At 48.4% G+C, this 71,080-nt stretch overlaps 1 protein-coding gene and 1 pseudogene across 1 annotated transcript; one reads left to right on the top strand and one right to left on the bottom strand.

Annotated features, from left to right (window-relative positions):
• The first annotated feature begins 16,683 nt into the window (after window positions 1–16,683).
• On the top strand, window positions 16,684–48,190 carry FAM174B (family with sequence similarity 174 member B). The gene is made up of 3 exons (XM_032624657.1): window positions 16,684–17,237; window positions 34,986–35,117; window positions 46,342–48,190. Exons 1-3 carry the CDS (start codon window positions 16,867–16,869, stop codon window positions 46,343–46,345), a joined length of 507 nt encoding a protein of 168 aa, XP_032480548.1. The 5' UTR covers window positions 16,684–16,866; the 3' UTR covers window positions 46,346–48,190.
• LOC116749804 lies at window positions 38,089–41,228 on the bottom strand (annotated as a pseudogene).
• Window positions 48,191–71,080: the final 22,890 nt, after the last annotated feature.

Genomic DNA, 71,080 nt, shown 5'->3' with positions numbered 1-71,080 from the left:
GCTCCCAATGCAGGGGGCACAGGTTTGATCCCTGGTTGAGGAACTAAGATCCCATATGTTGCATGGCACAGCCAAAAAAAAAAAAAAAAAATTCAGTACAAGTACTATACCACTGACAGTGTCAACAAATATCTAGATATTGGCATATCTAAAAATATACACAATCTTTCTGGAAAAAAAACCTCTGAGAATCAGAGGATCATCTGTGGAGATGTAGTCCATGCTCTTGTTGGGATAATTTAATATTGTTAAATTTCTCTTAATTAATTTGTAAACTCAGTGTAACACCAATAAAAATTCCAGTTGTATATATATATTTTTTTGCGGTACACGGGCCTCTCACTGTTGTGGCCTCTCCCGTTGCGGAGCACAGGCTCTGGACGCGCAGGCTCAGAGGCCATGGCTCACAGGCCCTGCTGCTCCGCGGCATGTGGGATCCTCCCGGACCGGGGCACGAACCCGTGTCCCCTGCATTGGCAGGCGGACTCTCAACCACTGCGCCACCAGGGAAGCCCAGAACATATCTTAAATGTATATTTACTACTTACTACAAATTGTTATGTGTAGACAGGATGCACAAACCGCACCCGTTTCTGCAGCTAATTTGACACTAATGGCTACTTGCTGATCGCTTCAAATCTGTCTGCTTCTTGTGCCTTGGTCCTTCTGCTCGGACTACTTCAAAATCTGCATATGTACACTGCCTTTATGCTACAAAATACAATCAGGAGCACTCAAATCTTGCAGGTAACTTATAAAGGGACGACTAGATAAGGTACAATAATCATATATTAGCAAACTGCAAATGCAAACAGAAAATTGTCATGCAGAACTGGTGGATCCCTGAGATGTCTGTGGATCCCGGTTTGAGAAACAGTGGCTAGAAAATGAAACCATCTGTATGTACCCTTAGAGAAGACACAGATAAAGTGACCTCTTATTCATTTCTCCAAATTCCAGAGAGAATATCAAACTGTGAAGATTCTGAAAGAAATGGAGAGGCAGAGGCCTAGGTAAGGGGTATAGGAATGAGAGTACCAGCCTGGAATGGTTAAGAGGAGAGGCAATATTGTTCCCCTCAGGTGGGCTGAGAATTCTCCAGTTTTTACCCTGAAGACAAAGGGAGGGGGGACAAAGGGAACTCAGCACTTGCTGTTGACAACAGCTAGATTAGGGGTAACTATTTGGAAAGACCCAGGGCAGCAATTAAGAGTTAAAGAGCAGGGGCTTCCCTGGTGGCGCAGTGGTTGAGAGTCCGCCTGCCGATGAAGGGGACGCGGGCTTGTGCCCCACTCCGGGAGGATCCCACATGCCGCGCAGCGGCTAGGCCCGTGAGCCATGGCCACTGAGCCTGCGCGTCCGGAGGCTGTGCTCCGCAACGGGAGAGGCCACAACAGTGAGAGGCCTGCGTACCGCAAAAAAAAAAAGAGTTAAAGAGCAGCTAATCCAGTGCCCTAAGGCAAAGGTTCTCAACGTGGTTTCCTATTAGCATCACCCTTTAAAGGAGTTGATGCATGGATCCATCACTAGAGATTTGAATTAACTGGTCGGGTTGGGCATCAGTCTTGGCAAAAGATCCCTGGGGGATTCTAATGTATAGCCAAGGTGGCCGACCAGTGTTTGAAGGGAAACTTTCTCTATGGTATAATTACATTTAAGGCCACCTGTATTCATTTCTTTAATAGGGGCAAGGGAACCAACCCTTATGGAGTGCCCTGTGCTCACTATTTAAATAATAATAATAAATAGTGATAGCAGCTACTATTTATTGAAAGCTTGTTATATGCCAGGTGTTATGTTAACCACTTGATATCCATTTAACCTTCACAACATCTCTGTGAAATGGATGTTATTATCTCCATTTTACAAATGCAGGCTCAGAGAGACCAAGGAATTTGCCTTAAATCACTCAAGGACAAGTACATAAATACATAAGTGAAAGTAATCACGTGCCCAGGGTCATGCAGGAAGGGGGACAGGATCTGAACCGCGGCCTTTAGCTCTACCGCTGTCACAATTAATTGCTATCTAAATGAATGCATTTAACAAGTATTTATTGACTGTGGACCATATATGTGCCTGACCCTAGGATAGATATTGGGAATGTGAAGATGGGCAAGGCAAAATTTCTGCTCTCCAATCTTATCAGAAAGACAGCTAATTCCAAAACAATGTGATCAATGCTATCAGGGTGACCGAATGCCCCTGTTTGCCCAGGATTCTTTGGTTTTAGCACTAAAATCTTGAATTCTGGGCAACTCTTCAGTCCTGGGCAAACTGGGGCAGTTGGCCACCCTGGCTGTCATGGAGCACTGTATGTGGGCTGGGGCTTGCATGGGATGGTGGGGGGTATCGTGGAGAAGAGATCAGGAAAAGCTTCCCAAAGGAGCTTATGTCTTTCTATAGAATGACTTGGAGTTCTTTTAGGTCAACAATGGAGGGGAGGGGGATAGGCAAGAGCGTTCCTGGTGGAAGAACCAGGAAATAGCTCCGGCTAAGGCTTGCAGGGGAGGAGAGCAAGCAGTTTCGTAGAGTTAAAGAGTTTGGGGTGCATGGGGGTCGGGGGGGGGTTTGATGAAGCTGGGGATGGGGAAGCTGGGGCCACACTAAGGAAGTGGGACTCTAGTGGGCAAGGAGCTCACCTTAAGGGTTTTCAGCAAGGGAGAATTACGCTCGATTTTGCATTTGAAAAGATGAGGCTGGTTATGAGAGTAGGGTGGGAGTTACAGTTGCAAGACTATTATAACATGGGTGAGACTAGAGGACAGGAAAGGATGATGACAACAGCAACGACAATATCTAATGCCTATTGATGACTCGATATGTTCCAGGCACCGTGCTGAGCCCTTCACATGCATTATCTCGTTTAATCCTAACATCGAACTCTTTAGTCAGCTGCTATTTTTATGCCTCTGTAACAGACGAGGCAATTCAGACTTAGCTGAAATTTAGTTAAAAAAGTCGCACAGGGTAAATGGCAGAGCCAAGATGCAAACTCCTGCTTTCTGACTTTACATACGCTTAACCACACATTACCTGATGGAAACTAAGGCGGTGCGTATTTGTTCGTTCACTGGAGCAATGTTTATGGAGCACTGACTATGTGCCGGGCACATTTCTGGCTGATGAGGGTACAGCAGTGGACAAAACTTACACAGTTCCTGACCTGATGGCTGTTACATTTGTGTGTGTGTGTGTGTGTGTGTGTGTGTGTGTGTGTGTTGGGAAGATGGATGAGCAAGTGAACCAGTCAGTATAACTTACTTGTGGATGGCTTTAGACTCCATTTCAAGGGAGAAGAGAAAGGATTTGGGGATGTGGGAGTGAGGGGTGTGGGGAGGAGTGTAGGGACATCCAGGTTTCTGGCTCTGCCATCTGCTGTGCGCTGTCAGCAGAGACACGGAGCTCGGGACAGACCTGGGGGGAGGACAAGAGCCCAGTTTTGGACACGTCGAGTTGGAGTCTCCTGGAGTCAAAAGCTCTGAAGGATGGTCATGGGGCAAGTTGAGAAAGTCATTTAAAGCTGGGGCCATGGTTGAGGACCCCAGGGGAGGGTGCAGAGTGAGAAGAGGTCTCAGGTGGAAACCCTGTAGACTGAGCTAAGGGCAGAGGAACCAAGGGCAGAGGAGAGGGGAACCAAGGGCAGAGGAGAGGGAGACAAAGGTCAGAGGGAGAGTGGAAAACCCAGAGAGCTCCAAGGCAGGCAGCCCCAGCATCATCAAATGCCACTTAGAGGCCCAGGGAAGGAGCAGCTAGAGATGTTGGGGGCCAGGACAGACACACACAAAGTTGAGGGGATGTTTTCGAAAGCGATGGGAGCCCAGAATGGGAAGTATCTAGTACAGGACTGAAGGCACAGGAGAAAGTGGAGGCAATTCGTGGAGCAACGCCTTAGAGGAGATGGAGGAGACAGGATCCAGAGGAAAGGCAGAGGGAGCGGTCTTGAATGGGCAGGCATATTCCAGGGACCAGAGGGGAGCAAGGAAAGATGGGTAGGGATGCAGAGCCGCGCTTCTTGGGAGGCAGATGGCTAGGTTGTTTGTGAGATGGAAGGGTCCAGAGTGGGGCTAGGAGGTATCTACAGAGAGATAGAGGTTTGAAATTCACACAGTGGGGGTCGGGAGAAGTGCCACTCGGGACCACCTCAAAATTGATCTCTCCTGCATCTCCATCTCTTCAAGAGCTCTGCCTGGGAATTCAAAGATGCATTTGTACAAATGTGAAACTTAATTCTGGCCTTCAGTGAGAGGCTGACAATGCCAGTTGTGGGATCACAGCGGGATAGGAATGCAGGGGATGTCTCCGGACATGGGGGTGACCCTGAGACATGCAGAGACAACAGCTGGTGAATTTTCAACAAGCAGCCTGGAGTCTGCCTCACATTCGCTATTCGTTTTACAAACAGCCATCGGGAGGGTGAACTGCCCCTCCCACCGCCCCTGCCTCCCCCTCAGCTTTTCTGGGGAAAGAAGTCTGTAGCCTGTTTAATTCTGCCCAGGTGGTCTTTGCCTCTCAAAAGTCTTCATTCTGAGCAGAAAACGCGTGAACGTGACTTTGATGTGTAGGAGACAAATAACTGAACTGCAGAAGGAGCTGTGGGTAGTCCGCCCTCAGCTCAGAGACTGGGGCTCTCCCCACATTTGCACCTCAGGACTTTGTGTCCTCTCAAAATCCCAGAAAAAGTTTCTCTGTGGGTGGCACTTTTTCCACAGCGTGACCGGCTGGGAGGGCTCCATCAGCCAGTGCTATGTCATTATTGGTTGCTGGCGGGCTCTCCTAGGGGACACTTGAGAAACTTTGATAGAAATATTTCTCTTTGGCAACAGCCCGCTGTTTCCATGGTTTGACAATACTAACCAGATGTAAAGTTGGCCAGCAAAGGGGAGGCCTGCCCGGGGGGGAAAGAAGGCCCTCACACACTCACGTCCAGCCGTGGGCAAGTTAGATAACCTCCTTTGGCCTCCGTTTCCTCATCTTTGAAATGGAACGATAATACAAGCTCTAATTACTTACTGTTGTGAGAATGAGCGTTAAAGGACTTTGCAAAATTTTGAGTTTTTTTTTTTTAAATAAATTTATTTATTTTATTTATTTATTATTTTTGGCTGTGTTGGGTCTTCGTTGCTGCCTACGGGCTTTCTCTAGTTGCGGTGAGCCGGGGCTACTCTTCGTTGTGGTGCGCGAGCTTCTCATTGCAGTGGCTTCTCTTGCTGCGGTGCACAGGCTCTAGGCGCGCGGGCTTCAGTAGTTGTGGCTTGTGGGCTTCAATAGTTGTGGCTCGTCGGCTTCAATCGCTGTGGCTCGCAGGCTCTAGAGCACAGGCTCAGTAGATGTGGTGCACTGGTTTAGTTGCTCCGCAGCATGTGGGATCTTCCTGGACCAGGGCTCGAACCCGTGTTCCCTGCATTGGCAGGCGGATTCTTAACCACTGCGCCACCAGGGAAGCCCTTGAGTTCTTTTATAAAGAGTAATTGGAGGGTATATTTTAGAAACAAATGAAATAAGAAACAAAGCAGAACTTAAATGTAACGATGTTAATTTCACTTGGGTGTAATAGACTGTTGTCATTCTTAGAGATCTACTAATTTAAGTAAATAGTCCTCTCACCTGATACTGACAGAATTTTTTTTTAATTGAAGTATGGCTGATTTACAGTGTGTTAGTTTCAGGTATACGGCAAAGTGATATACATATATATATATATATATATGTATGTACATATTCTTTTTAGATTCTTTTCCATTATAGGTTATTACAAGACATTAAATATAGTTCCCTGTGCAATCAGTAGGCCCTTGTTGTTTATTTTATATAGCATAGTGTGTATCTGTTAATCCCAAACTCCTAATTTATCCCTCCTCCCTTCCCCTTTGGTAACCATAAGATAGTTTCTTTTTTTTTTTTTTTATAAGATTGTTTTCTATGTCTGTGAGTCTGTTTCTGTTCTGTAAGTTCATTTGTATCATTTTCTGAGATTCCACATATAAGTGATATGTGATATTTGTCTTTCTCTGTCTGACTTAACATCACTTAGTATGATAATCTCTAGGTCCATCCATGTTGCTGCAAATGGCATTATTTCATTCTTTTTCATGGCTGAGTAATATTCCATTGTGTGTGTGTGTATGTGTGTGTGTGTGTGTGTGTGTGTGTGTGTGTGTATTTATCACATGTTATTTATCCATTCATCTGACAGAATATTTTTAACCTAATTTTTTGAACAGGTAGTGAACTCACAGTGTTTAATATTCCAAACGTGTGAAAGGGTATAGAGTCACCATTTTCTCCCCTGCCCCATCCCAGCAATTCAAGCTCCCTCTGCAAAGGTATGGTGACCAACTGGTCCTGGTTTGTCTGGGACTTTCTGGTTTAGCACTGAAATTCCTTAGCAAACTGGTTGGTCACCCAATGTCATAGACAACTGACATTATGAGTCTGTAGCGTGTCCTTCTGGAGGTAATTTGACAAGACCGACCTTACTATTTACAAAATCATCACGGGTGACAAAATAAAGATGTCATAAATGACTGGCGCATAGTATTGGGGAAGGAGGAAACCATGATAACACGGGGGCATAAATCTTATCATCTAACAGTTGTTTTAAGTATTTCCAGCTCTGGAATTGCTATTCCTCTGCAAAAGAAATCTCCCTGTCAGGCTTGGGAAAAAGAGTCCCGTAAACGGTAACAGTCTGTGACCCCATTTCCCATAACTGTGGTTGACCAGAGACTCCATTAGCCTTTTGTTTATAATCCATTTTTGTGCAGTTAAAAAAAGCATTTGTGTACTGGGGGTTTGGATTTCATAAATATGCTTATTTGCCAAGTTATCTTCTAGATTTCCCTGTGTGAATGCAACTGATTTGGGAAAGCCCAGTTTCAGAGAAAGCATAACAACTGTCCTTATCAAGTGTGAACTAAGACATCGGGAGGCCTTTTCCAGGCTAAAAATAGACCTAGAACTCCGTGTATTTTAGCTTCAGGACTTTTTACAAACCGTCTGGCAAACCAGCACATTATTATTTTATGAATAAGGCATCAACGTTCATTTTAAATGTTCTGGCTTCAGGCTATTTTACTTTCGTGCAAAAAAAGATGAATTATTTATAAAAATAGGCATGAATATCATATGATAATACCCTGAGTTCTAGCAGGGAGTAAAATGAGCTGCAGCTGGTGCTGTCAGCTCCCCAGGAGAGCTAAGCAGGAGCAAGTTGAGGGCGGGGCTGCAGCCTTCAGAAGGGGCTGATTGCTGAGATGCAGCTCTTTCTCTTGGGAGGATGGTCAAGTCTCCCCACTCTCACTTACACTCTCTCTCTTATCCTCCTTCCCTTCCTCCCTCTTTCTTCCTCCCCCCTCCCCTCCCCTCCCCATCTCTCCTTCCCTCCCTCCCTCCCTCCCTTCCTCCTTCCTTCTTTCCTTCCTTCCTCCCTTCCTCCCTCCCTTCCTTCCTTCCTTCCTCCTTCCCTTCCTTCCTTCCTCCTTCTTTCCTCCCTTCCTTCCTTCCTTCCTTCCTATTTCCTCTCTCCCTCCCTCCCTCCCTTCCTTCCTCCTTCCTTCCTTCCTTCCTCCCTTCCTTCCTTCCTTCCTCCCTTCCTTCCTTCCTTCCTCCTTCCTTCCTTCCTTCCTATTTCCTCTCTCCCTCCCTCCCTTCCTCCCTTCCTCCCTTCCTCCTTTCCTCCTCCCTTCCTTCCTTCCTTCCTCCCTTCCTTCCTTCCTTCCTCCTCCCTCCCTTCCTTCCTCCTTCTTTCCTCCCTTCCTTCCTTCCTTCCTTCCTATTTCCTCTCTCCCTCCCTCCCTTCCTTCCTTCCTTCCTTCTTCCCTTCCTCCCTTCCTCCTTCCTTCCTCCCTTCCTTCCTTCCTCCTTCCTTCCTTCCTCCTTCCTTCCTTCCTATTTCCTCTCTCCCTCCCTCCCTCCCTCCCTCCCTCCTTTCCTCCCTTCCTTCCTTCCTCCTCCCTCCCTTCCTTCCTCCCTCCCTTCCTTCCTTCCTTCCTTCCTTCCTATTTCCTCTCTCCCTCCCTCCATCTCTCTCTGGCGAACTTCAGAAACCACAGTACAGAGATCCTTTCTAAATTCAAGTGTGGGCAGATGCTGGTTTTATGGAACTATTTGTATTCAAGTTATTTACCCTCCTTAAGCCTCAGTTTCTTCATCTGTGAAAGGAGGTGATAATTGTATCTTCTCCCTAGGCCTGTGTTGAGGAGCAAATGAGACAAATATGGAAAGTGCCCAACGCCGAGTAAATAATAAACGTTAGCTGTTATTAGAGCCTGCCCACTAGGGAACACACAGGGTGGGGTGTGCACGTGGGCGGAAGTCACAGTACTTGGACACGGAGAGGCTGAGTAAGGTGACCAACTCTTCCTGGTTTGTCCAGGACCAGCCTGGTTTATTTTTTAAAATTTTCGTTTTAGTTTAGAATTCTTTTTTATTGAGGTAACATTAGTTTATAATATAACTGTCACGTGTACAACGTTATATGTCTGCATCATACCCTACAGTGCGCTCACCACCAAAAATTTAGTTTCCATCCATCGCTATATAGTTGCTTGTTTTTAAAATGGAAAGTCCTGCATCCTGGGAACCCTCAGACCAAACACACTGGAGCCTGGTCACCCTCCTGAGTCAGGTTGGGTTGAATTTGTCCGCTTTTAGGTTTCCTCCCTTCTCATCCCGAGACTGTCACGGGGCGAGAGCTCCAGCCTGCGTGCGGTTACCTGTTCTCCGGATTACGAGGGGGAGAGTAGAAGGGGGAGGAGAAGCACGCAGAAGGGGGAGGAGAGGGCCACCTACCTGCCCGGAACAAGTTCTGCGTGACTCCATCTGCCCCGCCTGGCCACTGGGTCATAGAGTATTGTGACAGAATGACCACGAGGCCGGGCCTTCCCGTTCCTCCCTGCCACCTGCCCCCCCTCAGTTAGGTTACTCCAAGCCTCTCAGCCGACCCCAGAGAAATGGGAGGAACTGTGCAAGCACGTAAAAATTAAAGAGATACAATTCCTTTTATTATGTGGAGGGCAAAAAAATGTGTCTAAAGTGGCCCATTTTAGAATTTGATTTGAACATGGCATTTCACTGCTATTCCAGGAGTACGTTTTATACCAGTGACTGAGGCCTGTGCAAAAGAGGTTCTGAACGACGTTCCAGAAGTTCCTCCCTCTAAGCCAGCACTGCATTTCCCCAGGCGTGTGGGGAGGGAAGCAGACCACAGCGGGCTGTGTGAAGGCTAAAGAAATGCCGTGTATGAGGTTGAGCCTGGTACACAGTGGGCACTCGATAAATATTAGCTCTCTGTTTGAACTTCTCCAGCAATGATTGTATAGTACACTCAAAACCTATTACCTACTCTCCCTGACCCTTTTCTCTTGGGTCTGGAAACTTTATTTACTAGTGATTAGATTACCAGCCAGTAGGTCTTGTCTGCAAATCGAATGGCTTTCATTAAGGCCAGAGGCCACATGTCACATGCTTCCTCCCCCGCTATGGTGCCCAGCCTATAAAATCTCTGCTGCTGTGGTAAGAAGCTCTCCAGAGGACATGTGCTCTGCTGACATAATGAGGAAAAGATGAAAGACTGGCCGAGTCACTGTGGGGTCGCCCCCCACCTCCTCCGGGTTTCTTGCTGAGTTGAATCCACTTCTTTGCCACGGGTGCCCTTCACCTCCTCCTCCAAATGGGAGCAGAAAGCCACCCCTCTCCAGGCCAGCCCTTTCTCCCACTGCCGAAGCATGTGTGTCCTTCTGACGTCCCTAAACTGAGACACTGCTGTGAGCCTCCGTTTCTTCATCTGTGAAATAGGGTTGGAAGGTTAAGTGCGATTACGCATGTAACGCTCAGTGAATACCGGTCACTATTATCTGGAACTTGTTTAACCCCATTAAATCTGTCCTTAGAAATTATTTCCACTAAAGAGTGTTGGGTGTGTGTGGGGGTGTGGATCAGAAAGGGAGGGAGCCTGCTCTGAGGTTCTCGAACCCGCCTTTCCCATTTTCCTTACCCACGATCTGAAGTCTGATCTCTGGTCACCCTTGGTAAACCTTTCCCCCAAAGCTATATTAAGAAGAAGGGGATTCGTGTCATTATCCATTTTAGGCAACAAAATAGTTCAGATTAAAATATATATACTACAGGTTAAAAAATTATAAAATTAATACATGCTTATTGTAGATACTAGAAAATTCTGTAAGGAAAAGAAGAAGATACAAATGCCCCATGACTGACCGCACACTTCGGGATAGTTGCTGTTAATGTGTTGATATATTTCCTTCCAATCTTTTTTCTTGGGTGTCTTTTCATTTTAAGTCAGCTGTTAGTCCCAGGGAACAGAGAATGTTGACCTTCTGAAGGGTTAGGTTACTTGCCTGAGACCAATCTCCTCAGAGCTGACAGATATGAAACCAGGAATAGGTGAGAGCTGCCCCATGGTTGTTCCTCCTCTGAATTCAAAGGAATCTGGACTATTAACTAAGGTAGCTAGTTTTGCTCCTCAGCTGCTGCCCCTGGAGGCATCCCAAGCAGGATACTGGAAACTCTCTCCCTTGGGTACCGGTGAGCCTTGAAGGTTGGAAAAACAATTTATAGTTAAGTATTTTCAGTTATTTCAATGTTCCTTCTTCATTGCTCTGATATCTTAATAATTAACATTTGCCGAGCATGTACCATTTCTTCAATGTCATGTTAAGCATGTTACAAGTATTAACTCATTTAGTCCTGGAAATACTCTCATGAGATAGGTTCTCTTATTATCTGTATTTTATTGATGAGGAAACGGAGGCATAAAAGGTTTAAGCAAGGTCACACAACTAGTAAATGGTGTACTGGGACTAAATTACTTCTCTTGTGTTTGCTGTGTATATATAAATATATATATATATATATATATATATATATGGGCATGGATATATAAGTACCTCTCTTATCTTTCCATTTATTCATCCTTCTCTCTCCCTCTCTCTCTCTCTCCCTCTTCTTATTTGATCTATATTATTTCTGAAGAATTTTCATCTAAGTTTGAAGTGGCCTCCCTCAGTGGCGTGTGAGCCTTGGTGAAGCAGGACTCCACCTCTCATACGGAGCTGAAGGGGGTGAAATATTCCCTCTTCCCCTCCTTGAACAGCTGGGACAATGACATGTGACTTAGGGCAGCCAATCAGATGCTCCAGCACAGGACTTTGAATTTCAAGGGAGTGATGAGATTCAAGAGCAGGTTAGAGGTTCACTCTTTTGGCAGTGGTGATGGCAGTGGCGTCTATGTCCAGTTACAGAGGCGGCAGTGGTGATGGTGGAGCCTTCAGAACGTCTGCTGGGCAGTGCCGCTGGGCAGTAGCTTCCTTAACAGGATCCTTCCTGGGGTCTGATTTTGGCTTTGGTTCTAGAAATCCAGCCAGACTCAGTTCGTTCTTTCTTTCTTTCTTTCTTTCTTTCTTCCTTCCTTCCTTCCTTCCTTTCTTTCTTTCCTCCCTTCCTCCCCTCCTCCCTCCCTCCCTTCCTTCCTTCCTTTTTCTGCGGTACGCGGGCCTCTCACTGTTGTGGCCTCTCCTGTTGCGGAGCACAGCCTCCGGACGCGAAGGCTCAGCGGCCATGGCTCACGGACGCAACCGCTCCGCGGCATGTGGGATCTTCCCGGACCGGGGCACGAACCCGTGTCCCCTGCATCGGCAGGCGGACCCTCAACCACTTCGCCACCAGGGAAGCCCAGTTCCCTGTTTCTTGCCTGTTGGAATGGGAGGGGAAGACTATGTAGCATCCGTATCTTCTCTTCCTCCTCTCTAACAGAACCTTCCCTCTCCTTGCGGCGAGTGGGTGCTACTCTTCGTTGCTGTGTGCGGGCTTCTCATTGCAGTGCCTTCTCTTGTTGTGGAGCATGGGCTCTAGGCGTGTGGGCTTCAGTAGTTGTGGCTCATGAGCTCTAGAGCACAGGCTCAGTCAGTAGTTGTGGCGCACGGGCTTAGTTGCTCTGCAGCATGGGGGATCTTCCCAGACCAGGGATCGAATCCGGGTCCCCTGCATTGGTAGGAGGATTTTTAACTATTGCGCCACCAGGGAAGTCCAAGAGGAGGATCTCTATTCCACGATTGGAAGAAGGGTTTTTCTTTCTCACTTGATGTGTATGAACTAGAAGGCAGGTTACCCCAGTTGTCACTGCAGTGTTCTTGTGACCAGCAATCACTGCAACGTTCCTAAGGTTGAAGCCAGTGCTGTGGGCAACAGAGCAGAAAGATGGAAAAATCCAGGGTCCTAGACATCATGTAACTGCCGAATCAACCACCCGGGTCTTCCTTTATATGAGAAGAGATTTCCTTTTTGTTTAACTCAGTTCAAGTTGGGTTTTTCTGTTTCTCATAGCAGAAAATATTCTAATTGATTTGCTTCTTTTTTCCACCCAAGCCTGATTATCTAAGCTCATTATCTCTCAAACAATCTTTTGGTCTCAGGAACTTTTGGTCTCTTTTTGATTTCCAGTCTTAAGAAAAATGAAGGACCTCAAAGAGGTTTTGTTACGTGGGTTATACCTACTGATATTTACTGCATTAGAGATTTAAAATGAAGACACCTTAAAATATTAATTCAATTAGAAACAGGGTAATAAATACATTAATATTTTAACATCGATACACGGTTATGAAAATAACTATATTTTCTAAAAAAATAGAAGAGTGGCATTGTTTCAACATTTTTTGGTAAACTCTTTATGGTCTGATTTAATGGGAAATAGCTGGAAAAACGAATACAAATGAATCCATATTCAAAACATAAACAGATTCACAGATATTGAAAACAAGCTTATGGTTACCACAGGGGAAAGGGAAGGGGGCAAGGACAAATTACGAATATGGGATTAACAGATACACACTATTTACTATACATAAATAGATAAGCAACAAGGATTTACTGTATAGCACCGGTAATTATACCCAATATCCTGTAATAAACTATAATGGAATATAATCTGCAAAAAAACGGAATCACTGTGCAGTACACCTGAAACAAACACAACATTGTAAATCAACTATATTTTAATAATAAAATAAACTTCTATCAAAAAAAAAAGAAAATAGCTGGATTCTCATATACACTTTTGCATTCACACTGTTGCGATTTGTTGTTTGGGTTGAAAAATATGAAGAAAATCCAGCCTCACCTAGATATGCAGTTGGAAAAAGGAGAATTTTAATAGCCTTTTCAGATAGTATGGATATACTTCTTTAATTTCACACCAAAATTTGCGAGCAGTATTTTCTTAAAGATTACACTGTGAAATCTGGAACCATATCAATTAACTTTTTTTTTTTTTTTTTGCAGTACGCGGGCCTCTCACTGTTGTGGCCCCTCCCGTTGTGGAGCACAGGCTCCGGACGTGCAGGCTCAGCGGCCATGGCTCACGGGCCCAGCCGCTTTGCGGCATGTGGGATCTTCCCGGACCGGGGCACGAACCCGCGTCCCCTGCATCAGCAGGAGGACTCCCAACCACTGTGCCACCAGGGAAGCCCCAATGAACTTTTATACTCCACTTCATCAAAATCCATTGGTCTACCTTGCACTTTGAATGGCTCTTTTACCCAAGCATGATTCTGTAACATTGGCCATGCCGAAAAATTGGCTTGCTGATTTAAGCAGAGCTTTCAAAATTTGACATATTTCATTACATAATATCAAAACCGCCACACTTTTTAGTATCACCACCAAGCTTATCAGAAAAGTCTTGAAGTATTGGGAAGCAGTCCAGCTCACAGCAGAAAGCCTCCTAATGGATAAGTTTTCTAAAAATTCAGATTTTAGCCTGAAGGTTTGAATTTTATCACTGGCTACGATACTGTCAGTTGCCATCCTTAAAGTGACAGGCTCATTCTTGTTCATTTTTGAGAAAATGCCTGCCAAAGACCAGGTCTGAAGTCTGTCAGGCACTCTTTTGATTAACAATGGTGTTCCATGAAGAAAGTGGCTAGTTCAGTTTGCAACTTTAAGAACTTCACATGCGTTCTTTTCTTGAGACGCTCCTCATGGCTCAGAGTGCAGCATTTGAGATTTATGCACACTTCGTATTTTACCCCATCTAACAGTAAAATGTTCTGTTCTCAAGGGTCAAGATTTAATCATTTCACGGCTCTATCAAAGACACTATAAAATGAAACTGGCTCTTTTTATTTTTTTTTTCTGTTGTGCATGGTCATGAAGAATACAATTACTATGAGCATAGTTTGTCTTGATTCATGCGATTTCTTTTGCACCATCAGTGAAAAAGACAAATAACATCTTAATGTTATCATGGAATTAGTTTTGACTTTGCAGGTTCCCTGGAAGGGTCTCAGGGACCCCAGGAGTCCCCAGACCACACTTTTAGAACTTCTGCTTTAGCTTCTGGTTGATTCTAGAAGCAACCCAACATGCTTCCGATAAACTCCCTTTTCCTGAAATCAGCCCCAGTTGGTTTCTGTTGCCTGTCAGCAGTGTTCCGTGTTAAAATGTCATTGTTTATGGTTGGTTGATTCAAAATGTTTAAGGAATTCTAATTTAGGGCAATTTATAAGTAAGTTCTTTGTTGTGATGGTTTGCACAGCAAATAATCAGGAAGAAGGAAAGATTCTACAGTTTCACTATACTAAAATAATCTAACATTTATGTACATTCTTGGTGTTAAGTCAATTTTAAACAACCAAGCAAGTCTACTCCAGTCCATGAATTGTGGCAAAAGAAGGATAAGGGCACTAATGTTTCCTCCCTTCTTAGGCATTTTTCCAGCGACCTTCCTGAGCTAAGTATTATTATCCTCACTTTAGACATTAAAGACTTGAATTCTGTGGTTAAGTCTTTGGCCAAGGCCACTCAGCGGTCAGACCTCTCATCCTGGCTAGAGGCTCCAAGGCCCAGGCCTTCTTTACTCTACCACGCAGGAATTTTTGATAAGGACAAAAATATAAGCCTGTGATGGCTGAGGTTTATGCCTTAGAGGGCAGTGCTGCAAAATCATGGACGTCGCCAGTGGTTCTTTAAGAAATTTCTTTTCTAAATTCTATTGTGATGATATGATAAAATGCTGGCTCTCTACCAACACATTTTTGACATACCATAAAGTGGTATTTTAGAGTTGGAAGAGACCTAAAGCATGTGATCTGTCCAAATTTCTCACCACTGGGGCATGCTGGACTATTCAACGTGCGTTTCAAATAGTACCTCCTGGGCGATGACTTCTGATAACCTGATTATCGTTCATCCCACTAAATCAACATGTGTCACATTATAAGTGGCAGGCAGCTCTTTAGATGCCCCAATAATCCCTGCTTCCTGATATTCACACCCTTGTACACTTCCCTTCCCTTGTGATAAGATCTGTAACTTGCTTCTAACCAACAGAATATAGCAAAGGTGTTGGGATGTCACTTCTGTGGTCAGGTTTCCTAGGACAGTGACTTCTGTCTTGCTAACAGGGTCTTTCTATTGTCTTCTAGACTTGCACATTTTGATGAGGCAAGCTGCCATGTTGGAAAGGCCCACATGGTAAGGAACGGTGGGCAGCCTCTGGCCAACAGCCAGTGGGGAACTGAGGCTTTCAGTTCAATAGCCCATGAACAGCTGAATCTGGCCAACAACCAGTGATTGAAGTTGGAAGCAGATCCTACCCCAGTTGAGCCATCAGATGAGACCCCAGCCCCAGCTGACACCTTGATTGCACCTTTGTGAGAGACCCTGAAGCAGAGGACCCTGCTAAGCTATGCTCAGATTCCTAAACCACAGAAACTCTGCTATAATATATGTCTGTGTTTTAAGCTGTGAAGTTTGGGGATAATTTGTTAGGAAGCAATAGCTAACTACTACACTGTACTATATTTTATTTATCTGTTGCTCCTTTTAGTAGGACCAGGAGTGAGCTGTTTAAGGTCACTGAGTACTTGTCATGTGTGTTTACCTGTTACTGGAGAGCTTCCTGCAGAATCCATCCTCATGCTGAAAGGTGGAACCTGAGGCCTGCAGTATAGTTCCTAGTGATCCAGGAAAGCCCTCTGTGCCCTGCATCAGTTCCCGACTTTGGGTCTCACACTAGAACATCCATAACTGTCTTTCTCCACTTAAGTATCATTTAGCTTACAAACCAGAGGTAGCAAGCCAATTACTCCCTGGGGTCTGAAACTTCAACCTGGGAGGAAGACTATTCCACAGCAAAGGTATGAATGCAGAAATGCACATCTTAATCCAGTTCATAAGCAGAGGTGCACAATGTCTGAGAGATCGAAGCCATGAGAAAAGAAACTCTTTCAGAGAAAAAGAAGTTAACTGGGGAGATGTGGAACTATATGCACTGCATAGGGCATCGGACAGCCCATTTCACTCTGGAGGCTTCCGTTTCCGCATCTGTAGAATGGAGGTTTGCCCCGGGTGCCATGGTCTTTCGATTCTTAGTCTGACACAACCTGGGTTGCTATGAGCAGGCTCTCTGGGTCTTGAATCAGCTATTAAAGGAGGGTAACAGAAATACCTGTCTCCTAAGGGGGTTGCAGGATTAAATGAAATAGAGAAAATGTGAAATGTGCAGAACAGCGCCTGGCTATTGTTACTTCTCCAAGGGGGTGACAGGTCCCGAGGGAACCGGGGCCGCCCGGAGAGCAGCGAAGCCCGCACCGGGCCTGGTGGCCTGCCCCGCCCACGTGGGGCTGCGGCCCGTCGAATGACTCCGTGCAACGTGTTGGTGGCGGCTGCCGCGGCGGCGGCGGCGGGCGGCTCGGACTCTTCCGGGCGCCACAGCTTCCTGCCAAGCACCGCGCAGCCGCCTGGCTCCGCCGCGGGAGTAGCCGGTGAAGGCCTCGTCGCCGGTGCGGGACCCAGGGCTCCGCCGCGCTCGCCCAGCCCAACCCCGGGCCGCCGGACCGCACCATGCGCGCCGCGCCGCCGCCCGCGCGGCTTCTGCCGCTGCTGGTGCTGCTCGCGCTCCTGGCCGCGCCCGCCGCCCGCGCCAGCAGAGCCGAGTCTGTCGCTCCGCCGCAGTCCGGATCCGAGCGCCAGCCGCGGCCGCCGCCCGGCCCTGGGCCCGGGAACGCCACCGGGATGGGCTCCGGGGAGGCGGCGGGCGGCGGCGGCGGCGGCGGCGGCGGCGGCGGCGGCGGCAGTTCCAACAGCAGCGGTGACGCCCTGGTGACCCGCATCTCCAGCCTGCTCCGCGACCTGCCTACCCTGAAGGCAGCCGTGATCGTGGCGTGCGCCTTCTCCGCCTTCCTCATAGCCTGCCTGCTGCTGCGCGTCTTCAGGTGGGTCCGCCGCCCCTTTGCAGCCCCCGCGGGCCAACTTGCACCGCCAACCTGCTGTCACTGCGCGCCCGCCGCACCTGCGCGCGCCGATGCACCGGCCCCGGCGCCTGGGTGCGCTCCCGCTAGCCTGGGACTCCCGGCCCTGCTCCTCGGGGTTGCACTCGGCTGGTTTTCCCTGCTACACACTTTAGGAATTTTCTCCCCTTCGAACGTTATCTCTATCTATAGCTATAGCTGTAGCTATAGCTATGATATGTATCTATATATATCAATAAATACATAAAAAATATTGAATTCCTTTTCACTCTCCACTAATGCTTAACACTCTCCATAGCGCTCCGAATTATGACACCCTTACACGGAATATATTTTTATACCTATTTCACAGATGAGGAAAAATTTTCCGGAGAGGCAAGGTGGCTTATTCAAGTAAGCTCGGTGGTGGAAGTAGGATTTGAACCGTACCCACCTTGCTGAGCCTCCCTCTGTTCCCTCTGAGGGCTTCTCAGGCACCACCTGCTGTTTTTTCTTTTCATTGGTTCTGCTACCAAAAGAAGCCGTGTCTAGCCTGTGGGGATACCTGTTGGAGGCGCGCATTGCGCCAGGGATTGGAGCTGGGCTTTAGGATGTTTGGCCATCCTTGGTGGCCTCAGTGACTTTCTGCCTACCACCCTGCCTGAATGGACTGCCGCAATGAAGATTTGCAGGGGCATGAGGGATCTTGGAGAGGCTTTTTGTAGGTTGCTCAAGTTCAGGGAGAAAGTGGGAAATTAGAAAGGATGGCCGGGGTCTCTGGAGTAGGGGTATGGAGAGGGCTACAGGGGATGCAGGGAGGGTTGCATTTCCCCCTAATGCCTGGGAAATTCTGGTTTTGCAGGAAATGAACCAAATGTGTCCTGTTACTCAGGCGGGCCTCTGGGAAATCTGGGCATGTGTGTGTCAGTTATTCACAGCCTGTTCCTTCCCCTTCCAAGTGTATACAGTGTGCTTGGGTGTTTGATCAGCTGTTGGAGGTTTGGGGCCAGGGGCTTGTGAGCCTTTTCAGAGCAGGAGCAGAAACCAGATCTGGAAAGGCCGGGTTGGGAGCTCTCCCTTGAGGTTTGCTGTTGGTTGCTGTGTGACTTTGAGTCAAGGTGTTTCTTTGTGGGGCCGTAGGATTAAATGGTAGTGGTCCTGAGGAAATGGAGAAGGGGGAACTGTGGGCCCACATCCCCTCGCCCCATCCCCTGCCCTGGCTCCGGCTACATTGTTTTCCACTGTGCTGATCCCCTGACGTGCAGCAGACGTTGAATTGCCCCTCTCTGTACCCCATCCTTCCCGCTGCCCTTTATCCTCTGCTTGCAAACTTCAGTGGCTCCCTGTAGCCACTACCTGGATGTGGCATTCAGACCCTTACAGACTAGCTCCAGTGCACCTTGTGGCCATCAGCCAGCCCTTCTGAACCTCCTGTCACTTCTCTCCTGACACTCCCTGCGACTGGCTTGTGCTCGTCCACTCCTGGGCCAGTTCCCACTGCACACTTGCCATGACTGCACGCAGCCACCGGGGCCCAGCTCCCATGCTCCGTCCTCTGGGTAGAGTTCCTGGACATCCGAGCCAGGCGGTTGCTTCCTTTTCTGGCCTCCCCCAGCCCTAGACTTGTGCATCCTCCGTACGGCCCTTCTCACGCCAGGTTGGTGGCTCCCCCACACAGCAGACAGTCCTGGAGGGTGGGCATGTCCAGTCCCCGTGCCCGAGGACGGCCTGGCCTTCAGCAGATGCGCTGTAGTCCTTTACTGCCTTCCTGATTGTTCAGCTGCGTGGAACGTTGGTGCCTAGAGCAGCTCTGAGCCTGGAGGTTTGAAACATTTTGCTCAAAATAGGCCGCTCAGCCCACAAGGCGGTGCACTTCTTAAGACGGTATTTGAACTATTTTGCCAGTCTGCTCCGTATTACCCAGGAGCGGGGCCGAAAAGCCAGCAGCATGTGGCCAGATGTGAGGGCATGTGTTTGAGCAAGAGAGCCGGTACTCAGGGCTGGAAGGGATGGGTCCTTGCTGGCCTGTGAGCTGGGCGTTGGAGGAAGGTTCCGACTTCACAGGAGAGGCTCCTTATGGATGTGCCTTCTCTTTCCAGGAAGGCCTTCTTGTTGGGGAGAGTTTCCAGGGCTTCAGCTGACACCCCAGTTCTGATGTGGATAGGAACTTACAGCATTTTAAAGCTGGGAAGGGCCTTGATGGTACACAGGTCCCATGTGCTCCTTTGCAGAGGAGAAAGTTGCATCCCAGGGAGGGGAGTAAGTCATCCGGTAGAGTCTAGAACACTACAAGTCTGTGGTCTGTACTGTGACCTTTCCACAGGCCTCTGCACGCTCGCTTCATCCGGCTTCCTGAAGGCCTGCTGCCCTGACTGGGCGTCTTCCTTACCTGCTTCCCCTCCTAGCCCCTTAGCATGCAGCCACCACATCCTGGCTATTCTGCCTCTCAAGTCTCCCTGAGACTGTCTCATCTGGGCCATACCCCTTCCTCCACAGGAGCTTCCCCACCTGCCAGCCCTTCTGCCTGACTCACCTCCCTTCCTCGTGTCCGCAGTCACAGCAGTACCCTTCAGGCTGGCGTTCCTGCAGCCAGCCTTGTCCCCACTCCCATCCATCCTCCCTCGTCTAGTTTCACCCTTCTTCTGCCCACTCATCCCCGCCGTGCGCAGGCTTCTCAGCGTGCTGGCAAGCTGCCTGTGTCTAAGCAGGGCCCCGCCTCCCTCTCAAGCCCCCATCTCAGCTGTGCCCACTGCTCCCACCCTGCTGGACCTTCAGGTGTTCTCCAGCGGCATCTGGTGGCCTTAGCCCGGCATGTGCCTCTGACCCTCTGCTTGGGGTCCCCTCCACCACCAAGACTACGGGGCCAGCTCATTGCTGTTTGCCTGCCTGTGTGTCACCTCCTCTGAGAAGCCTCCCAGCAAGGCCCCCTTCCAGAGCACATGTGAGTTTGGGATTTTCTACTTGGAGTCAAGAGTGTCGCTGAACTTACCAGGCGGAGGGCTCCTAAGAGCAGGACTGGCCCTTAATCGTTTGTGCCTCTCTAAACGCCTGCCGTGGCTCCAAGCACAAGCTGGCATCTGAGAAAGGTACTTTTAGCAAATGAATGAACCCCTAAGTATTTTGCTTTGCTGATGCGTCTCAAAATGTCCTCTGTGATGAGCTGCATGGCTGATGCTGGGAACCTGTGAGATCGGGACTTATTTGGACAGTGGCCGCCATTTCCTTAACGATGGATACAGAGAAGGGAGGGAGGTAAAGGAGGAAGAGTGTAGTAAGTGTTATTGCTTATACATAACCCGTGTGTCTGTTTTCCCTGAAGGAGTCGCTTTGCCAGACGACAGAAAGAATGTGGATCCAAGGAAACTGTTAGAATTAGAAGCAAAGAATGTGTATCGTGGTAAGAAAGATATATACCTTTAACCAAGCAGTTCCGTTTCTAAGGTACGCACAGTTTTTACTGCAATGCCTATTCTTTGCTTCTAATTTTATTACTTAGGAGAGGAAGCAAAGATGCATGGCCAATGAAGTCCAGAGCAGTTCTGTTTAACAGTGAAAAGGTTTAAGTAACCTAGGTATCTAACAATTGAGCATTGGTTAACTAAATTATGGTAGTCCTTACAGTGAAATACTGTGCAGCTGTGAAAAATGAGGATGCTAATATAATACTCAGTATATGCTGGTCGAGTGAAACAGGTTACAAAACAGCATGTGTAGTATAAGCTCATTAAATAAATAAATTATATATATATATAGATGCACAAAGAATTTTTTGTATGAGTGTGTACATGTGTGACTGTGGGAGATTCTTCATTATGTATTTATTTATTGTTTATGATATATTTCTACATTGTCTGAATTTCCTTTCAACGGACATTTATTCATTTTCTTTCTCCCTGTCTGTGCACTCAGCTCCTTGCTGCATCCTTAGGTGTGTCTTCCTGAGGACCTGTATAAGAGAGTCTGGGGTGGACCCCTAGGAGTGGGATTCCTGGGTCCCAGGGGTACTCTTACACGCTTTCCTTGAGTATGTACCAGTTTACCCTCCCACCTGCAGTATCTGGGGGTTCTCAGATCCTCCCATCATATCTGATGCTTAGTATCATCTGACTTTCTATTGTTTTTCAATCAGATGGGTATATGATTGGGTATCTCATTGCTTGCTTTTGCAGATCTCCAGTTCTTACTGAGGTTGAGTAGCTGTCTCTTCCCATACTTATTAATCAATCTGATGTCCCATCTGCAGAATCATTTACAGTTTTTTCATGTATTGGAATCATTAAGGAAAACTGTTTAAAGACTGGAGACAAACTTGGAGGGAGGGAAAGGCAGTTTGGAGGCAGAGCGCCCTCGAGCCAGAGTACCTTCGGGTATGTATGTGTGTGTGTGTGTGTTGTGTGTGTGTGTGTGTCTGTGTGTGTGTGTGTGCAATTCTGCCTGGCTCGCAGTAGGGCCAGCCTCCCTAGGTCTGTTGCTTAACACGTTTATGAGAGCTGGAAGGAAATCAATAAAGAAGCTGTGTTTAGGAAGTAGAAAACTCCTTCAATTTTTGGATGTTGGAAAGCATCTCATGGGGTCGCATGGATTCAGGGATAACAAGCGTAAGCCAATGGCCGCTGTTCAGTACCTTTTGCCCCCCGTGCTCTCTGAGGTCTGACTTTACCCTTTGAGATCTGAGGGGGAATCTGACTTTACTCTGTGGTGTCTTATGAACGAGGTGGAGACAAGTTAGAAACTGCCACCTGCAACCACGACTTTTATTTCCTCCTGGGGATCCTTTCCCCGTCCTGTCGAGTCTCCCAGCTCTCCTGCCCAGGCCACACTTCTCCCAGATCTCTGTTGGCTGCATGCCCAACTACTTATTTCAAAAGCTGTGTAAAATCGTCTTATCTGTAAGGAGGGTTGTTTTGGTGCTTCCTGGGGGACGAAGAGGAAGACAAATTCGAAGTGATCTGACATTGCTCGGCTGTTGCACTTGGATCAGTGGCAAAGTTGCATGCTGTCGTGTCCTGAAGACGCCGGAGCCACGGGAGCTTAGTGAATTACTAAGCCAGGTCTTTGAAAAGGAATAAAAACGTTCCTGCTTCTCCTGGATTCCCCAGATCTCCCATTGTCTGTGTATTTATATTTGTCCTAAGAATAAAAGTTATTTAAGAGAACATATAGAAGTTTAATGCTTTCAGGATTTGGGGAAAGTGTTCTGAAAAGTTTTTAGTTATTGCTCATTAGTATATCAATATTATTTTAATAACTTGGAGCTTGGGGCAGAGCCCTGGTTAGAAAGTTAAGCTCCTTTTTATGACTTTGAGGTTGTGGTGCTTGTGTAGCACCAGGAGATCATTTTTAAAAAATTTTATTGAAGTAGAGTCAATTTACAATGTTGTGTTTAATTTCTACTGTACAGCAAAGTGACTCAGTTATACATATATATATTCTTTATCATATTCTTTCCCATTATGGCTTATCATAGGATATTGAATATAGTTCCCTGTGCTGTACAGTAGGACCTTGTTGTTTATCAGGAGATCATTTTTTTTTTTTTTTTGCTGTACGCGGGCCTCTCACTGTTGTGGCCCCTCCCGTTGTGGAGCACAGGCTCCGGACGCGCAGGCTCAGCGGCCATGGCTCACGGGCCGAGCCGCTCCGCGGCACGTGGGATCTTCCCGGACCGGGGCACGAACCCGTGTCCCCTGCATCGTCAGGCGGACTCTCAACCACTGCGCCACCAGGGAAGCCCAGGAGGTCATTTTTGATTGCTTGACCAAGGTTTTGAATTGGGGGAGAAGCTATCGTTGTGAAACATATTTATCTTAATTTAATTTTTACTTTTCAAGTGGGTTTTCTTTTTTCTTTGTTTTCCAGTTTTACTGGGATAAAATTGATACACAGAACTGTATAAGTTTAACGTGGACAACATAACGACTTGACTTACACATATTGTGAAATGATGACCACGATAAGTATAGTGAACATCCATCATCTCATAGATGCCAAAAAAAAGGAAAAAATCATTTTTTTCCTGGTAATGAGAACTTTTGGGGTCTACTCTCTTAGCAACTTTCCCATCTATCACACAGCAGTATTAGCTATAGTCATAATGCCCACTCCATCCCCAGGACTTACTGGTCTTATTGGAAGGTTGTACTTTCATCCAATTCCCATGGATGTTTAATCTTACACACCACAGTAGAGAAAGTGTTAAATAAATCTAACCCAGCAAAAATCCAGATTAAAAAAAAAAAACAGGGTAGAGAGTATGCCCTGATTCAGTTTTCCACCAAGATGAAAAAGAAGTCATAGCGTGTGGGAGGAATAGGGTCCCTCAAGTGGTTCTTTCCTGGGCGGATTCTGCCTGCTTTGGGGTCATTTAGCAATTTCTGGGGACGTTTTTGATTGTCATGACTTGGGGAGGGGGATGCTACTGGCACCTTGTGGGTAAAGGCCAGAGATGCTGCTGGACATCCTACAGTACCCAGGACAGACCCCCTTAACAAAGAATGATCCAGCCCAAGATGGCAGTAGCACAGGTGCGGGCCTCCTGGTTGTCTATGTGAGCAGTTTACTGAACCTTTCTGGGCATCTGCTTCCCAGCACTAACTAAAGTATCTGCTTCCCAGGGCTATTGGGATGTTTGGAATGAGATTGGGTCAATCAAACCCCTGGCTCCCCTTTAAGCAGTCAAGTGTCCTATTGTATTTAAAAAAACGATTCTGAAAACAGATGTTATTTATACCCAACCTTTTGGTCTTGCTTCTGCCTGTAAATGAGGATTCAGCCATATGGCCGAGATCATCAGGCAAGTGCATCTGTTTCTGAGCCTTGCAAACATGAAATTGGTGACTCTTTAGCCTGCGTGAGCCTCCCTGGACACCTAGGACCCCATGTAGGGTCCCGCACACAGCTGAATTCCCCTGGGGAAGGAGGTGCCTCATGACTGCCCTTACTAACAGGCCTGTGAGGACTCAGGACCTGCCACTGATTCCTTCTATCAAGTTGGAAAGGGAGGAAATTCTCTCGTTAATTTAACCCTGAGCCCTCCAGCTTATTTGGCTTTGCCTGTGAGCTCTTATGCCCGTGTACTCATCAAGTTTGGGGGCTTTGCCAACACAGGCCCTTCTGGAGACACGGGGCACGTCTAGGGGTGGGGTGGGGGTCTCCAGTGTCAGTGTCTGCATGCATCCTGTACGGAGAGTGTCACAGAAGGGAAACCCTCCCAGATTTAAGCAGAGACGGCTTCATAGGTTGTGCCTGGGATTTTAGTTTCATGGCTGATGTTTTGGTTCTAACTATTTACAAAGGGAAATTCTGGGACCATGAATTTAGAATCATGTTGTCATGGTTTCACTTTAAAAATTGTATTTAATCGTCCTGGCAATCTGCCAGGAATCCAGACTTGATTTTTATTTTCCTGAGGGTGCAGGGAGGAGGCAACCCCCTCTCATTGGCAGGTGTGGAGCAGAAGAGGGGCCGTGGCAAAGAGCCTGGGCAGGGCTCTTCAGGCCTGGGAGGGCTTCAGGCCCTTGTAACTTCTTGGGTGTGGTGTTTCTTTGCACTCGGAGTGCCACTGATCTCCCTCCTTCTACCCATTGTACAGATGAGGAAACTGAGGCCAGGAAATGGGAAGGGTTTGTTAAGGTCACCCAGTGGGTTTGTAGGAAAAGTAGGACCCAAGGCCAGGTGTTCTGATGCTCAGCCTGGCCTCTTCTGGGCCTCCAAGATGTGGTGGGCTGGGTTTTAGCCTGGTCAGTTGAGTCTCCCCAATGCTCAGCCAGGGACCCAGGAGAGAGCATGGCTGAATGGATGGAGCAATCTTACCAGTGTATTTAATGACCCATTGGAAGCCTAGAAGGTGCTGAGAGAATACAGCTGAGGTGAAGGAGTTTCCAATTCAATCTGGAAGATAGCATAATGCCTTTGTATGATTCTGCTTGGCAGGTGAAAGGCAATCTAATTCTGTAGGGGAGTCATGTGTCAAAAGCAACACTTGATAAGTTGCCAGAGGACTTATAAAAGCCCCAGGGACTTTGGCGGGGGACATAGTGGTCAGGGAGGGCATATGGGGATGAGTAGAAGGATTAGGACCTGATGGGGTGGGAGAAGAGGTTCTTCCAGGACCGGCTGGCGGAGCAGGTTTTGTGGTGGGCAGGGTTTGTGAAAATGATCATCTGGATATTATGGTGACAATAATAATAATAGCAACTAATATTTATTAAGCCCTTACTGTATACCAGCCTCTGTGCTAAACATTTTATATGTTTCCTCATTCCTGTGAGGAGTGTCCTGTCGGAATCCCATTTTACAGATGAGTAAATCAAGTTGCAGAGTGATGAAGTGTCTTGCTTAAGGCCATATGGCTGGTGAAGGGCAGGAGTCTGATTTCCAATTCAGCATTCCTCCCCCACTCCTTTTCCTATTGCAGCCGGATTTTGGAAGACAGGAATCCCAGCCAGAGGATTTGGGGATTAGTAGTGGGTCAGAGGAGCAAATGGAGGATTTGAATACAGGAGTGTAATGATGAAAGGGCTGCTTTAGTAATGCTGACCCCTTTTAGGTGCTTAACATGTATTTGCTGAGTGAATGGATGAATAGTGATGTGGCTGCCTCGGGGATGCAGGATGGCGGGGGAGACCAGTGGAAGGTGCTGGAAGGACCGGTAGGGAGGGCTGGAGATTCGAGTGGGTGAAGAGGAGGATGAGGAGGAAAGTGTCAGGAGGACCGGAAGGGCCTGGAGAGGTGGGCGTGGTGAAGGGGATGGTCAGGCAGGGGAGAAGCCTTGGTGAGAAAGAGGGTGACAGAAACACCGTGGAAACGCCAGCCACACAGCTGGACATCTCGGCTTGCGGTGGCGGGGTTGGGAGTTCTGTCAAGAAGTGACTGTCCCTGAAGTGTGGACTGTCCCTGAAGTGGGGGACAGTGGCGGCAAGGACTGACACCCCCGCGCCTCCCCTACCACGTGGCAGGGACAAGTGGATGCTGAAAGGGTCATTTATGACATGTGTCCCGAAGCACAGTGACCCCAGAATTTCAAGGCTGTGGTTGTGTCCCTGGGTCCACCAAACAGTCCCTCTCGGTCATCTTGCCACTGCCCTTGAACCAACAGAGCTGCCCCTAGAGGCTTCCTTCCTCACTTTTGGCCTCGCTTGCCTCTCCTGGCACCTCACAGATGGGTGAAGTGGACCCAACCCTTTGCAAACACACTTGGGAGCTGGAGGAACAGGTCTTGGGGCATTTGCTGTGGCCACATTTCACGTGGCTCCTTAAACAGGTCAAAGCTGGGGCGTACTTATTTTTTCTTGGAAGAATGAGAGTTGGATCTGTCCCTCAGGGATTGAGGGAAGGAAAGGGAAACAAGGGTGGGGGGCAGGTAGAGGCGTAACCCTGAGGAGTTATGAAGAGGAACCCTAAGACTTGTCAACGGTATGTGGTCCTGTGTGAAATGTAAGCCCGGGACACACTGTGCATTGGGTGCTGGAGGCCGGCGTTGTGATCAGTCAACAGTGGTGTCACTTTGTTAATCCTGAAGGGACAGTGCCCAGGAGACGAGGGGAACAGCTAGGCTGTATAGGTAATGACTAGTACCTCTTCATCGTGACTGAACTGCTGGTGAACAGATCTAGGACCTCAGGTGACAGTGAGAATCAGGCCATCTCTCTGAGCCCATGATTTGAGCTCAGTTATTCAGTGCCACTCATGCGTGGCACCCAGGACCAAATAAACCATGGCCAGGAAGCTAAGTCAGAGGTTGCAGACTGACGGCCCACAGATACGTTTTTTTGTTTTGTTTTGATCTGCACAGTGGTTTTGCTTTCATTTTTTATTAAAGTGCAGTTGATTTGCAGTGTTTCACGTGTATAGCAAAGTGATTCAGTTATGCATACATACATACATACATATATATATATTCTTTTTCAGATTCTTTTCCATTGTAGGTTGTTACAAGGTATTGAATATAGTTCCCTGTGCTATACAGTAGGTCCTTGTTGTTTATCTATTTTATATACAGTAGTGTGTATCTGTTAATCCCCAATTCCCAATTTATCCCTCCCCACCCGTTTCCCCTTTGGCAAGCATAAGTTTGTTTGCTATGTCTGTGAGTCTATTTCTGTTTTGTAAATAAGTTCATTTGTATCGTTTTTTTAGATTTCACATATACGCAGTGTTTCTAACAACTGAGATAACTGAGAACACTTAAAATTGGGAGTCTTCACATCAAAATCCAGATCTGCTTTTCTCAACAGATGGGAATACTGGAAACGCAGTGCCTCTGTAACGAGGGGCGGGTAGGGGGGGCGGAGAGCTGGGTAGCCACCGTCCCATCTCGTCTGTGTTTGTGAGTGCCAATCCTCGTGTCTCCTTGACTCCAAGACCGAGCGTTGGCTGTCATTTGTCACCGCGTTTGTTCTAATGTTTACATCACACCGGGCTCGCCTCACTGCTTTCCTGCGCCTGTGGGCTCTGGGGCGTTTGAGTCATCCCGCTTGACTGGGTGCTGGTACTGGAGCAGAGTGTCTGGCGTGGTGGGGAGGACAGGCGTCAGGTGTGGCAGCGCTGCTCGTGTACCTGGAAGTCTCTGGAACACCTGTGTCTGGGAGGGCTTGGCCGGAGCCCTGTTAGAGCCGGGCTGCCTGAGATCCTGAAGCTCTCACTGCACTAGAGGAAAATGCTTTTGTCTCATGTAACCGAGAGTCTCAAGTTGCCCATCTGGAGCGGAGCCAGATGAGATTCAGATCGCGCTGGTGTTGGGCTCGTTTTAAACTGCTTTAAAAGGATGGTGATGGGTAGAGCGCAGGGGCTGTGCCCAAGGCTGGAAAGGGAGGAGGCTGGTGCTCGGGAATTGTACCCTGGTTGCCAGCCTTGGGTTTGCCCCCGAGCCTGGGGCCCATCCCAGGTCATCGCCCCTTCTTGGGAGACATGGCGCTGTTGTCACTGGCTCTCCGGCACCTGCTTCCCTACGTGGTGGGGCTGCACGGTGGGTTTTGGGGTCGTGTTCTTTCTCCAAGTTTGCTTGGTTTTCTAGGGAAGGCTCTGTTTTGTCATGTTCTGAGGGGGGAAGATGCAGGGTAGAGATCGGAGGTTAAAAACAGGAAAGGCCTCTGTCCTCAGAGCATTGGAAGCTTCGGCCGGGTGCGAAGGCGGGCAGCTAACTCACGGCAGCTGCTTGATTCGATCTCTCCCCTACACATGCCGTTTTCATCTTCTGTATTAATTTTCCAAATGTCAAAGGTAACATGCTCTTTGGAACGAGTAGTGTGGTTTCCGCAGAAGGCTGGTCCTTGAGCCACAGAGCTACTTTAGTGGGCTTCACATTGAAAACGCCTCAGGTGGAGGAAAGGCCAGAGATGCTGGGTTTGGCTCCTAAAGTCACCAGGTGAGCAGGAGACGGCAGGCAGCCTCTGGGTGGGACGGGGGGGCCCCCGGACCTCTCCAGGAGAAGGGTCTCCTGTCCGAGAGGCAGGCCTGACACACACGTGGTCTGTTTAAATTTTTATCTTAACTACCTTCTTTGAATTTTATTTATTTACTTGTTTGTTTTAAAAACAGCTCATATATTCACATGGTTTGAAATTGACGAGGAGCCAGAGGGTATAGTGGACAATCTCCTTCTTAGCCCAGCCTGCCCTTCGGCCTCCCAGCTTCCTTCTCCGGATGCTGTCAGTTTCTTGTGACTCTTTCCAGAGAGATTTTATAAGTATAGAAATGAATGAATGTGATAGATACACATACATACATATCTATCTATCTTTCCTGCTTTTAATGACAGCTTTGTAAGATGTAATTCACGTGCCATACAGGTGTCCCATTTAAAGTGTCCAAATCATGGTTTTTAGTACATTCACAGAGTTGTGTACCATCACCCCAGTCAACGATAGAAGACTGTTGTCATTCCAGAAAGAAACGTGAGCTCGTTATCGGTCACTCTCCATCTTTCTCCCAAGCCTCACCGCGGTGAGCTCTGCCACCAGCACCCTAGCTGCACCGGGGAAGTGTGTGACGTGGATACGAAATTCGGGTTCAGGGTGAGGGACTTGCCAGGAGGCTCACAGACAAAGGAGTTGCAGGGCTGAGATGGAATCGCACCCCTGGACGTACAGCCTATGGATCTGACCGCTGCACCCCCAAACTGAACTTCTGACAGCAAACTAACCCGTCCGGCTTTGCATTGTTTTGTGTCTCTTTGCAGGGGAGGGTGGGGAGGGCAGGCCCCTCTCCACGTGGGTCCTCTGGGCTCCCACTCTGCTCCCCAGCCTCCGTGTCTGCCTGAGCCGTGCGCCGGGGAGCATTGGGAAACCAGTTTCCGACCAGCTGTTGAGCGGGCCTTTGAGTAAACAAACCCTCTGGCTTTAGGATTACATTTCAGAGTAAGAGAATTTGAACTTCTCTTCTGTCTAGTTAGAAATGTTTGTTTTGGCCCCAGTGGAACGATCCTTTGTCTCTTCTCGAGCTTCTCTGGTCTTGCTGGGTCCTGTGAAGCACAACGTGGGCATTTACTTAAAACCACCCTTTAAGTAAATGCCACCGTCTCTCCGTGGAGGCCACTTGGTGTAACGGGACCTTGTACCAGAAAAGAAAAATTACGGCGAAGGGGCCATGCTGTTGCAGGTGGGCCAGCAATATCTTTTCCCTTCCTTTTTCCCTGAATCTCCCCCTTCTTGGGCGGGGAGCGCTGTGACAGTTGTGGCAAAGCGGCCTTCCTGCTTGTGCCTCCCACCCACCCCTGGGTAGGCGAGGAAGCAGGGCTGTAAGCAGAAACACGGGGATAGGAACCCAAGTCTGACTCTAACCTGGGGCTCTGTCTAGAACCCGTTGCTTCTTTCTCAAGCTGTGTCCTCGAGGCTGACCCACTGCCCTCCCCGCCGGGGACACGTGGGTGACTGCAGATTCTCTGAAGCTGTGTAGCCTTAGCCTTTTCCTCAGACCGGGATGCTGGTGAACAGCTGTGTGGGAAGATCGCCAGGATGCTTGTCGCCTCGGAAAACCTGTCCACAGGTCGCCCTGAGTGAAAGCCTTCACGATGTTGTCACTGAGGTGCATTATATGTGTGGTTCCTTGTTTCTAGAACCAGAAACAGGGAAGAGTCCCAGGGTTTTAAAGGATTTGACAAAATGGGAAAATTATACTTACATGTGGAAGGTTTGCTGTTAAAATGTGGGAGAATCCCGAGATGGTGTCTATCATTACAGCCATGCCTTTTTTCCTTCGAGACCCTGTGACAACGTTTAAGGTTCCTTTGTTTGTGGGTGACAGAAAGCCCTGACCAGACTGGCTTCGGTGACAAACAGAGTAGCATTGTTGGTGTCAAGGAGGGCTGGCATCATAGTAGACCTGGAGCCTGGTCTCTCCCTCCAATCTGTCCTCTACCATGTTGGCTTTATGTTCCGTTTCTAGAAGATGGCGATGCAGCTCTCACCTGGGTGAGTTACTGACCCCTTTCCTGCCTGCCTAGCAAAGGTCACTGGCTCCGATTAGTCCCATACTCCCCCCAACCTCCCAGCCATGGCCCCGGGGGTTGCAATACACTGATTCTGACTCAGGTTTAAGTCCCATGGTCCACTCCTGGAGCTGGGGGTGTGGCCAGTGGTCAGGCCTCCTCACCCACGGGGACCATGGAGAGGGGCATTCACCAAGGATACAGATGCCCAAAGGAGGGAGGAGACAGAGGCTGGGCTGCCCCAAACCAACATGTGTCCTGAGGGAGTCACCGTTAGAAAGAGTTTACGAGAAGTCTGCCCAGATCAATTTGAAATAGGAATGTGTGAGCTGTGGTAAGCGACAAGTTCCAGAAAGTGTGTACCAAGGGCAAAGAGTTTCTTGGTGTTAAAGAGAAGAGGAGGCGGAGTCTAGTGGCGGTGTGGAGTGGGCTTGCAGAGGGAGTGAGTGGGGGAACTGGCACCTTGCCTCTTGCCCGGCACGAGGTGGTTCAAGGTGAGCCTCCAGGGAGGTTCGTGCTGGAGCAGCCCTTGGTCCTTGGTCCTGGGGAGATCGACCTCTCTGAGCCTCAGTTTCCTCATCTGGAACACAGAGATAACAGCGCTGCCTTATAGGGTGGTTTATATGTTTTGCATGTGATCTTACACGTAATTTGCTTAGCTGGCACCCGGGAGGAGCTCAACTCTTAGGGACCGCTATTGATCAGAAAAGATGCATTAGAGCATCCACACTCAGAAGAGACAGCAGGACTCGGTGAGGTCATGTAGGCTTTGAACGAATCTGTTTTCCCCTTATCTCACGTCTTCCTCTCCGAGGCAGGGTGTCTCTGCTCTCTGACCCGGGACAGTGAGGCTTGGGAATCTAAGGGTCTGCGGGAAATGCTGGTCGACTATTCATGCATTTCCCAGCTTCTGACTCACACACAGCTAGTAAAGGAAGGGCTCACCTTTTAATTTGAAAAATACATGAGGTGAGGCCCCCTCCACCCATCCCACCCCACGCGACTCCAATCATACATGTGGTTTCTTTCTGGCACAGCCAGTCACCTTCTGCCATGGATGAAGCTGAGTCTCTTTCAACTTCTCACAAGTCCTGGTTTTCCCTTATTAACATGTCCAGTAGTGAAACAGCAGAAAGTACTTTTTTGTGAACGGTATTGTGGCTCAGAAAGTTGATTATTTGAAATGTAATGTCTTCAGCTCATTGTGTCAAAACTGGTGTTCGATGCATGTATGAGGGTTCTTGCTAATGGCCTTTTGGTTTAGGCAAGGCCCTGTAGAGAAATGGAACCAAGTGTGTGTGTGTGTGTGTGTGTGTGTGTGTGTGTGTGTATGTGTGTATGCACACATACAGGCTTGAAATCCAAGAAGAGCTAAGATTTCCATTTTAGTCTGAATGCAGGAAAAAAAAAAAAAAAAAGAATGAGGTCCCAGCTCAAAGGCAGTCCGGCAGGAGAAATTCTCTCACTTGTGGGATGTCAGCCTTTCTTGTCTATTCAGGCCTTCAAGTGATTGGGTGAGACCCACCTGAGTTGGGGAGGGCAATCTGCTTTTTACTCAGTCTACCCATTCCAGTGTTAATCTCAACCAGAAACACTCTCACAGACACATCCAGAAATAATGCTTGAGCCAATGTCTGGGTAGCCTGTGGCTCGGTCGAGTCTACACATAAAATAAACCATCACTGAAACTTTGGTGTCATCTTCAGGTTTAAAATTACCTTCTCAGGTGACCTGCTTGGAATGGCTGTCATTAAAGCAAGTAGGCCATGGTGTTCTAGAGGTTGGGCTGTATTCCAGCTTCTCCCATGGTAAGTGTTCAAGGGTCTTATTTTAAGCTCAGCAGGTAAATTTTCTCATCACAAGACTCTATGAACAATCAGGAAGAAGGAAGGTGATTTTATGGTTGATGGGGATCCATTTCCATGAAGCAGGGCTGAAGTCAGAGCCTCCAGAACCTTCTCCCAGGGTCAGCAGTCAGTCCTGCTTCAGAGCCAAGACTAAGCAAGGTTTCAAGTTCCAAGTGCAGGACGAGGTTTATGAATCAGATTTTGCATTTTTCTAATAAGCCTCATGATATTTGAAAAACAGTTACAAACAATGGTGACTCTTCATCCAGAAGCCATCTGGGCGCCAGTCTCTTCGGGCATCTACAGGAGCCTTCTCAAACCCTCGGGTCCACAGGACGAATCCTATTCCAGTGTTCCAGATGCTTGTCCAGATGTGTGTTGGGAATGGGCAGCCCTGGCACTGGGCACAGTTAACAGAAGGGCAAGTCTGGCTCCTTTGCAAAGCCAGGTGCTTCTTCTGAACAGCTGTGACCCGTCAGGGCAGAGATAGGAGACTTCTGAGAAAAGTGTGATGTGTGCGTCTGTGTAGATCCGGAGCTTAGATCTACTAGAGCCTAGTCTAGAGGGCTTGGGAGGTGGGTGGTTTTCCTTGTGGCTTTGTCTTGGGTTGCTTGTGGCATATGGAGCCGTTTCTGGGCTTAAATTTCCCCATCCAGTATTGGAGATTGAATTGGTCAGGGATTATGTCATCTGGGGCAGAACACTAAGATCTATTTTACTCCTTTGTGGGGAGGTGGAGAGAAAACAAGAATCTGTTGATTGTGAGAATCTGGACCAGCGGTATTTATAACGTAAGCATTTACGCTCCCTTTTACAAAGCCTGCTTCCAAAATACTGTTGTCCCGTGGCCACTGGGGAGGTGACTGGCTGTGCCCGTCTTACCTCTTAACCACCTGGCTTGGTGTTTGCACCGTGCTGCAACGTGTTTGAAATCCATGCAGTTTCACACCCACACCTCTGCGTGCGTGCCTGTGATGAACGCAGGAAGGACAAATTGCTTTGTAATGAGGCTAGGGGATTGTCAGGCTTTATAGCTGATTTCCCAACGTCTCTACACAAAGAACCACAAGGAGCAGTGCTATAGGTTGTACAGGTTGCTTTAAGCCAAAGGTATAGATAAATATTTATATTTTCTATGTAAACAATCCTTTCACAAATCATGTCTTTGATGAATAACACTAGGTAAGAAAAGAGCAAGTTGCTGTTGCTAAGAAACTCTTACTTGACGGTGAACTTCTGTTTTCATTGTTTTGCAAACTTCTTGAGGAGTTTCTGTGTGCTGGGGACAGAGAGACCCGGCATGTGTCTTTGATGTGGTCTCCAGCTGGGTACGGCTTACAGTCTGCAGGAAGCATGTTTAGAGAATATGATTCTTCAATGCCCCATTTATGATTCTGGGGGGTTTGGCTGGTTTCTCATAGACAGTTTCAAATATTTTTTAAAAAGGAGAGACATCAGAGAATACAAGGCATTTGGGAAAAAGTTCAAAATAGTGCAGAAAGAAATGCTTAAAGCATCAGTAGTCATAATAACAATATTGTTCCCTGTGGCATCATAAACTTTCAGCTGTGTGCTGATCAATGTCTTGTGCTTCGTGCAGAGGGTCTGGCACTGGAGATGGAAAGGCTTGCTCGGCACTTTCCCCGTGGTCCCCAGTGACCGTCTACCGTCCCAGAGGTAAAAGCATAGGGTTATAACTCCCAATGCTCACAGATCCTTGTGATGGAAACAATACTCATTTGTACAAGCCCTTGTCATGTGAGAGAGGCTGTAGCACGTTTAACTCCTATTTGTTGATTATTTTCACAGACAGTCATTTTTGCCGAGAGCTTGCTGTGTGTAGGCTTGTTAAACGCCTCATCTCACTTAATCCTCCCTTGCCTCCGAGGGACAGATACTGTTCTCATCCCGTTTTATTTATGAGGAAACTGAGGCCTAGAGAGATTGACTGACTTGCCCATGATCACGCAGGTAGAAAGTGGGCAAGCCTGCGTTCTAATCCACCTGGCTGGTCCATGGGGCAGGGCACACAGTGCCAGGCTGTGACGCCTGTGCTTGGAGCAGTGACCTGCCAACACGGCAGGGCTGGGATGAGGGTGAGGGGCCAGGGAATGAAGGGATGAGGGGCATCATGCCAGCCCAGGGGCAGGGCTGAGTTCCGTCCATGTTGAACATTTTGGTCTTTTGCTCATCGTGTATTTATTTTGCATTAATTTTGCCTTTTAAAATCTTGCATTTGGGCATTATAGACCTTGATCACTGGGTTTTACGGTGCTTTGGGCAGGTGTGGGTGAGGACCACGAGGGTTGCTGAGGTCAGGAACCCGCCCAAGGTCCCATGGCCAGAAATGGAGGAGCTGGGGTACTTGGCAGATCTCCTGGGGGCCGGGCTGGGGACAGCAGCGTGGCTTACCCCAGTGGGCATCACTGAGTTCTCAGGAATGTGCTTCCCCTCTTCCAGGTCGGGGAAGAGGTTGAAGAAGACCCGCAAGTATGACATCATCACCACTCCAGCCGAGCGAGTGGAAATGGCCCCGTTGAACGAAGAGGATGACGAAGACGAGGACTCCACAGTATTTGACATCAAATACAGGTACTGGGTGGGAACAATGGCTTTCTCCTGGGCTCGCTGGCTTGGGGAGGTGGGGCGGTTCACCTCAGAAGACAGTGAGTGGCCAGGCGTGTATTCTTGTTCTTTGGCTAAGTCTTTGACCTTGGGGCATTCTGCTTCTAGGGGGGAACTGCTTTGATCTCTCCCAGGAACGCACAGCACCCAGAAAGCCAGCAGGGAAGTACTTGCAGGGAAATGCTTATTCTCAACTCTTTCCTGATGAGAACCCTTGCGAAGTCAGCTTTGTGGGAGCGAAAGGAGGACTGAATTTTGGACAACGAGCTTGTCATGTACAGACTGTGGGGAATCTGGTCCAAGCAACCGCCATGTACCACGCGCCATGCACACAAATGGAAACTTGTTTTTCAGCCTTGCTTAGTTGGTAATGGAGAGCGTGGGGTGGGGGTTACTCCTTGGATGGAATTTACCGCTGAATTCCAAAGGCAGGTGTGTTTCTTTAACGTGGCCAGTAGGAAAGTCGGAATGACTTTTTGACTTCAGAATTGTAGTTTGGGCTTCGGCTTCTTTGGGGAAGTACTACTTTGGGTATGTGAGATTCTCAGTGTTAGAGCTGGGGGCAAGTGTATTTTAGGGATGGGGGCTTGGAGGCCCAGAGAGGGGCCATGGGTTGCCCAAGGTCGCAGTTATTAGTGGCAAAGTTGAGACGCAAATCCAGGCTGGACCCTATCCGGAGATTCCTCCCTCCCCACCAGGGTCCTCCAGAGAAACAGAATCAATAGGATATACAGACACAGAAAGAGATTTATTATAAAGGTCCAAGTCTGAAGGCCTGAGAACCAGGAGAGCCGATGGTGTAAGTTCCAGTGGGAGTGCAGGAGGAGACCGATGTCTCAGCTCCAACACAGTCAGGCAGAGAGAGTGAATCCCCGCTTATTCTGCCTTTTGTGCTATTCAGGCCTCCAGTGGGTTGGATGAGGCCCACCCATGCTGGGGAGGGCGATCTGCTTTACTCGGTTTACCCAGACAATTGTTAATCTCAGCCAGAACACCCTCCCAGACACACCCGGACTAACGTCTTACCAAATATCTGGGCACCGTGTCACCCAGTCAGGCTGACCCGTAAGAGTCACATCACACACAGCTCTTCTGTACCTCCTGATTTGTCCTTTTCCAGCACAGCCTTGGGTATTCTTGGCTATAAAGGAGTTAGATTCAAGAAAGCAAGTGTTTTGGGATTTCGATTAGAACTGCATTGACTCTGTAGGTTGATTTAAAGAGAATCAGCCCTTTATGCTAAGTGAGATAAGTCAGACAGAGAAAGACAAATACTGTATGATATCACTTATGTGTGGAATTAAAAAAATACAGCAAACTAGTGAATATAACAGAATAAAAAGAAGCAGACTCACAGATAGAACAAACTAGGGGTTACCAGTGAGGAGAGGGAAGCGGGGAAGGGGCAGAATAGGGGTAGGGGATTAAGAACTACAAACTATTAGGTATAAAGTAAGCTACAGGGGCTTCCCTGGTGGCGCAGTGGTTGAGAGTCCGCCTGACGATGCAGGGGACAGGGGTTTGTGCCCCGGTCCGGGAAGATCCCACATGCCGCGGAGCGGCTGGGCCCGCGAGCCATGGCCGCTGAGCCTGCACGTCCGGAGCTTGTGCTCCGCGACGGGAGAGGCCACGGCAGTCAGAGGCCCGCGTACCACAAAACAATAAAATAATAATTAAAAAAAAGCTACAGAGATATAGTGTACAACATGGGGAATATAGCCAGTGTTTTATAATAACTATAAATGGACTATAACCTTTAAAAATTTTGAGTCACTATATGGTACACCTGTAACTTACATAACATTGTACATCAACTGTACTTCAATAAAGAAAAAAAAGAGAATCAGGCCCTTTATGTTGACTCTTCCCATTCATGAACATGGAATAACTTTCCATTGATTTAGGTATTGGAAAAGATGTCTTTCAAAAACTTCTCCATAAATGTATTATACATTTTTGCTAGATATATTCCCAGGTGTTTTACATTTTGATTATATATATATATATTTTTATTTATTAAAAATTTTTTTTTGGGGGGGTAGGATGTATCTTAAAAAATTTTTTTTTTAAATTTTGATACAGCAGATTCTTATTTGTTATCTATTTTATACATATATATGTCAATCCCAGTCTCCCAATTTTTTTTTTACTTTAAAATACTGTTTATTTTAAAGTACTATTTTATTTATACTCATGTCTGAAAAAAAATGTCTGTATTATCACGTTCACATAACATACCAATATCGGAAACAGAGTTTGTTAACAAATCACACCTAAATTTTATGAAGAACGCACAACATTGACATGGATTGGTTATAGATAACGTGGAGGAACAAACCATTAGCTATAATTTGTAGTTTAGGTATAGAGCAGCCCCCTTTGAGAAGAATCAAAACAATTACTAACCTGCACCCATACTGCAAAATACTATGTACATAAGAAAGTGATTATACTGATTTTATTACTAAGCCGTTTTATCGGTCTCATATTCAAGGCACAGAAATGAAACAAAATGTGAAGACCACGATGTCCTCATTATGAATCACAATGGAAAGGCTCAGCTGCATCCTGCAGGCCTGGGGTTATTGTACCATAGGGAGCCCTTGATGGCTTAAGTGGATCAACAGACTGTTTTGATTTTGAGCCGTGGGATGGGATCTCATCCATATTTGGTGTGTGAGCCGACTCCACGGGGGCTAGGATAGATGGAGCCATTTTTGTGGTAGCCTCAGACCCGACTACATAAGAAAAGACCCTAAGCAAAGAAATATCACTGTCTGTCCAGAAAGTTTAACTGTTGACTCTTTCTTGAGTATAAGCTGGAGAAGGGGCCCCTCTAGAGAATCTGGATACAAATATTATTGTGGTCTAAAGACTGCTGGGTGGAGGTCGTGTCTGGTGTCACAAAGAGGAGGAAAGTATTGAAACCACTGTCAGATTAAGAACCTTCCACAACGAGTCTCAGTTCTTCAAATAATGGAGCAAGTTCCTTTCCTAGGAACAGTTAGTGCTGTATTGGCATTGCTCCTGGCTGTGAAACTCACCATCAAAGGCAAATGATTTCAAAATTAAAACATTTTTTTTCAGTTTTATTGAGATATAATTGACATACAGCACTGTATAAGTTGAAGGTATACAGCATAATGACATACATATATTATGAAGTGATCACCACAATAAGTTTAGTTGGCATCTAGCACCTCACATAGTTACAAAAACATTTTTTTTACCTTGTGATGAGACCTTATAGGATCTACCCTCTTAGCCGCTTTCAGGTCTATCATACAGCAGTGTTAACCTGTAGTCAGCATGTTGTACATTACGTCCGCGGGAGGTATTCATCTCGTAACTGGACGTTTGTACCTTTTGACCGCCTTCACCCGATTTCCCCCTCCACAACCCCCTGCCTCTGATAACTGCAAATCTGATCTCTTTTTCTATGAGTTTGGTTTCTCTAGAGTCCACGTATAAGTGAGATCGCACAGTATTTGTGTCTGTTGTAAATAATGCTGCCGTGCACGGTGTGGTGCAGATATCTCTTCAATATGTGATTTTGTTTCCAAAGGCAAATGATTACATGGAACTACCTGGTAGGTGTTAAGGTAGCAGGTGATACTTTCACTGTTTGAGAGTCCGAGCTTGCTCCCTGGTCTGTGGCAATGCTCTGGAGGATTTCTGCTAGCCACTGTAATAATGGGCCCTCTATCTCTACGAGACACAGCGATAGCATGGGGCCCTTTCACACATGGTAGTTTTTAATACAGGAATCACTTAAGGTCCCCCAGGCACCTCCATGCCTCTCCTCCACCCCGATTCTGGGCAGAAACTCAGGACTCAGCAAGCCCATTCATATTAGTCTTTCATCCCAGATCATCCACGGTAATGACCCCTGTATCCCGCAGGATCAGTCTCCACGCCCGGGTTTCTGCTTCTGGGGCTGCTGGCTTCTCTCTGCTGTCACTTTGGGGACAGCTTCAAAGACAGGCTCCTCTGCAAGCCGCTGCCACACGATTCATGACCTCAATCTGATCTCTTTTTTTAAAAAAATATCACTTTCTTACTTTCTGTTCATGGTGTCTAGAAATGCAGTTGATTTTTAAAAAAAAATTGATTAAAAAAAATCCAGCAGCCTCATTAAACTCTTATGAATTCTAGTAGTGTAAATGCAGATCTTTTGAGTTTTCTATGTAGATATATCACTTGAGACTAATAAGACTGCTTCCCTTCCCCCCCAGGTCCTTCAACATTTTATCTCTCTCTTTTTTAAAGCCTTTTTATACTCACTCTTGGCCTCTAAGTCATTGTTAAATAGAAGTGATGATAATAGGCATCCTGTCTTGTTTTTGATCTTAAAGGGTGTGCTTTCAATATTGACACTAAGAGCAGTGTTTGCTGTAGGGTTTTGTAGATTTTTTTTCCCCAGCAAGCTTCCCTCTATTCCTAGTTTGCTAATGTCAAATTTTATTAAATTCTTTTTCTAGCTCTGTTGAGAATATTATACTTTCTCCTTTAATCTGTTAAGGTGGTGAACTCATATTCATTGATTTTTTTTCTAATATTAAACCAACTTTGCATTCCTGAGATAAAGGAGCTTGGTCATGGTCATGTTATCTTTTTATTCACATTGCTACTTTCAGTTTGATGATATTTTGCTCAGGACTTTCTTGTTTCTCTTAGTGACTGAGATTGGTTTGTCATTTTCCTATTTTGTAATATCCTTGTCAGGCTTTGGTAGAAGTTTTACTAGCTTCATAAGACAAGTTAGGTCGGTTCCTTATTTTCCTTTTCTCTGGAATAGTTAGTATCAGATTAGAATTATTTGTTTCCTAAATGTTTAGTAGAATATGCTAAAACTGGCTGGACCTTGATGCTTTCTTTGTTTGAAGATTGGAAAAAACTATTGATGTCCAGGCGCCATCCTGCTTCCCTGTTTGTTGTGAAGGACGGACTTCAAGTGGTTCATGTGAGAAGTTGGTGCTGTTTGTGAGGATGTGAGTGAACTTGGGGGTGAGTCACTGGACACAAAACCACTCTAGTCCTCAGGCCCAAAGATGATTGACCATTTAAAAAGACCAGGTCATAGCTTTTATTACAGATGTAATGTGTGGTATAGAAATTACGGATAAGAAAAAGGGAAAATAAAATCACCTTTAATCTCACTACTTAACGATAACCACTGGAGTGTGTGTGAGTACGTACCCGTGGAATTTTCTTTTTTACAGAAATAGGACCACGTTACACGTGCTGCTTTGGAACATTTTTCCACCCGAACAGCGTATCACAAATGACTTTTCAGGTCAATACGTTTGACAGAACAAGAATTTTAAGGCCAATTTTATGTTGGCTTTAGCGTTTTTGAGAACTGCTCTGTCTGCACGTCACAGTCTGTTCACAGGTCCTTGTCTTTCCTGTTTAGAGATGGCTCAGGTAAATTTTTTGGTTCCCCCTGGGAGACAGACGACATTTAAATCGGATGTGGCTGAATCATGGCCTTGGGTGGTTTTATTAGTGAGTGCAAAGAGGAAAATCATGTTTTTTGGCGCCTGGGCAGTGAGGCCGTAACCTGCCTTGTGTTACACGTGCAGCTCGCTGATAACATCTCCTGACTTAGAGCCCGTGAGCATCCGCCAGGCAGGAAGTAGGGTGGAGAGAAGGCAGGCGGGGCAAGGCTTCCGTGGGCAGCCCTCCTCCCAGGCTCCCGCGCCACTGGGATGTCACAGCGCATGAGGTAAGGCCTCCGATGTTTAGGGCCAGATGTGGGGAGGGAAAAGAGTCTGTGGAAGTGAGTTTCCAACTCTGTACTTAAAAAGGCTAATTGGAAGAGAGAAATGCTGGCTAAATGGAGTACAGAGTCCCCTGGGGTTTTGAAATGGTTCTGTATTTCAAAAGGCATTTGCATCCTGGCTGCATGTGTTTTGAGCTTGGTTGGCCTAGCGTGCAGATGTGGCTGATGTCGTGGACCTCTGGGCCTCCCTGGTTTATCACCGGAGCCTTCTGTGACACCCTCCAGGTGTCCCCTGAGGCGAGGCAGATGCCGTTCTTCCTGCCGTTTGTCTGGTAGGTGGCACCAGGAGCCATGACAAGCGCAGCCCAAAGGTGTGCTGCTGGGAGGACACGCAGCTCTGGCCAGTCCTGGTCTCCAGGGGCCGGGAGGGAGGGCGGGCTTGGTGCCTCTGCTTCTTAGGTGTGGAAGAGACGTGGCCCGTGGGGTGCAGATGTGTGCCCCAGAAATGCCTGACTCCCACCCTCTTGTGGACAGGGCTTCCGGAGGGAATATAATTAGAAACGGATGAGATGTCCCCTGCACCTCTGGGGGCTGTGCCTGGCATCTTGGCTTTGGAACAAAAGGCGTTTGGTGGCTGTTTGCAGCCAGAGGCCCCTGGAGGCTGTGGTGGGAGAGGGAGAAAATGGACTTGACTTGCTTATCCTAGACTGAAGGGTCAGGGGTCAGGGTCCCCATGGCCACCCTATGGCAGAGACAAAGCTAAGGCCCTGCTAAGCACACTCAGGGCAGTGACTTCTAGAATCCTTGAGCTCGGAGGGCCCTTCGGCCCGCCCCACGCTCCCTCATCACCTGAGGACGAGGAGTGAGCCTGCTAGAAGTGGCAGCGTGGGGACCGCTGCAGAGGCAACCGGTAGGTACCCTGAGCTTCTGGGGCCTGGAAGGAATCAGGCGGGACCTGGTGACCTGTGGGCTCCACAGGGTGGCCGGAGCATCCTCCCTGGACCTGAAACGGCATCAGAGGCCATCCCCAAAGCAGTCTGAATAATCCAGACCCTCTTGCTCGTAGAGTTCCGAGCTTTTGTGTTATATATAAATGGGCATCTCCTGAGGCATTTTTGTTTCTCTGAAAAGCAATATTGGCATTCTGGGGGCAGTTCTCAGCTGAGGTATCGTGAGTTTTATATCTATGAGGAGGGAGACTATGCAAACGGGAATTTGTGTGGTGATGAAAATTTACTGCTAGGTGATTCTGTTTTTCATTGAAGTATAGTTGATTTACAATGTTGTGTTAGTTTCAGGTGTACAGCAAAGTGATTCAGTTACACAGATATATATATATATATATCTGTTCTTTTAAAGATTCTTTTCCCTTATAGGTTATTACAAAATATTGAGTATAGTTCCCTGGGCTATATAGTAGGTCCTTGTTGGCTAGCTATTTTATATTGATATATAGAAGTGTGTGTATTGTTAATCCCAAACTCCTAATTTACCCTCCCCCTCCCCCCTTTCCCCTTTGGTAACCATAAGTTTGTTTTCTATGTCTGTGGGTCTGTTTCTGTTTTGTAAATAAATTCACTTGTATCATTTTTTAGATTCCACATATAAGTGATATCACATGGTATTTGTCTTTCTCTTTCTGACTTACTTCACTTAGTATGAGCTCTAGGTCCATCCATGTTTAAGTGAATCTGACTTAGTTTCCTGCCAACATGGACACACAGTTTATAGAGCTGTGTAAGGATCAGGCAAAGAAAAGGGGGAAAAAAAGGAAAACACACAAATAGTCCTAACTAGCAGTGCTTTTGTAAAAGCTAGCCTCCTTATTCAGTTGTTCTTTTTTGTGTTCGATGTCCTGGGATGAAAGTGGGAAGACTGCCGAGGGACCCCCGGCACCTGGTGGTGTGGTCCTCATGTCTGTCTGTCTCAGGAGAACTCACACACGTGGCCCGGCTTCCTCCCTCGGCTTCTCCATTCCGTGGCTGCTGTGCCGTCTTCCTGAGGTGTCCTTGCCTGCTGCACCGAGGGGTCAGCTGCCAGTGTGCAGGACAGGTGCTGAGACAGGTGCTTCTGTGTGGAGGGCTCTTTCTGCCAACAGACAAACTTCTTGTAAAACATGGGACAGGGACAGGTTGGGGCATGTCCCTCTCCTTCTCTGGGATGGCTGTAACCCAATGTCGCTGTACAGGACGGTTGCAAGTCGGAAGGGAATAAGCATGGGTCATGGCACCTAAACGTGCCTTTACTTCACCTGGAGTTTCCAGGGAGTGTGGGAGCGGGGTCTGCATGGACCACCTTTCTGGTTAATCTTAGTGACAAAGCAGGGATGTCAATAGCAGTTTGGCTTTTCTGGAGGAGGGAAAGGGCCCAGAGATCCCTCTTAGAAGTCTCTGCTTGTCATCCTCTATGTGCACCCAGCTCACTGCGAGTGCAGGATGGGTAAGCCTGGCCCTGCCCTCTGGGAGCTTGTGCTGAGGTGGGGGGTCCAGGAACATGGACTCTTATAAGAGGACCTGGTAAACGCCACAGGGAGGAAAGAACAGGGTGCTGTGGGCAGCCACCAGGGGCACATCTTCCTGGCACCTCTTCCCAGAGGAGATGAAGCTTAGAGGGGGTTTGGAAGGACAAGGGAGTGAGCCTGGAGCACATTGACGGGCAGGGAGGAGTGAGGGCATCCGAGGAAGAAGTAATAGCATGTCGACAGGTGCGAGTTTGAGCGGGTGTAGGGCCAACCGGGTGAGCTGCATCTGTGAGCCTGCACCCCCAGGACCCTCCCCAGGGGAGAGCCCCAAAGCTTCATGGCCTCAGGGGAACAGCGGGATGAAAAGAAGAGGGCCGGGACTTTACAACCTTCCTCCTCACCCCAGTCCCTCTGTCGGTTTTCCCCAGAGCTTCCCGAGTCACAGTCACACCAGAGAGTCTGAAGGGCAGCGAAGCACACTGCTCAGACTTGAGATCCAGAGCTGGTGACCTCTGAGGTGTTGACACGTGCCCAGGGAAGCCGCTCCCCGTGGGGCAGGCGAGCACATCTGTTTTCTTTTTCCAGGAGCAGTCCTGGAGATTTAGTTCTGCTGAGGAGGGAGCCTGCGGAATCAGATGTGCTTGATGGTTTGTGGTGGGCTCCCCTACCCGCTGTGTGTGTGTGTGTGTGTGTGTGTGTGTGTGTGTGTGTGTGTGTGCGCGCGCATTTATTCCTGTAAGCACAGGAGTCAACAGCTGCCCACAGGGGGTTGGGGTGCAGGCAGGGAAGCTGGCAGAGCATCCCGGGGTGTGCCCTTGGGGCATCCGGAAGATGCAGTTCAAAAAAAATAGCAATCTTGGGACACCTGTGAAGGTGAATTTTCAATGCGTTGGCGGTATATAAAGTTCACATCTCTGCGAATTCTGACGGTCTGCTGTTTCCAGATTCAGCAGGCTCATGGTCGTCTGCTTTTGTTCATAGGCACACCTGCTCTGGGTAGCTCTTGCGAATCGGGTCCCTTTACTCTGGTCCGATTCTTGGTTTTTGAAAGCTTTGCTGCTCCGTCTCCAGTCCCCTGGCCCCGACCCCTCACGCTCAACCTTGAACTTGCAGCAGGATGCAGGGGAAGACCTGACTGTGGGGTCAAGGCCGCTGGGAGTCTTAACATTTGAGGTCCTCAGGCTGCACCTGTAGAGTGGGGGTGTCTGGACTCCGTGGATGTCAGTAAGCAGGGGTGAGACCCCTCTTCCTAGCCCAGAGGAGGGGGCATGTGGGTGACGCAAGAAAACCAGCCTTCACAGCGTGGGCATGGCCGTGGGGATTTATCTTTTTCTTCCTCTAATCTGTTGAACAGGGGACCCTAGTGGTCAATACGAGGATACCCATGTCTTTTTTTAATTTGGAAATAATTTCAAACTTAAAAGTTGCAAGACAAAAACAGTAGAGAGAACCCCCAGATACCCTTTACCTAGATTTTCCTATTTTAAAATTTTGCCTCACTTGTCTTATGATGGCTCTGTGTGTGTGTTCAGATTCTTTTTTTTCTGAACCATTTTCTGAACGCGTTACGTCTCTCATGTCCCTTTCCCCCTAGTACTTAAGTGTGTATTTCCTAAAAATATGATGTCCATATCTTTCAGTAATTAGTTACCTGATATTTATACTTGGGATCATATAACGTTATGAAAAGCAGTTTATTATTTGATAAGTTCTATTAAGTCTCCACTGTTTTTCCATGTGATTATGTAATGCCCATGTTCAAACATTAATAGATGCTGGGGACCTCTCAAATTTTCCCTCCTTTTCTAAGTCCCTTTGGATGATGTCTTGAATAGATTTAGTTTTTCAACTTTCACCCATTGTACAAATATTTCTTGCACCCCCTACAATTGTCTGACACTGTGCTTGGTGCTGGGGTTTAAACGTGAACAAGCTCCGACAAGGGTCTCACCTGCAGGGAGCTCCCAGTCTAGGCAAGAGACAGACACGAATCAGATAATGACATAAACCGTAAACCAGGGGCCAGCAGGCTAAGGGCTCTGGGCCAGATCAGCCCACTGCCTATTTTTGTATGGCTCCTGAGCCAAGAATGATTTTTACATTTTTTTTTTTTAAAGTTTATTAGATTATGATTTTTATGACTTTGTGTGTGTGTGTGTGTGTGTGTGTGTGTGTGTGTGTGTGTGTGTGTGGTACACGGTCCTCTCACCGCTGTGGCCTCTCCCGTCGCGGAGCACAGGCTCCGGACGCGCAGGCTCAGCGGCCATGGCTCACGGGCCCAGCCGCTCCGCAGCACGTGAGATCTTCCCGGACCGGGGCACGAACCCGTGTCCCCTGCATTGGCAGGCGGACTCTCAACCACTGCGCCACCAGGGAAGCCCTGATTTTTACATTTTTGATGGTTGAAAAAGAAGCAAAAGAAGAATAACATGTAAAAATTAAATGCAATTCAAACCTCAGTGTCCACAAATAAAGTTTTATTGGAACACAGCCATGCCAAGCATTTCCAGCAGCAGGGTTGAGCAGTTGCCACGAAAACTAGAGGACCTGCAAAGTCAAAACTATTTAGTACTCTCTGGACTTTTACAGGGAAGGTTTGCCGAGCCCCGGTGTAAACACCCACAGAAGTGCTAGGAAGGAGGATTACAAGGATAAGAGAGGTGGTGTACTAGGGGTCTGTGTGGGGACCTAGGAAAGCGTCCTGAGGTGGGAGCTGAGGGGAGGGAAGGCGTTACCTGGAGGAGTGGGTGTGCGTTCCAGGCAGCACTTTCAAAGGTCCTGGGGTTGAGGAGGGTGGCATTTTCAAGGGCTGAAAAGGCAGCTTGTGTGGCAGGAATAGAGACGGGGGTGAGAGAGATGGAGGCACTGCTGGAGGGGCATGGGGAGGGGTGTCAACTGCCCTGCTAGGACGGCGGCGTGGCCTGGAGGATGGTCGTGGTTAGGGAGGGGGTCACAATGGGCGTGCGGCTCTGCCAGAGGCCACTGACTTGTTCTTCTTCTTTTAGGTAAAACCTGTTCTCCAGCGTGTTGGCGTCCTGTGGCTGGTTGGCTGAAGCTGGGGGCTGTGAAGGATCTGGAAGCTGTCCCGTCCGAGGTGTTGAAACCATAACAAACATTATTTATGAAACACTGGCACAGTTGTATGTAGAACGTCGGCTCTGAATGTCACTGCAGGAGACACCACCCTCTGGACGCTCCTTTAAGATGTCACCCTTTATTCCCTCCTCAAGAGGGCTTTTGCCTTGCTAAGGGGCAAGGGGAAACATGCTGATTTAAAAAATAATTTTAAAGCAACTGCCGACAAAAGTAAAAGAGATCGGAAGTTATCAAGAACCTAAGAAAAGCCTAAAGGGTATTCAGCGGCGTATTTAGGGTTTCTGACAGTCTGCTCTCCTGGATCTACGAACTTTTATATGTCTGACCCTTTGTGGCCTTTCTGGGCTTGGTCGAGTTCTGGCCTTTCGTTGGTGGTGGCCGCGTGAAAGTTCAGAGTGCAAGGGCTCAGAGCTGCTCAGCTTGTAGCAGATGTAAACACGTCCTGTGGCTCCTTTTCTTTTCTTTTTCCGAAAGGGTTCAGCAGAATTAGGCATGGCTAGCTCACAAAGAATTCTGAATATCAGGGAGAAACCTAGACCTGTGTGTGTGCATGTGTGTGTATGTGTGTGTGCATGTATGTGTGTGTGCATGTGTGTGTGTGTATGTACATGTGAGATAATTTCTCCATCTCTAAAGAGAAAAGAAAGTGTTTGGCAGTCTTTGCTTAGTAACATCCATGTGTGTTTCTCTGCCCTGTCACCGTTCTACATTGTTGGTCTTAGAAATGGAATTTAAAAAAAATCACTGTGATAATTTAAATGAATGGTGATTTGCTTGGCTGAAAAAAGCCCACTGCCAGGGACTACGTTTGCAGTTGGTCCAGGCCAGACTGGCCTAGGAACCCACCTGGACCCAGGAGGTTACTGCAGGAAGACCCCTTGCACAGGTGGGTTTGGGTGGTGGCTTATCTTGCAGCTCGAGTGCCCGACACTTGCTGGAAGCAGGGCCTCGGGCTGACTCCTCAGGGTGATAGAGGCCTCCCATTTCACTATTTCCCCAGGGTTATTTGCTGCAACGGATATCCTTCTGCAAAAGTCTCCTAGCGGTGCCTTTGGGGGTGGGCTACTCTGTTCTCTCTGGAAAGGTGTTTTGTAATTTTTTTATCTCCTCTTTTCTGGCATTCTGCAGGGTTTGCAAATTTGCCTGTTTATTGTCTGCTCCACTGCTTGGGATGAAAACTCTGGCCTTTCCCTACTCGCCCCTATTTTCAGATTTTTCAGTTTCCTGGGAAGGGGCTGCCCTGCTTTGGGGTCCCCTGGTCCCCAAGGCCCTCTGGGCATGGGTGCTCTGCAGCCCTGGCCCATCAGGATGGCACTTCAGCCTCTGCAGAAGAGAGGGGCGGCCACTCTGAGGACAGTGGCCTGCTGGTCCTCGGCTCCCTCCTGTGATTTGGCTTCTTTTGTTGACTTTCCTTCTCCCTTTCTCCGCCCTGTTTGCCAGAGGGGAGGGGGCTGCTTTATCTCTACCCTCCACCGTGTCCTCATGGGCCAGGGTGGTGACTAAACGGGGTGGGCCGCCTAGCAGCTGTGCGCTGTCCGGACCTTTGAACTGACACCGTGGCTCACACTTGCCTTTCTGACAACCGCGTCTGAACCGTCAGCGGAGAAGCTGGATTCTTCTGCCTGACGCACGAACGCCGGCCTCTGTCTGCCAGGTGCTCGTCACAGGGCCTGGCAGAGGCGGCCACCAAGAATGACCTTCCAGATGCCACAGCTTTGGCACTAGAGACTCTTAAATAAAAAACCCTTCTGGCGTGAACTGTGTATGCATCAGTTTGGAGGTTTTCTGAGATGGAGGCCAGCAAGGTGCCTTCTTTTGATGAGGGGTGTGGGCCCGAGGCTCGGAGGAGGGCAGAGGGGGTGCCCAGGAGGAGGTACTGGGCCTGGGTTTGAAGCCCTGGGTGCCTCAGTGCTGGGGCTCGGATCGAGCTCAGGGGTCAGGTCCCACCCAGGCCCCTCTGCCTCTAAGTCCTGCCAGAGTGACAAAGTTCTGTGGGATTCCAGAGGTGCAGAGAGAGCTGGTGGTGGTAGGGAGGCTAGAGGTCCCCTGTTGCGGGCAAGGCATTTGTGGTGACCAGTGCTGGGGAGAGTGGGGTCCCAGGCAGAGGGGAGAAAGGAGGGTGGGATGGGGACAAGAGGCTGCAGGGGGCCTTCCTTTACCTGCGTAATCCAGCTCTTCCTCTGCGAAGACAAGTTCCGTTTCTTAAAAGCAGAGTGAGTTGGGTCTCGGGGAAGCAAAGTTGGGCTGGAAGGAATATCGGACCTGGGTGGGATGACTTCCTTTCTCTAATGCCTCCTTCTTTTTGTTCTTTTCATGGGCACTTCAGAGGGGCCAACTTTGGGGTCCAAAGGGACAACACTGTCCAAATGGATCCCACACCCCCCAGCGTTACTGCCGTCCTCCCTCGGTGAAAGATTAGATGTTCCTTAGCTGGGGGCACCCCGATTCCAAAGACCCGGTTCCCGTTCTTTTGCGAGCATTTGGGGACTTGTCAGATCACGTGTCCAGTATCGGCTCTGGAAGGTGTGACCATTATAGAGACATGATCTAGTCGGTGTCTTCTGGAGTCACTTAAAAATAGGACTGGAAGTTATAAGAAAACATTTCAGACTGATTTAAGGAGCAGAATTTTGATTAAAAATGGATTTATTATAAAAGCGATGTTTTCATGGGTGACATTTGGAAGACAGATAGTTAATTATAAAGAAGATAAAACAAGTTATCCAGATAACAATACCCTTAACAGCATTTTGACATCCCCCTCCCCTTCCTTCCTTCCTTCCGTCATTTATCTGTATTTATCATTTGCAAACATTTATTGAATGCCCACTTACTCTGGGCTCTGTGTTAATTGGAAGGCTCGAGAAGTTGAGTCTCGGGAGAAGACCAGACACGTGACCTAGAGGGATGACAGAGCATAAAGGGCTGTGACAGGGATGCGAGGGCCTCAGAAGACTTGACAAGGGAGGGGCCAGCTCTGCTTTACACTACGAGTGGCCTCTGGGCTTCTGTGTGAGTGCCTTTTCGTGTTTTTCTCTACACATTTGGGTCATACAACCTGATTTTTTTCACTTACCATTATGAGTATTTCCTGGTGTCCACAAATATTTAAAACGGTTTTAAAAAGAGCCTTAGCATTGTGTTTTATAGAATTGCACTACGAGGGACCCCATCTCTGATCTCTACTGGCAAAAGCAAAGAACAAGAGGGGCCCCATGCCGGGTACAAGGAGTGAGGTCCCTGGGGTCTGAACTGGACCCCAAGGAGAGCTCAGACGACGGTTGGTTTCCTTTCCTCCTCTTTCGGTATTTCAGCCTGAAGCCTGGGGAAGGATGATGTCTGCCTGAGTGCACAGCTCGGCTCACCACGGTCCAGCATCATCTCTGCTCGCGGCCAGGCCCGGCCATCGCCACCCAGCTGGGTGCAGTTCGGACCCTCGGCTGTCCCCACCCTGGCTGAGCAGCTCAGTGACTGTCCTTGCGTCACTGAGTGGAGCCCACAAAGGGCAGCTGCGGCCCGTGTGGAGCCTGTCCAGGGCGGGCAGAGTACGCTGGGGCTCCTGACCCCGCGGCAGACCCATCAGAGCCCCACCAAGCCTTCCCAGAACTGCTGTGGGTGTCGCCTCAGCACGAGCCCCCGTGGTCCTGATGTGCAGAGACGGTTCAGAAGCACCGGTCTCCCCGCGTCCTGTCCTTGAGGCGGCCATCGTGTGAGGTTTGGATTCAATTTTGGTTGTGCTCAGGTGTCTATCCGATTGTCCCCACACCACTGACTTGGGATGCTGCCTTGGTCAGGCACTAAGTTCTATATCAGACTTCCACGTTCAAAGCTTTTGCATCTTAGCCCTACGGTATTAATGATCATCCTTGGCTTGAGGTCCTAGGGCCTGGAAAGAGCCAACCCAAAGCCTGCACCCCAGCACGGAGCACTGCCAAGCAGGAGGACGCCGGGATGTGTAGGGTGGGTGTGCCGGCTGGAAGGGCACTGGGGGGTCATGGAGTCTAGCATCGTCATTCTACGCTTGAGGAAACTCGGGCTCCCAGAGTTTATGGGAACTCCAACTGTTTCCTCCACGGGAGGGTAAATTCCCTCTGAGCCTGGAGCGTCTGTAGCTAGAGCCCTAAGCAGCACTCAGGCGAAGGCCGCTGTCTTCCTCTTCCTCCGGTTCTCCCTTCTACACCTGTGCCTCATGGCTTTCCCGCCCCACCTGGCGGGGGGGATGGTGGGCTGCTGAGGGGTGTGTCGGGGGCACCCCTCCCCCACGTCCAGACTGGAGAGGGTGTGGTGACTGCCCGCGGGGCAGAGAGTGGATTTGGACCCACCTATAAAAAAACCTCAGATCCACAGTGCCGTGCCACCGGGGGAGATCACCGTCAGGTGTTTCCCAAAAGCAGTAAGCTCAGTGACTATGGAGTCTGAAAGCCTTGAACTTCACCGAGGGGGACGAGAGTGGCAACCCCAGAATGTTGGCCATAACCAACTGGGGCTGCTACTGCTGGGGCTTCAGCTGCCTGTTTCCTGGTCTGGAGGCCCCGCCAGGGCACGCCCAACTGGGGGCAGGAGGAGGGGCACGGGTCCCAGTGGGGCCCACTGTGAGGTCCACGGAGGCCAAGGCAACGTGAGGATGCACGCAAGCTCACCGCGGGAGCCCAGAGTCAGCAGACTCTGCATTTCCAACAAGCTCCCAGGAGAGGCCGCAACTTGAAGAGCAAGATGGTAGGTTGCCTTTTTCCTGCACCCTGCTTCGCCACCACTCATGGCTTTCTGAGTTCTGACCCTGGAGGTTTAGGCCACAGGCCCAGCATCGTCCCGGACCTGCCCCCTCTCCTGCAAGAGCCCTAGTTACTGCTATGGCTCTGGGAAGTCTAGCAGAAGGGTCACCTGTGCCAACTCGTCCCAGATACTGGAGGCCAGAAAGCAAGGCTGAGGATGTCACTCATGTCCTAGAAGAGAGCAAGGATGTGGTGGGGTGACAGTTTCCTTCCCATGCCCAAGAGAACCACCCTGTTTGGAGGATCAGGGTTTCCGAGATCTTGGGTACCTGGGAAGATGGCCCTCATGTCTGAGGAAGGGTCAGCTAGTCTGAGAGGAGGGTTGGTTGTCAACCCACATGGATATTTGACTCTTCCTGGTGAGTGGGAAAAAAACTTAAAAAAGTACTACAGCGTTTCCTTCCCTTCTCAGCAACCTACAGGTGAAAAACTCAAATCACATAAAATGTCTGGGGGCGGTGTTTTGACTTTCTGGAGGAACAGGGGGTGTTCCGGGGGAGGGCTAACCGTGTGAACCGCAGGCACAAGTGCACACACTTTTAGAAAGGGGCTTTGCATGTTCCTGCTTGTAAACATGCTTTCCATCCTCTTGCCGCTGGAATGTCCCCTTGTTCCCAACGTCCAGCCTCATACTCTTGCCAACACTGCTCTTTTCGCCCATCCTCTCTTGCCTCTGTGTATTCTTCCCATCCCTTCCCCCATAACCAAAAAAAAATTCCAAATCCCCCTGCTTGTTGCTTGCAGTTAGTTCACCCTCTTCTCTGAGCCTTGGGATGGTCCATTTCAGGCTTTCGGGACCTCCCCTCCTGCCCTAAGCCCCGATCACACTCTCCCCCACTGCCCTGCCCCAAGCAAACAACACTCTTTCTCTCAGAAGGTGCCATTATTCAGACGTACCCCAGGCACTTGTTGACATGACTGCAAGGTCATCAGAGCACTCACTGGTCCAGCCTTCCCCATGATGCTCCAGCTTCCAGGAGGCCATGGACTGTTAATTCTTTTTTTTTTTGTGCCAAGTCTGGGCACTTGGGTGGAGGGACAGTAATCCCTTTTGATAGTGACAATAACAGTGGTAGGAAGACCCGGCAGTGAGCGACTTTGGAAGTGTTTTTAGAGTGACAAATCGAGTCTGAAAGCCCTCGTCGATCCTGAAAAGTCTCGTACAAGAGGAGACAAAAGAAGAGAATGAAGTGAGATACGGGGAGGGACTCCCAGTATTTGTAGAGGAAGGGGGAGTCCATCACTGCAGCAAAAGCAGGGCTGAGTCCCCGAAGCTGAGTGTCCTGAGTCCCTGGGCTTCATAGGAAACGCTGTGATTTCATTCATTCACCCTACTCTGTGCCAGGTACTGTTCTAGGAACTGGGAGCACCCTAGTGGACAAAACAGACTTAGCTTCGGTTTCCGTGGAATTTATACTAAGCAAAAGACAGACATGGAGCAAATAAAAATCCTGCCATGCTGCTGAGAGCTCTAAGGGATGGTGGAGCACAGGCCGTGGTCAGCCCTGAATTGAATTTGAAGGGACAGGGCTGGATGAGGGAGGACCCGGAGTGAGGCTCAGGAGAAATGGCTGCCAGGTGGGCTGTGTCCTGAGACCCCCACCTACTTTCCTATTGAAGAGACTGGAGCTGGTTTCCCAGCGTCAGACACCCTCTCCAGGGCAGGGCTACCTGATTCCTAAGAGAGCCTCGTGACTCCTTGCAAAGAAAAATGTGGGAGAAGAGGGTGATGGGTTTTAATTGTTCTCGTTTGGATTCTTAAATTTCACTTGGCAAGAAGAGGCCTCTAGCAACAAGACAGTTGATTTCATAGAGAACCTGCATCTGGATCCAGTTTCGCCCCACAAAAGGGAACAGTGAAGGCTCCTTGCAGCGTGGGGAGGGGTGAGGTTTGGGACTGCCCCCTGGCTCAGACATTTCAGCATCCCTGCGAGGTGACTCCCATGAGTCTTTTTAGGGGTGGGGACCCGCCAGGAGTTCCTGGTGAGAAAGGAGTTACAGGATGGCTCGCTCTTTGTAGGAAAAGTTAGAAGCCTAGGATGATGTTATCTTTTTCCGGACAAGACTTTTCTCTGCTTCTGACACATGACTGCTGGCAGTACCAGACGGGACTACCATAGTCCAAGTTCACAGCTTGAGGTCCCTTGAATCAACTCGATGACAGGAAGCTGAGCTGCAAGTCCATGGAGGACTGGCTCATTCACCTTTACTCTGAGAGCATAGCCCTTCAGGGTTAGGGTAAGGGAGGTAGGGGAGGGCTCGGTAGGGTCCCCAACTTTGGTGGGTACTATGCCGTGGCTTTTGTATACAAACCCATTGGAAGCACAGATCGGTTTCTAAGCAGATTTAGCTGAATCCTCACCGCAAAAGAAGCTTCGAGAGCTGGGTTTACTCTTCTGGGTCCTCTTCTCTATAACTCTGCCCAGTAATTCCCCACTATCTTGTTATCTCTTTGATGCCTTTAAGAAGATTGTTCATTTTATAATATTCTACCTTTTAAAAAAAAAAACAACTGTCTTCAGGGGATGGTTTCAATGGCCTATTGGGCCGTTTCCACCAAGGGAAGTCTTAGTTACTTCTCTTGGTACCTCCTTGACATGGGACTTCTTAGAGATGTCCAGCTTCAGAGATGCCCACTGTGGGAAACCAGCATCCAGCAGAGCTGGTGTAGGGGAAGGGCAGAGGGAGGCAAGCTGGGCCCTGGGGCAGGGGTGGAGGCTGGCTCATCTGGGCCTTTGGGCCACCCAAGGAAGCCTCTAGAACTGGCGTCTTCATTCACCAGCTGTTGAGTCCATGTTTCCCTCAGGAACTTTGGGGATAGGAACAGCCCGGAAGGAAAGGAGTCAGGAGTGCTGGAGGCACCTGCAGACCTCAAAGGGTCAGAGAGGAGGGATCAGATTGCCTGCAGATATAAAGAGCTCACATATTTTTAGGGGACTCCCACCTAAGCATTTAGGTGGGGTATTCTGGTTTTTTTTTTCCCCCTGAACTTAGGCAGTGTTATAAAAAGAGAGGCCCAAGTGGAAATCAAATTACATTTACGTTTCTTCAAATTCACTCCAATTATTTTCCTGTATACTTATATATGTATTTTATCTACCTACCTACCTATCTATCTATCTACCTATCTATCATCTATGTTACTGTGGTCAGCTTGTGCCTTCTGACCTATGGCCTTCTTTTGCCACGTCTCAAGGACAACTGTGCCAATGATCCCTTCTTCGGCAGAGGATACATTGTGTTTAGGTCTTTCTTGTTATCAGTATCAAATAAGGAGGAAGAGAGAGGCAATGAGGATGCTGAGTCCAGAGGGTCTACATGGTGGCCGGGCGCTCGGGGGGCTGGAGGTGAGCCCGGGAGACTCTGGGACAAAAGCCGAAGACAGGAATTTTTTCTCTTTTGAGTCAAATGCCACACACTCTGCAAAGTAAGTCTTCTCCACAAAAACCCACATTTCCTGCAAATTTACAGAGTCCTTTGCAGGGTCGGTTTGGTTGAATTTGAGGTTCCTGCCATCTCTTAGTCCTGCAGTGTAGCTAAGGGCACGGATGGGTTTCCTGAGGAACGTGCTGTCATTTATCTGAACCTTCTCCTATCCTGGGACCTCTATGTGGCTTCCAAGTTTTCGTTGTTATAATTAATGCTTTGAAAAACCTTTTATGAGCATCTTATGATTGCCTTCTCTTATCATTTCTCAGGATAGAGTCCTGAAAATGGGATCTCAGGGCAAAAGTTTTTGGTATACTATATACTATTGCTTTTATTTTTTCTACAGAGTTTGTACCAGCTTGCAAGCCAAGAGGCCTCAGATAACATGAGTCTCACCCAGGCTCCCCTGTTAATGTGCCTTGTCCTGATTCCATACTTCCTACATTGTCAACTCCACGTGTGTCCTGGAGACACCCCAGGAGGAGAGAGGAGTTGGGATTGTTGGAGGGGTTTGCAGACCTCAGAAGATCAGAGAGGAGGGTCCCTGGGATGGAGTCTTTCTCTTTTTCTTAATGATTACCTTGGCCTTGGAGGTGATCAGTTTTGGATACCAAGGAAAACCAGGCTTCTGAGCTTGCAAAGCCAGGGTGGAGGTTCTCCTGCCTCCCCTGGTTCTCCCATAGCCTCTAGGGAGAAGGATGCCCTTTGGTAGTGAGCCAGCTATCAGTAACCGGCATTTCTGGTAACCGCGCCTTCGGCAGCTCGGCTGGCAGGGACCCTCCTCAACTTCGTAACTGCACAGAACTTGATTGATTCATTCATTCATTTCACAAATATTTACTGAGAACCTACTGTGCGTCAAGCCCTATTTTGAGCTCAGGGGACACTCCAGCCTACAAAGCAGGTCAAAAAAGCCCTGCCCGTCTAGATTTCATATTCTTAGGAACGTTTTCCTGCATGAGGATAACGTTAGGAATCTTTCACTCTTTTAAGCCCTCGGAGTAGGATTTCCCTCTCCCTGTGCTACACAATTCCCCCCTCCGCCCCCCAGGTTGACCTGTTCCTGAACAAGAATGGCTCCCTCCAGAGCTTGTATTTGCCAGCAGCTTAGGGTGCGTGGAATTTCTTTAGTTTCTATCACTAGCCTCTGTGGGCTGAGCAGATCCCTTTATTAAGTGTGAGACCCGTGGGGTGGGGCTAGTTGCAGGGAAACCAGAGCTCAGTGTTGGCACCAGCAGGCTTTCATCGCAGGGAGGAATGCGGGGCTCGGGAGGCAAGGGGGTGGGCTGGGGTCCAGTCAGATGCAGCGTGTGGCATACTCCCTGGGTGGCCCAGACGTCAGCTAAGAGAGCTACAGGAGAAGTTCATTCAGCCCAGTATTAGGACCTGAGATCGTGACATGGCTGGGGTTTAAACGTCTCTCTTCAGAAGGCTGCAGCGGTTGAAAAAAAAGACTCGATCCAGTCCTAAATGTCTTCTGGATGCATTCATTTGCATTTTCTTTCCATTACACGGATTAAGAAATGGGATGGATCACATATTTGCATGATTGCAATTTAGCACTTCTCAGAATGTGTAAATGCCTGAGCTCCCTTAAGACCAGCAGGGCTGCTGTGCAAGATTGGATGGTGGTCTGCTGGATGGGCCCCTCCTGGCTGTCTTGGGCGGGGGCGCCACCGCATCATCTGCGGCCTGTGGGATCCCGTGATCACCAGTGCTCCAGGCGACAGGTCAACAGAAAGCCAAAGCACGCCTGCGTTTTTCCTGCCCCTTTCTGGAAGGGGGCTTCTCACTGTCCCCTGGCCTCAGACTTCTGCTTGAATTAGCAAATGTGAAATACAGCTCCTTCACCATTCTCCGCAGACAGACCAATTCTAGGAGGTCACTTGACACATACATACAGCTCACAATGTCAAGACTGGCGTGAGGAAGGGCAACCAGACATTTCTTTGTCCTTTCTGTAGACTTGGCTGCTTCAGCGAAGCAGGGAGGCGGAGGTGGCATGCTGAGCCACATCCAGTCCTCAGAGATACCACCAGCAGGGCCCCTCCCACCACTAGCTACTTCTCCTCCCCCAGTCCTGTCCTGCGAGGAGGGGAAGTCCTCCCCTGTAGGTCTAAGCTTGCATGTGCCAACCCCTTAATCGCACTCAGCCAGGTAAAGGGCTGTCCATTCACTGAGCTGCCCAAGCCCCCAGGAGGTAATGGAGGTGATGACAGAACTTTTGGAGGTGGGAAGGGAGAAAACAGCTGGTGTGTTCACAGCACCGTGTCTTTTCGGGGATGCAATACACCTGTGCCTAGTCACCTGCTAAATCTGGCTGTGAGCCCCACCGGCACTGGGGCTCAGACAGAGTGTCAGTTCTGTCTGAATTGACATGGAGACACGGCTCTGATGAGGGCAGGGCTGGTGCTCCATCCTCTCCCCCTCAGAAGCTAACTTCCTGGGAGTACAGAGGAGCTGCCTCAGGTCTGGTGAAGCTCTTGAGTCCCAGAGTTAGGGGCAGACAGGTGAGGCCAGCGTGGTTTCGTGCCTCCCTTGAGGCAAGATGTCCTCTTCTAGACAAGAGGGCAGTTGGTGTGTCTTCTCCATCTGCCGCCATGAATAAATAAAGCACTTAGGGAGGGTCCCTCCCCTACCCCAGGTATGGACATATTTTGGGATATTTTAATGGGGCCTGGGGAGAGGATATCCATCAGGTTCTATGGTGTGCACCATGCAAGCACATACTTTACATGTGTTTTAAAAATGTAAGCTCTGGAAGCATCATAGAGGGCTCATGAGGGCGTTTTAGCAGCTGTCCAAGGGTGAGTGTCTCTCCCCAGTCCAGGTACCCCCTTGCTTTCCTCCTGGTCATGGATGATACTGTGCTGACAGCGGTAGTTTTCTTCCTAAGACACAATTCTCCTGCAAAGGAGCATTCTAAGGGTGGAGAGAAAGCACCAGCCCATCCTTCCAGAACTTCTTAGTTTCTCTCTTTTATATGTGCCATGTTAGCACCGTGTCAGTATTCTCCAGGGCTTACAGAAGGAGCTTGGCAGGCAGGAATCCGTTGGGTCTCTGTATTCGATTGCTTTCTTGGAGCCAATAAAGGACACCATTGTTTCTAGGAGGTCACTTGAAACATACATACAGCTCACAATGTCAAGACTGGCGTGAGGAAGGGCATCCTGAACCCCTGCTCTGGCCCCTACACCCCCAAGCTCAGCAAACTCCTGTTAACTGCTTCAGGCAGAATCAGACAAGGGGTGCCCCAAGCCGGGAAGCAGCTGGGTCAAGCAGGAAGAAAGGGCAGAGTCCAAAAATAAACTGTTGATACTTATCTATTATATGGCAGCTGCTTATAATAGCTGGGGCAAGGGCTGGCTGTTCCCTCTGTTCTGTATACAGTTCCCTTTGCAGGAGTTGGTCCACCTGGGAGGCTCTCAGGAGATGTTTGTGGAATTGGAAAACAATCCCCAATTAGATGCCTCCTTAGAACGGTTTTCCAAGTCTGCCTTCAAATTCAGATGCAGATACACCAAACAAAGGTTGACACCTCTGAAAGATGTTAGAGAAAGTTTATGAATGTGCAACCCTTCATTTAAATCACCACCTAGTTGCCTCTTTCCCTAGGTCGTCAACACCCATATTTATTTGTAAGTAATTGTGTATCTAGTCAGTTAGTGGACTGATAAAGGAAAACTCAGGTCTTTGAGATTATGTTAGGGTCGGCCAAACTGCTAAAACAAATAGACCCAAAATACAATGGCTCAAACGCAGTAGATGTTTATTTCTTTCTCACGTAATCGTCCAGGGCAATAGTTCCACATTCTTGGAACTGGAGGAGGAAGTTCTGCTGTAAGATTCCCTGAGGCACCCAGGCTGATAGTGGCTCTGCCATACTCGACAAGCGGCTTCCAAGGTTGCTATCATTGTCAGCATCATTCCAGGCATGTGACATGGGAAAATGTAGAGGAGAACGCCTGGGAGGTGTCATGGGCTGCCTGGAAGTGGCACACACCCTTCCGCTCACTTTGGAGAGAACGTTGCCACCTGGCCACACCTAACAGTGTGACTGGGAAACAGGGTAGTAGATGGGCAGTCATATATGTAGTAACCTTGGAAACAGGGACTGAATTTGGGTGGGAGTAGAGAGACTGTCCATGTGAGGGACAGTGAGGCGTGCTTCTACCGGGAAGAGCTCTCCCAGAGATTAGCATCTGTACTGGCTCTGTTTATCATGACCTCCCACCTTCACAGTGTTTCTTGAGGTTTCTACACATCCCAGAGTACAACAACATGCCCGCATCCTAGAACATGAGGATGTTCAGAGTCACATTCTTGGAGTGTGTGACCACCACTGCACTCACAAACTCCTTCCCAAATGTCCGCTTTCAAATCTGAAACACAGACTAAGTAAAAGGGAAGAAAAACAAGTTCCAAGAAATAGCTTCTTCAAGGGAAGCCCTGAGATCCTGGATCGGAAGGTGGGGATGGTGCCACCACCGTTTCTGTTTGCCCCAGGGCCTGCGGCTGCCCAGGCTCTCTTCCAGATGGGTGCCATCGAGTGACCATTAAGACTTGCACTCCTTCTGGCTACTGAGGGGTGTCAGTGCTTTCTCTGGGTGAACAGTTTAGTTGGGGGATTTCGAGGAAAGTTGAAGAGAAAGCGGTGTTAGTCAACTGGCCATGCCAACAACATTCAGGTGTGTCCACTGCTAGTCAGTGTAACACTTGAAGACTCTTTGCTGGTCTGACTTGGACCTCTCTCTTACTATTTCCTGTTCCTTTTTTCAGAAGCCCTCATTCCCTCTGGTGGTTCAGATCATGCTCTGTGCATATCATTTCTTCCCTATGGCCATGGCCACTCCACTTGTCTCAATGCCACCCTTCCCATCCAGCCCAGGCAGAGGTCCTCTTGCCTTTCACAGCAGTTTCTGGACATTACACCAGGCTCTGGATCTACTGAACCCTCTTGTTTTGGCTTCACGTTTGAATATGATTTTTTTTAAAGCAACATCTTCTGGCTATGAAAGGATTTATACTTTTGGCAGAAGATATGAAAAAGGCAGAAAAGTATAAAGGGAAAAATAATTCATCATTGCATCCTTGGAGATAGTCACCCTGTACATCTGGGTGGATTTGCTTCCTTTTTTCCCTGTATGCATCCATTATACATTATGGTTTGTAAAATTGATACCATGCCGTCAAAGTAGTTTCTCACTCTACCTGGCTAAGTTTATAACACGAGTATTTTCCCAGTCAGGGCTCTTCCCAAACCTGACATTTACTGACCACACAAGAGTCTACTGAATGAGGGAGTATCATAATTCCATTATGCAGAAGTTTCCAGAAAGTGCTCATTTACACTCCCATCAGTATGAAAGTGCTTGTGTCACTTCATTTGCCAGTTTGGACACCCAGATGGATCTGGGGAGGAGGATGCCAGGGGAGGGGAAAGGGTGGAGGGAAGAGGACAGGCAGGACAGCCTTCAGGTCTGGAGGCGAGAGAGGACAGGATTGGGTAGGAGACTCTTGGATCATTGCACGATTTTAAGAAAGTTTTGGACAGGGACGGATAATCCCCACCCAAGTTTCTAGCAGGTGGATTTCTGAGAGTCCGGCAGGAATGGGCTGGTACAAGGACACTCCTTACTCTCCAGCTTTGGTTAGGGGCCTCCATGGTGAGGAGGGGACGGGCAGCTGGAGCTGTCAGTCAGCTCTGCTTCCCTGGGGCAGGTTCTCTTGGAGGTGACTGAGCAGCACCCCTCCCCCACCCAAGACTGCCCCATTTCACCCGATCAACTGTGAATATAGTCAAAATACGTAATGATTAACTGCAAACATGGTCTCATTTTGCTGATATGCCTTTTTTCTGATTAACCTTGAGATCAAACATTTATCATGAATTTAGTTACACACGTGTTTCTTCTAAAAATCGTATGCCTGGCTTCTCAGTTTGCCCATGGTTGTTTTCCTTATTAATGTATAGAAGTATTTGCTGGATTAAGCCTATTGTTCATTTCCCTCAAAAATGTTTAACCACTTAATCTTTTCTCTTTATGCTTTTTTTTTTTTTTTTTGCGGTACGCAGGCCTCTCACTGCTGTGGCCTCTGCCGTTGTGGAGCACAGGCTCTGGATGTGCAGGCTCAGCGGCCGTGGCTCACGGGCCCAGCCGCTCCGCGGCATGTGGGATCTTCCCAGACTGGGGCACGAACCTGCGTCCCCTGCATCGGCAGGCGGACTCTCAACCACTGTGCCACCAGGGAAGCCCTCTTTATGTTTTATGTAGGATGTTTTTGATACTGTTTTTTTTAAACTTTATTTTGTTTATTTATTTATTTTAACATCTTTATTGGAGTACAATTGCTTTACAATGGTGTGTTAGTTTCTGCTGTACAACAAAGTGAATCAGCTATACGTACACATATAACCCCATATCTCTTCCCTCTTGTGTCTCCCTCCCACCCTCCCTATCTCACCCCTCTAGGTGGTCACAAAGCACCGGGCTGTTGATACTGTTTTTAAATAACTGATTCTTCAGTTACGATCACCACTTTCGTTTGCTTCGTGCTCAGAAAGCTTTCGCTCATCCTGGCTTTAGTTAAATATACTCCACTATTTTCTTCTAGATGTTTTTGGATTCTTTATTTTTTTTATACTAACACACTGAGATTTTATTTTGGAGTGTGGTATGAGGGATAAAATTTGATTTTTCCCCCCCAAAAGCCGCATTTTCTAATTTCGCTTTTAGATAACTCAACCATTAACTATTGCTTTTTTAAAAAGTTGAAGTATAGTTAATTTACAACGTTGTGTCCGTTCCTGGTGTACAGCAAGTTAGTTCACTTATATAGATATCAATTCCTTTTCAGATTCTTTTCGATAATAGGTTATTACAAGATATTGACTCTAGTTCCCTGCTCTATTCAGTAGGTCCTTGTTGTTTATCTATTTTATATACAGTAGTACCTGTTAATTCTAAACTCCTAATTTGTCCCCCTCCCCCCAACTATTGCTTTTTGGTGATTCCTTTCTCAGATTTAAGTTTTTAAAAAATATATAATAGATTTTAGGATTGTCTGCTTCTACTTCATTGATTGCACAGCCTTACACCAGCACCACACTATTTTAATTACTTTAATAATAATAATATAGTTAAATCTATCTCTTAGGGAAAGTACTTCCTTGATCTCTTGACACTCTTTAAACAATTCTTAGCTATTCTCATCTTTTCTTTTTTTTTTCTTCCAGATGAGCTTATCGTCTTTCACCAAGTTAAAAAAAAATCCCACTGGAATTTAATTAGGATTGTATTTCACCTAAAAATTACTTTGGCAAGGATTAACGGCATCAGTATAGCCAGTGTTTGAATCCCAGTTCATGTCTTTCAATGAACTTTTCTCTTTTATTAACCTCTGTAAAAAGTTTGTGCTTTTAATATGTCTTAGACATTTCTCCTTAGTGTTGTTTATACATTTTTTCAATATTCTTATGAGTGCAATTTCCCCCCTATATATTCTGCCAGTTGTTGGAATATAGGAAAGGCATCAATTTGGGAGATTTTTGTATATTTATCTTGTATCTTACCACTTCCTTAATATCTTGTTAATACTAAGAATTTTCCAGTTGATGCTCTTCTATTATCTTGGTGCATATCATACTGTAGTCTACAGATCTCAAACATTTTGGGTCTTCCTTTCTATTATAGAGTTTGAAAACAAGTTGGCATGCTCTCTTGTTGTCTTGAGGGTTGACTTTTCAAGTTATAGGGTTGAATTTATTTTGAAACTTCAGATAACTTAAAAGGACAGCATGAGATTTGGGGGTTTATTAAAATGAGGACCGGGTTTGAACAAGGCAGTTCTGGAGTGCCAGATGAACTGGCCTATATTTCAGGATAGTCTCCCTCCTTTTCTCAACTGGATGGTATATCATCCCTGATGAATCCCACAAGTGTGAGTACTTCGCAATGCTGGTTAACATGCAGTACAACCGGAGTGGGTTTGAGATCTTCTGGGAGAGCTGAGAATCCTAACAAGTCCATGGGTTGGAAGAGCATGGGGTTGAGAAAGCACACACAGGCCTGTAGGAACAGTGTCACCCTCCAAACAAGCCAAGTGACAAAAGCACCCCTAAACAAACACTTGAAACTTTTCAGAGTCCTAGTCATTGTGTCTTTCCATCAGGTGTCCTAGAAGACGTTTCCCAACTGTTTGTTCATGAGCTCTGAGAGGCACGTGGAGGAATTAAAGGAGGTAAGTGTCTAATTAAAAAAAAAAGTCTATACGTATTTTTAAACAATTCCCCTTTAAGGCAAAGTGTGGACGCTCTGTGCATGTGTTGGTGCATATAAAGTTCGGGGAGACTCTGAGCATCTTCAGGACTCTAGGGGTTGAGGGGCTGAGCTCTCACTTGATCACTGCCAGCTGCCAAGTGGCTTTCTGACCAACGAAGAGTTGTAACTCCTTTTCCTTAGTCCTCTGGTATTTGTTTTAGACCCAGAATGGACTTGTTAGTTTAAATTGGGAAGAAAAGGGAAACCTGATGTTGAATTACAAGTCAGTGCAGAGCGTAAGCATGAAAATAGTTCTACAGATGTGTTGCAGGGTAACCCTCGCCAGATGTCTAGGTTGCCTTCATTTCATCAAAATCCTTAGTTTGAAGAACATTCTGAAGTACGCTTACATCAAGAGGTACCTCGAAAGCCGGTGTTCAAGAGGAAGATGAACATGCATTTCAGGGAGGTGGGAAGAAAAGCCTCCTTTTGCCGTAACGTGTTATATGTGGAAATGTGGAATGTGCATGACCATTCTCTCTTACCATTTAGGAACAAAACATAACAATTATGAACCCATGCCAGTATTTTTAGTGTGGAACTTCGTGCAATTCAAAATCATATCTTTCTAAAGTTTGATCTATTTTTGAAGCTGTGACAGGTAGTTAAATTTCAATCTTAGGTTTTAATTTTTGATTCCACCAAACCAAACACAATACGTGTTTATTCACATTTGTTGACTGTGCTTTTTCGTCTGGCTTGAATCATTCTGAACAGTTGTAACCTGTTGCCCCCTTAGCCTAGAGACACATTTCTTAAATCACTATAAGATGCTCAATTAACTTCGAGCAAAGTAGTTTCCTGCATCCTTCAAGAAAGACATGTCTTCACAATGTCACCCCAGTTAATAAAAGTATGGGGATATAGCCAAGTTATGGGGGCAGAATTTGCAATAGCTGATTGGGGTATAGGGCCAGTTGCCTATTAATGGCAATGAAATCATGTTATGTGCATGGAGGAGAATTCAACTATTCCTACTCCTATACAGTGGAGGACTTGTATCTGGTTCATCTAAAAGTGGTTTCAAGTCACTAACAAATGTGAATGGCTATAAGACTATATTCTTATGAACCTATACTAGAAATTCCTATCTGATAGATGACAGTTTCTATATGCCTTGTTTTGATTCTAAAGTACAGAATTCCTACATGCATCAGTGCAGGGATCTGAATTGGTCTCATTTAGCACATTTCAAAGTGTTTCTTGTCAATGGAGTCAAAACTCAATGCAAGCTATAGCCTACGTTATTCCTAAAAGATTTTTCCCTTGGGATGATAAAGAAGTAAGCCAATTTGGCTCTAGACCATTTTGCTTAAATCCCTTTTTCTTTTGTTACAACATTAGCTGAAGACAGCAATGACTTGATTTAATTAAGAATGAAATGACATTTACTAAAACTTAAAAAATTAAGAATTATAAAAGTAAAGCATGGGGCTTCCCTGGTGGCGCAGTGATTGAGAGTCCGCCTGCCGATGCAGGGGACACGGGTTCGTGCCCCGGTCCGGGAGGATCCCACATGCCGCGGAGCGGCTGGACCCGTGAGCCATGGCCGCTGAGCCTGCGTGTCCGGAGCCTGTGCTCCGCAACAGGAGAGGCCACAACAGCGAGAGGCCCGCGTAACGTAAAACAAAAAAACGAAGAAACCAAAAATACCCACTTGAGCATCCCTCTTAGTTATGCAGAAACAGTGAGAGCAAACAGTCATTTTTTATGGATTTTCGTTGTTATAGAACCTTCTGTGACTTGCCCTGAATGCAAAGCTAGTTAGGTGAGGAGGTGGATTATTTGCATAGGACCTAAGGTCTTCTGGCGAAGACTCCAACCCCTAATTCCTGATAGTGTCAATAATCCCGCACTCTTCTGGGGGTAGATGAGGGTGGGCCAAACTCAGGCATAAAATATGACCTTGAGAATAGACTGTTGACTCAGGCTCAACATAAGCAAGGTGCAAAGAGAGCATAAGCCAGGGAAAGGGTGGGATTCTAGCACAGAGTGTGGTAGGGTGGAAGCAACCCTTGACCCAGACACTCACGCACATTGGATGTGCTTTGGAAAATAGTGACTGTGAGTGCTGTGTGTGTGCGCGCATGTGTGTGTGTGTGTGTTTGTGTGTGTGCACGCATGCGTGCTCAAAGGTGGAGCAACCTAGAGTGAGCTTAACATCTACGATGTGGGACCATCTTCCTTTTAAGACGCCTGCAGTCTGCTCTGGGACCAACCAGCCAGGCAGGGCGTCCGCACGGCAGGCTTAGCCCAAGTCCAGGGAGCTGTGCAGTGTCAGTGTTGAACAGCGACACCATGTGGTAGTAAGGCTCAACAGCATGAGAGAGCTAGTCAGGTTCCACTTCTCTTTCCTGGTGACTTTTCAAGAGCCAACACTGTCCTTTGGTGGGATCCCAATCAGCCAGAGAAAGGCAGACCAAAGTGACACTCGTTGAATCAATTCCTGGAAGCCAAGCTTTCTGACCTTCTCCTTTCTGGTCAACCTAGGTGCTTTTCAAGGACTCTTCCTAGAGAAAGGGGGTTGAGCAAGAAATGAAGACAGCTTTCAGACGAATATTAGCTGCATCCTGAGAGGTGAGCCAACTGGGGTCCAGATGGGCTGCACAACAGATTCAGCTAAGGGTTATCCGGGGGCAAATGCACACTTAGACCTGCCCCAGGGAGTGTCGCCTTCCTGCTGGAAATTAACCTATGATGAGAAACAAAGAGGTGGGTCTTCTTTCGACCATGCAGCCGCCGGTAAACTCTCTGGAGGGATTTCCGAGCACCCCGTCCATGGCAAGGAGGGACTGGAAGGAGACCCAAGCCAACAGGGCCTCTCCAGGGGGGCAGGCACCAGGGGCAGCTACAAAGTGCTTTAAGTTTCTATTTCTAGAACCAGGCTCAAAATCATTTGGGCCTTTTTGAAAACGAGTGATAGGAATGTGGAACAGAGAAGAGTTAAAAAATAAAAATAGCAGTCTAGGGACCGAACCTTCCTGAGTGCGCAAGGTTGTTGGTTATTTTTGTCGCGCGGCTGCAGTGTTTCTGTGTGTTTAGGCTGGAGCCAGTGGAAGTAGGTGGATGAGGAAATCTTGTTCGGGCTCCCGGGAGCCCCAGGAACCATTCAAACCCTACAGGCCACTTCTTATTGGAGTCGACATTAGAGTTACCTTCAGGGGAGCCCTTTTATCTCACGTTTTGGAAGGGAAGTTAGGAAGAAACCATCATCAGACCACTAGTAAAGCTGTTGAGTCGTTGAATTCATCCGGGAGAAGAGGGAACTTGGGTTTCCCAAAGTCCCTTTCTCCACTTTAATCTGTACTCTTCTCAGGTCACCCTGGGCATTTCCCTCCCAGCAGTGAGAGCAGCCAGTAAGAACTTGAGTGATTATTTGATTAATGTCTGTCTTATCCCTCTAGATGACTAGCTTCCTGAGGGCAGAGATCCTGTCAGTCTACTCTTCACTTTATCCTCCGGAAGGTTGAAATGTCCACAGAAGATTTGGAGGAGGTCAGTCTCCAGGTGCAGGGAGAGGAGGTGGTGTCTGGGTGCTGTCGGAAGCCACTTTATTTCGGGTCAGGGGTGCTGCTTAGTCGGGGGGAGGCATGTGCTCAGTGGCAGCTTCAAAGCTATTTGTGGAAAGGACCCCATCCACCAACCCTGCCGGCCAACACACATCTATGCTACTTTGAGACTGTAGTACTTCTAGGCTTTTCCTGTCAAGATTGATGGGGCAGGTGAATGATAGGGAAGGAAGGTGGGGCATCCCAGCCCCAGGAGAGTTAGGGCAGGTGGGGGAACAATGGCCATGGCTTACAAATGTCACCCAAACAGGTGGGTTTGGCCTCTGGTTGGGAGGAAAGTGGGCTGAGGAGGGGAAGGGTGAAGAAAAAAGGACAAACTGGCACTCCCTTGGGAGGTCCTGGGGTGACGGTTGGTACAAACAGGTGGACAGTTCCTGCCACCAATTCTCAGTAATACCCCCAGCTTTCCCAGAGCCAACAGCCCCACCATTAATACACCCAGGGAAGAGCTGTTCAGACAAGATTGCCCCCTCTTCTGGTGCCCCTGGTCCATCAGGAAATGAGCCTGGGTACTAATCCCCTGAAGTCAGTTCCCGGGAAGGAAGAAGAAGCAGTGTTACATCAGCCAAATTTATAAAAGTGTCTTAAGATCAAAAGATCCCAAGCATCTGTAAAGCGAAAAGCAAAGAAGGCCCCAAAGCATAAAGGAAAAGCAAAATGGGTCTCGGTGCTATTGAGTTGAATTGGGAGGGACATCACTGCTTTCTCCCCACTGCTGGATCCACGAGTCCAGAATCCTATGCTAATTTGGGAGGAGGCAGGGCTCTGTCCACCAGTAAAGACCACGGAATTTAGATTGTTGCTTGTTTGTCTGTTTCTCCTACCGAACCTTGAGCGTGTGGAGGCAGGGTCTGTCATTTGTTCGTTTTTCGTCTGCTGGGCAGGTACCCTGTGCCCACGGGAAACACGGAGTCAATGCTTAGGGAATGAAAGTGCTTTCAAAACGGGAGTCCTTCTCCCGTTGAAATCAGGTGCTGTCGCCTGGTTTCTATTCAGGCAAATGTGGGACAAATGATCATGATATAGTCACCAGGCCGCTGTGTTGACTCCTACTTGCGTCTTTGACAGGTAAGAGGCAGGAAAAATTGAGTTGGGTTGGAGATGAAAGAGCGATGAGGTTTCAGAAAATGATGGGTTGCCAGTGCTGGAGGGACACTTCTAGTTCCCCAGGTCCAAAGACCTCATTTTAGAGCTGAGGCCACTGTGGCCTGGAGGGCCCTGTGCATGTCCTCTGCTTGGCACCAGCCTTTCTGAGACTGGGACCAGCATGCATCCACACCGCCACCTGGAGCAGCAGTCCCGGTGTCTGGTTGGTCACAGCCTACGATGGCTCAGGCCACTGCCTTGTGTGCATTGAGGCCAAAGAGGGTTTGAGCTGCGGGGCCCCAAGCATAAGGGACTTGAGATCCAGCATCGGCAGGGGCAGCTGTCTTTGGTGGCATGAAGCCTGCCATCAAGACCAAAGAACAGAGGGAAAAACACAGGAGGTCTCGCTCCACAATACTGGACCCTCCAAAGAACCAGCCCTGGCTTGGGAAGAGCCCCCAGAGGTCGGGCCTGGATTTCTCCCCTCTGACCATTGTTTGCGGCAGCCCTCCCCCCTCCTACCCCTGCTGCCTGCCACACAAGCTACCCCCCCATCTAGGTGGGGCCAGGGACCAGAGTGCTGGGAGAGGTATCTTAACTGCTGACCACAGATGCTATTCCAGAGGCAGAGGCCAAGGGCCCTGCGATGCTTGGGCAATACCAAAATGGAGAGGAGGGTAGGACCTCCCATATATCCTGGGTGTGAATAGAGATGGTACCTCAGGGCAAGTAGCCAGATACAGGCTCCAAAAGCACTGGCCCTGATGTCTGGTCTAAGGTAGACTTGACTTTGTGCATCGTAAGGAACAGAGTAGATACATGATCAGACCTTGGGGGAAACAGGATTGACCTTATTCTGGGCATTAACACTTTTCTGGAGGAATCCCCATCACTCCCGGCAACCTACTGGGCAAGAAGGGAGGCCCGGATCACAAGATGTAGGTGGGGCTTCTGCCCACTCCACTGGGCCAATAGAAACACAAGTGGCGCTACTGTTCCCCAGTGACAAGTCAGTTGAGGGGCTCAGGGGTGCTCCAGGCAGCACACTGGCTGTCCTCTATGAACTGCCAGGACCTGCTATGCCAGGGGTTGTGGCTCGACCTCTGCTTGGGTCGCCTGGTAGGTAGGGCAGTTGGCTGCAAATCTATCAGCTAAGAATGGTCAGTCTTGCTCAAGGCAGAATTACACCCAGGTCCACGGGCAACGTTCTCTAATGCCTGAAGGGATGGGGTGGTGGGAGAGAGCCCAGAGGGAGAAAATGAGTACATTAGTCTGTCTCGTCCACCTGGTGGGATGGATTTCTGTAATACTGCATCAAGGATGTAGCATTTCCAAATAACCCCACTGCCCAGCACTCCTGCAAAGAAACTCTTTGGACTATGCTCTCCAATGACAGCTGATCCCCCCTTGGGTAATGGCATCCAGTTCTCCCAAACCGGACATCACCTTTGACCCCAACCTCAACCAGTTAACAGATGGTGTCGATTCCCACTCCCCAGCCCTTTCACCTGCGACGCCCGCCCGCTCAGGCACACCCCGTCTCCAGATGACTCCAGAGCTTGGCTGTCAGTCATGGAGATTCTACACTGGTTCCCTACTGGTCTCCCAGTCTCCGGGCTCAACTCTTCCAGTCCTTTCCAGCCACCGCTAACAAGTGATTCTCCCCCGACACCGCTAAACCAGGCCCCGTTTCTTCCTGGCTCACAAAACCTTCAACATCTTCCCATCACCCACAGATGAACGTCCAGACTCTCACTTGGGGTGAGAGTCTGGACCCTCCGTGGCCCTCACTCTTCTCCTGCAGACACCTTCCATCCCTGCCCAGACGTTTCCCCAGTTGTTCCTGAGCACTTGGCTCACACCCCCCGACTCCTCTCCCCATTAAGGGCCTTGATTTTTGCTCAGATGCCAGCTTGCATCCCCCACTCCGTGGTTGCCCAGCCCTCTTTGGGAATCTTACAAAACTGATCACTTTCCGTCTGCTGCCTCATATGGCTGCCTGTATTGCCTGGTTGCTCATCTCTCCAAAGACACTGTAAAGTCCTCGAGGGAGCAGATTGTGTTCTGTGGCTCTCTGAAGCCTCAGCCTTGAACAAAAGGCCAGAAGACCTTGCTCGCTCGCCCTGCAGGCTGGTTGCTCCCAGGACCCCCTAGGGCCAGGTCTAGGGGATTGCTGTCTTCAGTGGTAGAGAGGCAGCCATCAACTCAATACTAATGTCAAGGTTGGCCGGGAAGAAACTTGGGCTGAGATGAAGTGAGCAGAGACAAAGGGAGAGAGGAAAAAAGAGTCTAGACGTGGCTCCTTTTGCTCTCGAGGGAGAAGTGGAAACTCTCAGTACCCATCGACAGGGAACACCAGCACTGCCCCAGCCCCAGAGCGGTCTGAGTGGAAATTGCCATCACTGTGCCCAGTGTTTGCTGCACCCTCCCTGGCTCCCCAGACATGCCAGGGGGTGCGACAGACAACCTGGCTGTGGGTCAGCAGAGAGGCTGCTGGGGCTGGAAGTCACGTCACGGATACAACAAGGACCCCCCGTCTCAGGGAAGTGAGTGTCTCAGGCACACAGCGACCTTCACCACCCAGTGAGGGATGGAGAAAAGAACGTGAGTGCGGATGTGGGGTGGCGGCAGAGGAGCTTCCGGCTGGGGTGGCAAAGGCCCCTTGCCTGCCCCCACTCCGCCCACGGAGAGGGGGGATGGCGGATGGTGGCCATGGGGGAGGGCCCAGAAGACTGCAGATTTCTTCTGTCAGAACTAAAATCCTCTGTCAAGTGATTCCCAGGGTCGCACCCTCTTTAAGCTGGAGCAGAACATCATCTCATGTTTCCCTAAAGCCTGGCCGTTCGGGGCATGGGTGACAACCCGCCCTCCATTGGATTCTGAGGTCAGGGATGGTCTCTGTTATGGAAAGGGTTTTCTGGGTGGAGAAACGGGGTTGAAATCTGAAAGATGGGGTCCTTCACCTGGTTGGGGGAAAGTGGGCGGAGGTCGGTGCCCAGGCCTGCCTGGGCTGTGGTGCCAACCGACTGTTGTCCTGGGGATGCTGGGGAGGGGGACGGCGCCCGTCCCCCCTGCCCCCAGAAGCAGGACCTGACCTGCCCTTCCTTCCCCTCGCGCCCACTTATCCCTGTTCGTTCCCCTCCCACCAGAGCTGCGGGCACCCTGGGCTCAGACGCGGTTCACCCCACAGTCTTATAAACGATGGGGAGAGAGGGAAGGAGAGTAGGGAGGCTCAGGGAAGACAGCCATGGGGAGGGATGTGGCTGAGCCCTGCCCACGCCCAGCCTGGCCTCCAGGAGACTTTTCTGGCAGCGGAGACGCCCCAAAAGGCAGTGCAGCAGCCGGCCTCCTGCAGCCTCCCCAGGGGGACGTGGCCAGTGCAGGGGGTTGTTCTGGGATCTGTTCAAATTTGGAGATTTCCTCGGTATCCCTCAAGAATAAAAGGCTGCTTGCTGGGGTGCAAGGCTGAAT

Source organism: Phocoena sinus, chromosome 2 (genome assembly GCF_008692025.1).
Source record: "Phocoena sinus isolate mPhoSin1 chromosome 2, mPhoSin1.pri, whole genome shotgun sequence".
Classification (NCBI taxonomy): domain Eukaryota; kingdom Metazoa; phylum Chordata; class Mammalia; order Artiodactyla; family Phocoenidae; genus Phocoena; species Phocoena sinus.
The sequence above is the reverse complement of the archived record's forward strand: the minus strand, read 5'-3'. Positions and strand labels throughout refer to the sequence as shown.

Coding starts and splice junctions, on each gene's coding strand:
- FAM174B (XM_032624657.1), top strand. CDS start 16,867: ATGCGCGCCGCGCCGCCGCCCGCGCGGCTTCTGCCGCTGCTGGTGCTG. Junction 17,238..34,985: donor CTGCTGCTGCGCGTCTTCAG/GTGGGTCCGCCG, acceptor CCCCTCTTCCAG/GTCGGGGAAGAGGTTGAAGA.